This window comes from Phycodurus eques, chromosome 15 (assembly GCF_024500275.1).
Source record: "Phycodurus eques isolate BA_2022a chromosome 15, UOR_Pequ_1.1, whole genome shotgun sequence".
NCBI lineage: Eukaryota > Metazoa > Chordata > Actinopteri > Syngnathiformes > Syngnathidae > Phycodurus > Phycodurus eques.
The window spans coordinates 14,747,418-14,810,354 of NC_084539.1; the positions used below are offsets into that span (position 1 = coordinate 14,747,418).

The window sequence follows — 62,937 nt, forward strand, 5'->3', positions numbered from 1 at the left end:
GATGGAAGAGCCTCATATAGTATGCATCCTTGTCAGCCATCACTGCATTGCCAATAGATTTGATTGGTTCTGTCATTCGTGAATTAATCTTTAAATCAATGATTTAGAGCCCCCATATGGATCAACATCAACATATTTTGAGCCATGATTTATGTCACGAGAACGCAAGCATTTCTAATCACAAAAGCAAAATGTTTCTTCTTTTTAGGAACAAGCCCGACTTTTATTGGCTTCAGCTTAAAGATAACCACGTCAACACAACGTGTGCGTGTGTGTGTGTGCGTGTTTGTGTCTGTATTCCCAGGACACAGACAGACTATAAAGCATCTATCTATCCTTTGTAACAATCAATATTTATAAATCCCAAAGGACCTGTGGTATGAAGCTATAAACAAGCAATGGAGTACAGTGCGGATAGACCACCAAGCACACTTGCACACACACACACAGACACACACACACACACACGAAAGTACCAACACGTTAAAGTGTGCATGCAATCAAGCTCACTTCAGCAAATAAATGGAAAAGACTGAAGACAGGCAGTGAGACAGAATTAGTTAAAAATAGAATCATCACGTGAATATTGTAATCAGTTTATGACTCGGCCCCAAGTGATTTGCTACAAAGGCTATTTAGTGTATGTGAAATCAGATGAAACCATAACTATTGATTATAATCACAACTCTGCATTTGATTACCAACTCAAACATGAAATAAACATTTTCAAAAGCTGTTCGTGCACGATTACTGGATTTTTATTACTGTTGTTATTTATCGTAATAAAAATAGTTTGGCTGGATCGAAAGAATCTCTCATGTGACATGGAATGGCACATACAGGGGGTTGTTTCATAATCGCATGCCATTATGAATGGCAATGTTTGCTCGTGAACATTAGTGAGGGGCATGGCTTTGATCAGAGACTAGATGAGGGAGGGTTTAGTGAAGTGAAGCTACATTCAAATCTTGCGAGCAGTTTTAACAGTGCAAGGAGGAAAGAAGCATGAAATACCAGTGACTGTAAAAATGATAAACTTTTCAAACCTTTCAAACACATTAAGACGCACAGTCTCATCTCCGCTGGTTTCCTTGACAATCCTGTGCAAAGAGCACCTCTTATGTGTTTTGTGTCATCAGAGCAGGTGGAAACATGGCGTGTAATTAACATGTCATAATCAATGTGGGGGAGTTTGACACCTTGTAATCACAATGGGGATATTAGCACTCATAGCCCCTGGACACATTTAACAGAGACACACAAACGCACACACACACACACACACACACACACACACACGCATACACACGCACTGATAGTCCAACATGTCCACACTACAACAAATGGTCAAACGCATGCACACAGATTGAAAAACTATGCTCGTGGCTGTTGAGCGGCTCAAGCTCACATATGCAACAGTGGAAAACGCACACACGTGCACGCAAAGACCGCCTGTTTAATATCATTTACATAATGAGAGAGCAGCCACAGTAATAGCTTTTCCTTTCTCTTATTATCATAATTTCACCCTGGGCGTCAAATGACAGAAAAAGGGACAGCAAACGAGAGCGAGAGAGCAACACAGCAGCCGTGTCTCGTCCTTGCTGCTTTCAAACAACTCCTCTTCAATGTCAAGGCCCACTAGCCTTCCGCCTCCTCCTGCTTCTGGACAGTTTTTACTGAGATAGACAAGCATTTGACCATGATCAAATGTACTGACATCAATCGGCACTCATTGGAAACAGCCTATTCAACAGTTTGAACAAGGACAATTTGTTGTTATTATGTCATATAACTCCAATCTAGTCATCTAAAATCACAAATCCACTGACTTGTGGTGTAAAGCATGAAATAGAGTTCATGTTACTCACATATACTTTATATTAAAAACATTTTCAACTTTTTTTTTCTTCTCAGTTGTCCCAAATTGAAAGAGACAAATACATCTCACAGTACTGCAGCTAAGTAGTACTATTGCTTTAGTTTAAAAAAATAAATAAATGAAGTCAAAGGCAAATGTGACATCAAGCTCATGTCTTATATTTATATCTGCTGTAATTGTAGACCACAAAACCACATACACAGCATAAAATGCACAACTTTGAAAGGCAGTGCATGTTTAAAATCAATATTTAAATGTCTGAACTGAACTAGAAGCCCATGGGGAGGGTTGGGTCATGTTCTACTGAAATCTAAAGAGTAAGAGATATAACGGACTCTTGTGCCTCTATCGTTCTGTAAGATCATCGATTTCTCAAAAATATATAAAAAGAGACAACGCTTCATCCTTAAAAGAAGTATCAAGTGTTGAAGTGTTGTCACCACTGAAATAAAAGAAGAAGCAGAAGGGTTTTTCAATCCCTTGATTCTTTCATTGTCTCCAGTTTTGCTACACAGAATCCCCAAAGTCTAAAACAATCTTTTGCGGGATGCTGGTCAACCTCCGATTTGATGGACACTCGAAACTCACATTTTTCACAGACATCAATTACGTTTGGAATACTGTGGTACATTGAAGTATGACCGCAATCGGTTCCGTGAGCCAGTCAAACTTTCATTTTGTCATCTTTAAAATCAAAATTTCCCATTGAGATCACTTATAATTCAAATAATTTGTTCCAGAATCTAAACTGTTCCCATCATAAATTCCCTCTTAACTTTTCACGCATGTTTGAAGTAGCATTTTATTCAAGTAAAAAGTAAGTAAACTTCTCAACAGTCATACAACTGTAAACTCCTAACTTTAATGACAAATGACGAGCCAACCCAATTGGGGCATTTAGTTCAGGGGATGTCATCAGTCCTTGTCAGCTCAAGCCCTTTGAGACTGTGATTAAGGTCTATACAAATAAACTAAACTTAACTAATAAAAATCGTTTGTAACATTAATTGTCAAACAAGTATGACATGACATGAACCACTGACAAAACACAAACAGAAAATAATCTACCTCTTGATCATAAGTGACAAGGACCTAACCAGTTGGCAGCTAGTACAAGAAGCTAATATATCAGTGCACCTACAGTATCTTCACTCAGTGTTCCTTCGTTCAAACACAACAAACAGATGGCTTAAATACAATAGGTATAGGAGATCCGCATAAGAGCTCTCTGTTAACAAAAATCTGGTCAAGACTCAGTCTGGCTGAGAGTCCTATCATACCAACAGGAATGGGAACAAAAAGTATAAGTTGAAACAAAGGGAAATAAAAGCGGTAACGTCACTAAACATCGGCTAAGAGAAACACCAGTTTTAATCAATTAAGCATGACTACTGGCAATCACTTATCACCCTGAAACATGTTTTCTGAGAGCCACAGGAGTCTTTCTGCTTTCAGTGAGTCTGCTTACCTCATGGTAACTTCGTAAATTGAGATTAGGTCCAATGTGTGGTGTGCCTAATATGCACATTACGGCAGTTCAATGTCAAACTATTTGAAGGAATATTTCTCCTAATGTCACAATGTTGAAGGTGTTCCAGAGTCAAGGCTCCACTGTACTCTTTTTCTACACTCCTACATGTCTAGTTATCTTTTTTTACATATCTCGACATAAATATATATTGTACATCATTCATTCCCCCCCCCCCCACACACACACACTTATTTAATTTATCCTCTCTTTCTTTCTCTCCTTCTTGCCTTTTGTCAAGTCTCTCCATGCTCCATCCCTCCTATTCACTCCTGTATTGACAGAGCAAGAATGCATTTTGCTAAAACATTGACTTATGAATCATTGATGTTGGTGTTGAGGTTTCAGTGGCGCGGGGGCAGCCGGATGTAAATAAGTGAGGACGAGGTATGGTGCACGGCTAGATGATACTTAGCCCGGCCTCTGAAACATTGATGAGATATTTTTGTGCGTGTGTGTGCGTCCATGTGTGTGTGAGTGTAAGGCAATGGCTATTGAAGAAGGTTAGATATGATAGTCGTTTACAACTCCAGACTTGACATTGAAGAACTACGGCGGTGGATGAACAAAGAACCATGAGGGTTCCCTGAATGATAGAAAGTATCGGCTAAGTACGAGTGAGTAACAGTAATGGAATGGGGTGGCAGGTGAAATTTGACAGTTGGGGATTATATTACTTGTCTAAAGGGACAAATGTGAAATGACGAAGTCATGAGGCATACGGACATTTAGTACACCACACAAACACACGCACATTTATGTCTTCAATGTTCTCGACATGCGTCAAACTGCCAAAAAGAAGTTGAGGAAATATACTTCAAAACATACTGAAATAAATGAGAAAAAAATAACATGGACCCAGAAACCAATAATTGGTCTTATGGGGGCTTACACATGTTCAAATATATTAATGTCAAATAACGAATTTGTATAAAATACCTGCCATGTATATTTACCATTTTATTTTTCACAAGGGTTTGACTTCACAAGGTTTTTTCCCTTGCACCGCACAAAATCCTTGCAAAGTGCAGACACACTTACACCATCATAACCAATCACAGTTCTATGCCTTCATTAAACCATCATTCAGACCTCTTAGTGCTTGGATCCCTCCCTCCAAGCGCCAACCATTTAAGTCCACTAATACATAAGTGTGGTCAGAACAGCTGCATTATGCATCGACTGGGGTCAGGGCGCACTGAACTGTGTTCCTCTTGACTCTAACCACACATTGTAGAGATGATGTCTGTTTCCCGCTGAAAACAAAGCCTGTGTAATGATTACATGCTCTCTGTATGCACAGAAACACAAACAACAAATGTAAATATGGCACAAGCATTCTCACTGACGGACAAGAATGCAAACACAACTTATTCATATCTGTAAGTGCACAAAAAGTGGAACCAATCGTGTCGTAATACAGTCATGGTTCACGGTCCAGTATTTGACGAGGTACATATTATATATATTTTTTTTTCCTTTGGCTTTTTTTTTTTTTTTTCTCTCTCTCTGCTAGAATTGTCCCAAAAGAAATGTGTTAAGGGGAAAAAGAAAACAATATTCACCTTCAATTGCTGTGGGAGACATTTTGACCCTGAAGGTCATTCGAAAATTGTGTGTGAACTTTCTACTCTACAATAAAGAACTATTTTCGAATTCAGGCAGCTGCATGTGGTTATTCCGTTTGCTAATTCAATTCAGATTGCTGCTTTCACCTCCCTATCTTTATTTATGCCAACAGGTGGTTTGAGAAATTGATTGGCTTTTTAGTCGCAATGCTTTTATTTCACTCTCAGTAATAAGCCAAAGTTTTACTTACCCTTGTACAATGGATCCAGCACCACTTATTTGCTCTATGCAGAATGTTAGTAGCTGTAAATAACAACAAAATCCAGAAATGGGTTTTGACTATATTTTTGTTATATGGAAAATTAACCACCAATTAATTATTTCTTTAATGGAACAATCTATTTCTGAATGTTCTGAACTCCTTTTTTTTTGACAGTAGAAACAGCAGGAGTTGCCATAGCGGAAGTCTGCGTGGTTATAACAACCTCCCATAGCAGATGATCACCAGCTAGTTGACACTGACTCAGCAGCGCACCTGCTGATTTCTGCAATGTAGTATGATCAGTTTTGCCTCAAACACTTCAATATGCCATTAATCAACTTAATCAATGATTCCTGAATCATCAATCAACAAAGAATTATTGGATATAAATGAATCTATTATGCCTATCCCTACAGTCAACATTAATTTTTAATGTATTAAACTCATAAGGTATGCTAAAAGATTTTCAAAAACGCTGCCCTTCGAATGATGGGCAGTGATGATGATGACTATTTGTTTGTGTGCTGATATGAATGCAGATATTAAAAACGTTGAAACCTGCTGTGGCTTCTTTTTTAGAGCTGCTTGGGTCAAATATACACACAATGACAACACGCTAACCCTGTATAGAAAGTGAAGTCAGTTGGTAATAATGAATTAAATAATTAATAAAAACACACACATACATACACACAGACAAACACACAGCACTTAACCACACAGTGAACCCCCATTATCTTTTAACCACAGAAAACAACAGCTCCTTAAGTTTAAAGAAACAAACTCTCTGTAGACCATTAGCTATTCACCACAGAGCAGAGCACTTTGGGCTGGTGTTTTACTGTTAACCACTGTTTCTAAAATGCATTACCTACTTACCGCAGGGTGTGTGTTTGTATGTGTGTGTGTGTGTTAGTGCTGGCATGTTGTGGGTCGCCATACACAAACATGTAATGGGACACTTTAATGAAAGGAGGAGGAAGACCAGGATGGGAGAGCCAGAGATGATAGCACAAGAGAGATGACACAAGAGAACAATATTGAGCTACATAAAAGAATGAATTTGAAGAATATGAAGACACCCAACACACTAGGACATCAATACCAGCAAACCACTAAAGTCACATCAGAGGCTCGAGGAAACAATACCTCAACTGATGTTACATCAGGTAACCGAAAGGGTAAAAGGGTGGTGAGGGGATCGGTGGGGGACATGAAGGAAATGGATAGTAAAATAATTACAGTGGAACCTCTAATGTCGATCGGAATTTTTTTCAGGAAAACCATATGTCTCAAAAGTCTCACAAAAGTGTCTTTCATGACAGCACACGAAACAGAAAAGTACACGAAACAGAAAAGTTTGGACTTAATACCCCTGACCTTAACTCCATTAAAACACTTTATACAAAGATTTTGAGCTTTGTGTTTGTGCATCCATGCACCACATACAGATGTGAACACCAAAATGGCAAGTGTGGCGTGGTGAGGAGCGGAGAATCTGACAGCAGTGGATTCCAGAAACCTCTTAAAAGTCTCCAATAATTAAAAAACTAAAACATTTGTTGCTAAGGGAGTCACAATTCTACAAAAAAAAAGTCACCAAGTTGGCAATATTGGACTCGGTCTACACAACACAGTTGTGGTGGGATGGGGTGACCAGTGGCTAATTTGCATTTGACAGGACCGCCCCTTCAAGACAGGCTAATTTCATTGATTTCATACTGATTATATTCCCTTAAGGGGAAATATATTTTACATTCTGCTCCTGTATATTTTATGTTGCACATCATACAGAGAACCTGATCACACACACGCAGGCACGCTATGACAGATATCAGACTGAAGGCGCGTGCGATAAGTGCTGTACCTCGTGAGCTTGGGTTGGAGCCTCAGTGCCTTGCTCAAGGGCACCTCGACAGTTGTCAGGGAAAAAAAACGAGCCACCCTTCCACCAACATCGAGTTGCCATTTCTTTTCACCACAGCAGGCGCGAACCGTTCCAAAGCTCAAGTCCTGACAGATGAGTTACTGCCGCTTCTGTATAGTATTGGGTGCAATAGGGTGAACAGTGTGCTGTTATTCTTGATCATGCTTTGACAAAGACACCTGGGAATTGTTTTAAATTGTGGGATAATGTTGGATTTATCTCACCAAACATTATAATGAATAAACACAAAAGGAATGAAGACGTTGGTCATTTTACTCATGAGGAGGGCGCATGGGAGATTGTTCAGATTACAGCCTCTCAACACGCTCTAAACAATCTCTCCCGTCGCTCCTGCATTTATTTGAAAATAGGGAGGTTTCTAAGTTTACAAGACATAACGTACTAAGCTACAAGACACAACACACTAAGGGTAGGGTTTCAAGGTGAAAACATGGCACCTGCCACGTCCCGGCCACGTCCTTCTCTCAGATGATTCCTGCTGAGTCATCTTCTTGAAGGCGAGACATCTTTCTTTCTAAACATTGTCCATAATACCAATGCAAGCTAAGCAAATAAATGATAACTTCTACAATATATCTAACATTTCCCTCCTGTTTATCATGTATTTGCACAAATTCTCATATCATCTTACAGTCACTTCATTTCGATTTTTTAACTGTAGAATCATTTTTATGAAACAAATACATTTATACTCAGAGTAAATTTGTCATACATGAATTTTGTAGTCTAAACATCGTAATCATCTGAATCAGGAAACAAATCAGTTAAAGCAAAATCATCATCATCATCATCATTATCTTTATCATCAAACAGTAATGGATACATCATCTCCATACGGTTCTCCATGGGGTTATGGCTGTGGTGATTAATTTACTGATTAAAGCCCGAATGCATGGGATACAACAACATCCACAAAATGTCAGAATGGCTGCAAAAACAGCAATTGATATCAATATTGGTGAAATTAGGGTTTTATATTTACCAAAAACGTCCATCCAGCTGTCCCACAAGGAGTGTTGATTGAGGGTCCGTAGACCATCGATGGCTCTGGTCAAGCTGCCATCTGAAGCAGTATTGTTTGTTCTCCAAACATACCGCAAACACCTCCCTCTCTTGCGAGGAGTGTGTCGACAGCTATGCGCTTTTGGAACGTCCTTGAAGAGGTAGCTTTGAGCTGCTCATGCACAGCTTCCAACCCACTCTGAGTCCAATTTCCTAATCTCTGTACATTGAAGTGGATATAGTTTATCCCATCAACATTTTTATTAATCGTACACCACCAGCATATGAAGTCCTCCTGCAACTTGGTCAGCTAATTTGTATTGATTAGGAACCCCATGAGGAACACCTATGGCGTTGATGTATATTTTATGTTGGATAATTTTGCCTCTGTCAGGATAAATCTATTTTTTGTCTATGTTCGAGATTGGACAAAAACATTGGTGCCCTTTCCATTAAATCTTGAACAGGCATAGGGTATACTGACACATGCAATATCAAAATGATAATAGTTCACAATCCAGATCTTTAGGTAATCTATCAAACAGTCTATCATCTCCGGACCACCACCAGCTGCTGCTCCGTGATACTGGCATAAATTTTGGTCCGACTTTTAAGGTTACTTTACACCGTGTGTCGTTAAGTGGTCCTATTTTTTATTTTTTTTTCCTTTACTAATCATGTTTATACAAGTGAAATTATTCGGTGCTACTAGAATAGAATTTTGTCCCGAAACTCCTGTGACTACAAGGAACCAATCATAAGTAGTTATGTTATTAACCATTAAAATGTGTACACTTTTCTTTGAAGTTTTTTAATGGCATTTCTGGTTCAACACGGTTGCCATAACACAATGCTACTCGGAAGTGGGGATCTTTTCCGCCAGAATATGCCCACAAACTCATCATCAAACACACTGGGTGACATGATTTGTATTTCAATATTAAACTATGGGCCATTTTGCTTATGTTAAACTTCTTTCTATATTCTTTTGCTATTTTTTTGTGACCAACTGGACCATTCATAACCTGTTTCACCTATCCTCAATTCTGCCCATTCTCTTGAGCATCATTGGTGAGAGCCGCATATGGAATTATGATTAAAGTATCTTGATTTTGGGAGGCACAAAATATTAAACTGTTTTGCCGCATTTGGAGGTCATGCCCACAGTTCTGATCATCAACTGTACTCCTTTTGGTACGAGTTAATGCTTCCAAATTTTTTATTATTGGGTTGGTCATATTGGTCCAGTTGGTAGGTGATTTCCTATCTAAAAAATGCGTTGTATCATTTAGGGTGGGACGTCCCATGTACCACAAAACAAAATCAACACTATAGTAACCAAAGTTGCTATGTAACAACTCATCGAATCTCGTAACCAACGCGGGTGTGCCATTCTGCTGAGTTCTCACTAAACGGGTTGGTGTCTTTTTTCTTCACTGACCAGCAAGCGTTTTCAGAATCTACACATCTGCTCCCGCTCCGTTATCAGACTTTTGCTCACCTTCCCTATTTGAGTACTCAGCTGAAATGACTCTTTTACAGTGTGTTAAATGAACCCACGTGTTTCTTTCTGCTATTTTTTATTGTCCCATTCATTCTTTCCACTCGACCTACACTCTGAGGGTGGTGGTAAGCACAATGGTTTTTCAAATTGATGTGGAACATGGTTCCTATTTTATTGATTATTTGATTTACAAAATGAGTCCCATTATCACTGTAAATGGTTTCAGGTATGCCATATTTTGGAATGATGTCTTTACATAGTGCTTTTGCCACCGTCAGAGCATCAGGTGATTTTGTTGAGAATAATTCGATCCATTTAGAAAATGCATCTATGATAACCAAACAATACTTTTTCCTTCACTTTGGTTTAATTCAATATTCCTCTCCTGGGCCTCAAATTGCCTTGTGGATTATACCTAGCACAAATCATACATGCTCTACAAATTATTATTATTATTATTATTATTATTTTAATAGGAATTAAAACCATAAGTTGTATAATATTGATTTATCTGTCTTACCATCCCTCCTGTTGAGACATGTGACACAGCATGTCTCAATATAGCAGCCCATTTGAATAGTTATTTATTTTTATTTTTTTTCTCTTTGCTAATGTAAATTTCATTTTGTAGTTTTGCACTTTGAATTGCGTTCTTGTTGTGGAACCCTCTTACTGGCTATCAGTATAGATTGTACCATCTTTATTTATTTTTAGTTTGCATGCCTCGGTTAATGCTACTAATTCAGCAGTTTGTTCGGCCAATTCCTGACAATCATGCTGCGTGCCTTCATCAGGTAAGGGTGTTAGCGTGGCTGGATTTAAGGTTGTGCATCGCTCAACAGTCAAATGTGGTTGTGACAGCAAGATGGCCATGCAAGATAAATATCTTGCAGGTGTTAAAAACGCCATATTGGTTTGCAATAGGAGAGCAGACCCTGTATGTGGGTCCTTAAGAGTTAATGGATGAAATAACACAATCGTGGAACTGCTCTCTATTGCCATTGAAGCTGCCACAACTGCTCTGACACAATGCAGTAATGCACACGTCACGTTGTCCAATTTAGTCAAAAAATAAGCCCATTTTTCTTAGTATATCACCGTATTGTTGTGTAAGTACGGAGGTCATGTCATAGCTTTTACAATCTACAATTTGAATGAATGTTTTATCATTAAATTTGGAAGGCCGAGCGCAGCCCTGGACACCAAATGTTGTTTAATGTCACAGAAGGTCTTTTCCGCCTCTGTATTCCATAGAACAGGTGATGTCATTTTAAGGTTTGCTTCATACATAAATTTTGACAATGGTGCAATAATTTCTGCATAGTTTTGAATCCATGCTCTCCCTTAATTTGTCAGACCTAAAAATGACATCATATGTTTCTTTGTTTGTGGTTTAGGGTTTTTTCAAACTGTAGCTTTTCTGCCTTCTAATATAGTCCTTCCTCCTACACTTAGATTATGTACCAGATATTTGACTTGTTTTTTACACCATTGCAATTTATTCTTGTTAACTTTATGTCCCTCCTCTGCTAGATGACACAGTAAGGCTAATGAATCTTTGCATGTCACGCCCTCCTGGGGGAGTGAATTTAGACATGCTTGTTATTATTACTTGTGAATAAATGGTTGGACTTTCACAGTAACCTTGTGGTAATCTAGTAAAAATATATTTTCTCCCTCAAATTTAAATGCAAACCAAATTTGACTGTTCTTTTCTATTGGTATAGAAACGAAAGCATTGCTTATGTCAATATTTCTTCATCAATTTCAGTGAGGATCATTTGGTCCAATCATACAGGATGCATGTGTCTCCCTTCATCAGCCTGCGTTGTCCAAAACAGCGCATTCCTGATTAGACCAGTTGACGCACTGTATTCCAGTTTGTTTTCTATTTGTCGCCAATCATTTGTCTCCTATCCTTGTTTCAGTAATGTTCCCACATGTTTCCATTGTGACCCATAATCTTTGCACAATGAAATACGTGGGACACTTGTATTTTTATACAGTTCCTTTAATTTGTCCAGTAAAATAATTCCTGCCGCGACTTTTGCTTCATTGTCTGAGTACAGATAATCTTCAGTAATTTTATCAGGTGTCGCATGTTGTAACTTGTTTTCATATACTGGGTCTTGCATTGGCGTGTTTTTTTTACCACAGTGTTATATGCAGCTCATCATTGTTTTTTTTTTTATCTTCTATTTGTGTGATAAGCTGCAAGGCTGCAGACAACAGGGCCTCTCCCATGTTTAACGGTGGTTTGTCTGGGATATCGATTGTATAATATAATGTACTCTCTCTGTTTTCTAGTGTCATATAGAGGTTGTCTCTTTTTAATTCATGTTTTCGTTTCACTACAATATTTTTATTTGAAGATGGAATGAGTATAAGTCCTAGTTGGAATAAGCCATCTCTTCCCAACAAATTCACAGGGCACTCCGGGACTTTGAAAATTGGCATTTTACAAGTTCTCCCCTGAGGGCGAACTCTCTCTAATCCACACAGGCTCAAGTTCAAGTTCCATGGCAAAAGTAATTTGCGTATTTGCAGATTTAACTATTGCCTTATGTCCCGATAGTTTGGAACCTGGGATCTTTTCCCTACATGCTTTTGTATCGCAAGGAAATTTCATTTCTTTCCCATTTATTGACAAGGTTATTTCAGGTTTTTGTTTTTTTGTGTCCAAACTCAGAATGTCCTGTAAATTGAAATCCACTTCCTCATTCTCTGTAATAATTAAACAAGAGGATTTGTTGAGTTGGGAATCAGGTTGGCTTAGTCATGCGGTTGTTTGTCCATATCCTCTGTTATTTTTCTTAGGGCAGTTACGTGCGATGTGGCCTTTATCTCCACAGCACCAACAGATGGTATTATCATAACATTTTCGACCATATCTTACTCTGCTGCGTCCTCTAAAATTATCTCCCTCTTTGCCTCGATAGTATTTCTTTTTCTCCTATCCTTTTTCTCTTTTAGACGCCATGTTTAGCCAAAAAGTAAGTCGTCAAATCCATCTTTTTCCATTTGTGATATATTATTTTTTGTGTCGACCCTCTATTTTGTTTCGAAGTTGAACTAATTTTTGCGAATTTAGCTAGCCAGCGAAACCGTATTTGGTTATCCGCGTGTTTAAATGTTTTATTTTGGAAGGGTTTTGAAGTTGTACACATTGCCAGTCTTTACACGTCAGGCTTTCTGTTGGATTCGTTTTATTGTTATTGTTTCCCATTTTTGTGAATTTGGAAGTCAGTTTATTTGCACCTAGAGTGACCTAATACTGACTTTATTCAAAATATGACTGGGTGACAATGAATGTCTGAGTTCTGGTAAACCTCAACCTTCTACCCCGAATGGGGCGGAGGTTTCTTGCCTCTGCTTCCAAACTCAGTTGTCACTTACAATCCAGTCTCTTACATCCATACTTTTACACACACACACACACGATATTAGTAACGTTTTAACAAACACACGCAGACTTCTTTGTCGCGCGATACATTCATTCAAAAAAAATTAAAAAATTTAACTCACCAGTCGTCTTCAATCCTGTGGATTGTCGTCAACCTTCAGATCCCAGTTGAGGAGTACGAAGACCAGTCCCGGAAAGGGTCTCAATTGCCGTGGCCACGGTCTCTTAACTGGGTGTCGGCTCCACAACTGGAATCCTCGGGTGTGTTGAGATCCGGCTCGAAGGACCAATTTAATGTTGGATTTATCTCACCAAACATTATAATGAATAAACACAAAAGGAATGAAGACGTTGGTCATTTTACTCATGAGGAGGGCGCATGGGAGATTGTTCAGATTACAGCCTCTCAACACGCTCTAAACAATCTCTCCCGTCGCTCCTGCATTTATTTGAAAATAGGGAGGTTTCTAAGTTTACAAGACATAACGTACTAAGCTACAAGACACAACACACTAAGGGTAGGGTTTCAAGGTGAAAACATGGCACCTGCCACGTCCCGGCCACGTCCTTCTCTCAGATGATTCCTGCTGAGTCATCTTCTTGAAGGCGAGACATCTTTCTTTCTAAACATTGTCCATAATACCAATGCAAGCTAAGCAAATAAATGATAACTTCTACAATATATCTAACAGATAAGTGCACAATATGTCTCGTGTCTTGAATGTGTTGACGCAATGGCCTTGCTCAAAAGTAATATTACAGGGATACTCAATACAATAAAAAGCAGAAGCAGGAAAATTAGTTCAATTCCTAAGCAAATTAACACACAACAGGAGAGAGACAAAGTGAGCACGTTAAGAGTGAAATTGTGAGAGAAAGTACGACTTGGCGGCAGCAGTACATCTTGATCAAGCGATGACTGATCATATCAGCGCCGGCCATCTTTCACCAGCCGCCATTTGACGACACGACGTGACCCTCGTATACATGCGCACGCACATCCATTTCCCCCAACGTACCCCCAGGCAGGAGCATCAATAACGTACGGCCTGGCCAGGAGCCTCTGTTTACACACACACTCACATGCGCGCACACTCCCTCATTCACACACAAATGCACAGAGCATGTGCGCGAATACACCCAATTCTGACACTCCCGTATTCACGCAGCCCTTCAGTTGCGTGTGTGCATGCACACACACAATATGGCAATGTGCCCTCGGGCCTGAGGGCCGACTCCAGCACTCTACACCCCCCCCAAACACAACCTCCTGGCCCCTGTTTTTAGTGACAGCTAAGATGAAGGAAAAGAGGTGAATGAAAAGGAAATAAAGATACAGTGCTTGAATTTATTACAGTTTCTCAGCACCGAATTTCAGCCTGCTCACTTCTCTTAAAAATCAGAAATTAGTCGAGTATAACATTCAACTATAAAAACATTTTTTAATTAAAATGTAAAAATCACTTTTACTACATTGATAAAGTCACAGCAAACAAAAACAGTCATATAGCATTCAAAATAAGATTTCAGTTAAAGAGCTTCTACCTAATGGTATATTAATCATTACTGAAATATATTCGATTATGTTTTTAATTAATCAATGAAACAGATAAAAAAAAAAATTCCATCCAGTTATTCAAAAACAGGGCACCATTTCAAACTTACTTGACATTTCAGAAAATGCACAAACTGGTTTGGTCCGTGACATTTCAGAAAATGGGGCAAAAAAAAAAATTCCAAAGCAGATGTTTTCAAATGTCTTATTCTGATTAAATGATAATCAGTCTGCTTTCATGGAGGACTACAGAAATGTGAGAATATTTTTCGGTGAAGAGGCTGAAATTCTGAGGATTTTGACAAAGTTAAAATAAACATAACTCTTAATGATTAATTGATTATCAAAATAGTTAACGATTAATTTGATAACCAATTAATTGTCAGTTAGCGATAAGATTTGTTCTAAATGTTTATTATTTTAATTGTCTGAATTAAAGAAAAAGTGGTAAATGTATTTTACTTTGTGATTGGTCGGTTGAATACTGGCAATAACACACACGCGCACACACACACGCCCGATCATTATAACCTTTACTTGCCTGTAGTACTTGCCGAGCAGCCTGACAGCTTTTCTTAAGTGTGTACTTTTCTTTATTTAATTAATTAAAACAATTGTCAATGAACTTTAAATTAGACAAGCATAAAACAATCAATCTACCGCTGTGTGTGTGTGTGTGTGTGTGTGTACGCATGTGTATTTTAATAATTAGCAGGCAGTAAAGCGACTGTGTTAATTGCATTTAGGATCCTGCCTGGGGAGACTGGGAGAGGGAGGAGGAAGAGAGGGGTGGAGATCATCTTACATTTCTAGCCCCCAAAATAGAGAATTCCCATGTATTCTTAGATATAAAATGGAGCATGCACACACATATCATTCCTGGCATCACACGCACACAAAAATACACACACACACACACACACACACACACAGAGGCCCGGGGAGGATTGAGCTAACCTTAATTAGCCTAACAGTGTGGTGAAATTGATTGAAATGCAGAACATCAATTATTAAGTTTAACTGTTTTCATAACCCGACACACGTCCTACCACGTAACACATGTAAGAGGGGGTGGGCTGGGGGATGGAGGATGGTGGAAGGGGGTGTGTGACGACGAGAAAGGAAGACGTGCGTGTGTGGCTGCACATACTGTAGCCATATCACTTGTGCGAATTTCTCGCAATGTGATGTGATCACTTCTCACCGTGCACATACAGAGTGAAAATGGGAATATGGGTGAACTCAAGATTTTGGATGGACATTTGACTAAATATCCTTGACTGACAATGGGGGAAATTAATGCTCTAATTAGTGAATATTTACTCATTTAAATGATATTTGCATTAGAATGCAGTATAAAAATCAAATACGTTCACTGTACTACTGGCTGAATAACGTGCCGCTGAGCTGATGCTTAATAAACAGTTAACTTTCCCGTGTTTGTTGTTAATTGGTGACTAACGCACACAACAACTCGGATCGAGGTGCTGACGTTTTAAACAACGTTGCCGCCGTGGAGCGAACTGTTTAGCTCCTTAGCTCGTTAGCTTGTGGGCTAGCGAACATAATCAACAGTTAACTTTCCACACACAGCAACAACTCTGAACGAGACGCTGACGTTTTAAACAACGTCAAAACTTTGTTCTGTTAGACTGATCGACTCTGATTCTCAATAAAGATGAATTATAATATTAAGAAACCACAACGGCAGCTTAAAAACTCCACTGTGACACAATAAAATTGTTCCGGCACAAAAGGGATATAGATCCTCCATTCTGCTTGACCTAACAGCCGAACAGGACAAAAGAATAAATAAATAAACGTCGCGATGGTGGAGCCAGCTATTTAGCATCTTTAGCTCACTTGCTCGTTAGCTTGCGAACATAAAAAACAGTTGCCTTTCGTGTCTCTGTTGTGTGCTCCGTGATGCACATGGAGCAAGGCTGTGGAGTATTAGACGGCGCCAAAACCGGTCTGCCGGCGTTCCATGAGCTGACTAGCAGCACAGTGAGCCAACTGCCTGCTCACCACAACAGTGACAATTTATCGAGTCCGGACAAACTATCGTGTGCATTTTATTTACCAAACAATAAGTCAATATAGTCATTATCGTGACATGCCTACCGACACGCTTTTCACACTTCAAAGCAGATCATTTATGTGCCTTTCTTATGTTTTTCCACCATTACTTTTGTGAAGATGTTTGAAATAAACAAACAAAGAAACAAAAATCTTAGAAGTGACATTACCAGTGAACACAAACATGTATCTCACAGTTAAGCCTTATATTTCCATCCATTTAACTATGATAGGACCAACACATTACAACAGTGCCCCAGTCTCCCAAATCACAACTGCTGTCATCTGGTGACCTTTTGAACTTAATTCACGTGCAGGTCACGAGCATGCAAAGGTGATGTAATTCCAACCACACATGCTGCTGCTTTGAGCTTAACAGCCTGTGGTCAGTTAGCCTAATGTGACACTCACAGGTGACCAATATGTATTAAACATGAGTTTGAACCCATTCACACAACTTTGTGACTGGAGTTGATTTGTGGCCAAGTGACCTTAAGAGTAGATCTGTTTTTTTTTTTTTTTTTTTTTTTTTTTTTATTATAAAAGGGCCCCAAAAATCCAACAATGATGCCATTACCTCATATTTGACAAAAGCTGGTTCGTTAAGAGTGTGTGGTTTATTTAATGGCTTTGACAGTACTACCTGCAGGCTTAAGACAATATTTTGCAATGAGTCTCCAGAGCATGTTTTGTGAGAAGGGACCAATAGACTTGCTTTTAGTACAATGGTCATAGATTTTTACATTTTATTTTATTTTGTTCAGTAACTGAAGTGCTGATTATCTATTGCTATTACAGAACGATCTAGTATGTGTGGTTTTAAGTTTAGGAGAGATTTTATTAGCTGCATGATGTTCTTGATGATCATAATTTCTAATAAATTTGATCAATATGTTGATAATTTGTTCGATTAATCGATGAATCTGAATATTTTTTTAAAAAGCATGTTTTTTAATGTCCATCCCTTAATTAAAAAACAGGACATTATTTCAAACTGACAGAGCAGAAAATGACCAAACATTCATCGATTATTATTCAGTTACTGGTTTGGTCACATTCTTTTTTTGTATTCCAGAGTAAAAGCTTGTTTTGATGAAAAACAAAGACCATCAGTCAGCTTTCATGGTTGACTACAGAAATCGGAGAATATCTACTGTTGCGAGACTGAAATTCCAAGATACGAGCTTGGTCGTAGAACGAATCAGACTCCGAAATCAAGGTACCACTGGATAATGCATTTCATGGGGGTAGAGCTAATGATGTCATCTAGGCCTGGTACACACAAAAGGATTTTTCAAATCTTAAAAGATTATTATTATTATTATTATTATTATTTTAAATCTGTGACAGACCCCACTCAAAGATTTTTAAAAAATGCCATTTAACAGTTTTGGTCATATTGTGTGTGGTGTGATCTGATCATCTCAACACAGATAAAAACACACGTAAAAATTCTCGAAATCACGCGAGATCACACATGATCTAATAAAGCCAAAGAATAAGAAGAAACACTTGCGGATATGCGCTGAGTGTTTCGGGCTTTCCCCACACACACAAAGAAAGAGTTTCGGTCGTAAATATTGAACACGTTGATTATTTATTGTCCGCCCCGACCTGTTTCGGATGCTAAAATTGGAACAAATCCATTCTTAACACACATCAAACCCAAGGATAATCTAATGAAACATAAGATTGTCTCGCATTTGATGTACTTGGGGCAAAATCAGGACAAAAACAGCCCAACTGTCTTTATGTGTGTAGCAGACCTAAGAGACCTTGAACATAGCGGTCTTTGGGTTTGAGCAGCCCCAAGTCCACCCTGTTGCATCACTTGACCAAACAATGGCCCGTCTCACTGTCTTGTCTTTGTCCCGGTGCTGCATCACTGCGACCCACTGAGTCAATGGAAAACTCATTTAGGACTAATTACATGGTTCAGGCTCCTGTGTCTCTCTTACTTCTCTTTACCTCTTCTCTTTTCTCCATCACTCTTTCTCTCTGGCTCGCTGTCCTTTTGCGCTCTCACTTCTTTGCTCCTAACGCTCCTGTTACCAGATCATGGTAGTCTTGCGCTACCGGCCAGCCATAACAACACAACAACGGCGTTAAGAAGGTGCATTGTTATTTCCTTGGGTTCAGCCATAGGTTAGAAGCCAGTCTTAATTAGTTGTCATAACTTATACATGATTACCTCTCCTCAGGTCCTCTGCCCTATCAAAAACACCCATGCAGTGTCTGCTTTAGACTTCAAGCCAAGAAGAGGGTTTCTCCATGTACATATCCCATGTCCCTTTGGAAAAAAATGAACACAACTGTCTTATAATTTCACAGTAGTATTAAATAATTGTTAAAAACTCTTCTTTATGATCGAATAAATAATTTATTTCAATGCATTCAATTTGCCTAATCTGCTCATACTGTTGAGATGCCAATATTATTAACTAATTTCATTGTGAAAGTATTAAGTGTACTTTCCTCAACAACTTCGAGGGACGATTTTGAACCGAACACGTGTGTGTTTGGATTATGGAAAGAAGCTGGAGTTCCAGAAGAAAATCAAGTACAGGGAGAACATGCAACCTCAACCAAGAATCAAACCCAGAACTTCTTGTCTGAGGGGCAGGCATGTTAACCGCTGCTACACTATGCTGCTTAGTTGCAACTGATTCTGAAAACATATTTAACTGTCAATCTTTCATTGTTAGTCATCCCCATCATTTTCTACTGATATCTTCGTATGGCATCCCTAAACTCAATAACACCAGTAAGATTCGCAATGATATGCAGTCGACAATAAACAAGCTTGCCTTGTCTCGCGTTAGCAATATGTCTGAGTGTAATTTACTAACCTGAATTACGCAAAATAATTGGAAAGCCTTTTAGATTTGCACATCATCAGACGATATGGTTACAACACACCCGATCAATATCCAGACGCCACGGTCACAGGAGTTAACGTGAGCGTCTGCATTAACCAAAATCTCCGTACTGTAACCACAAGAGAGAGACATGATTAGCACGACTGCATTACTCATCCATATTACACTTCCAGAAAGTTCCCTTACATTCAGCATATGGTATTCATTTGTTTGGGAAATGTTCACTGTACTGCACTGCACTGTAAGAGGACACTGGAGGACTGATGACGATCAAGGAGAGCGAGCAGCAACAAAAGGAAAGTTTGTACTAATGGAGTGTAGGCAGACAAGGTCTCATACAAAATGTACCTACTCTTCCAAAATATATACATACTGTCATTATTACTGGTGACCTGAACCACTCTGGATTGGTTTTCCGGAAATCATAACATATAGACAAACCATTATTCATATTCAAATCTTTGGAAAATTTAGAGCAGGGGTATTAACGATGAAGAGACGGAGGATGGGAACGATTTCTTAAAATAATTAAAATAGGTTTTACAAGGTAGGAAACAGATTAATATCAATATGTACCATTTTATTTCTATAAATCCCTGGCAGTGTTTACATTTTCAAATGATCATTTCTACATTCCAAGGAAATCATCATGTCTTATCACTGTTCAGCTATGTTAGAACAGTCCTGCAAGCTGCTCATGTGGTCATTGAGGCTAAATGCTCGAGGGCATCTTGTTGGTGAGCCCTGACTCACTGTCTTTAATGAAGCTCACCTGCGTATCGACACTGTCGGGCAGAAACCTCCTATGTCCATATTTGGTCAATGTGATATATATTTTTTAATCTATACTTATTGGGTAGTCCCCACATGGGTCTGTTATTTTATTTTATTTTTAATTCTGTTATTATTTTAATAATTTGTACATATAGGTGCCTTATGGGGAAAGGGGTGAATTTTAAGGGAATAATAATAAAATATAAAAAAGCACAAGTTAACAAAGAAAATATTACTTCAATTAATTTTACTACAATCTTTACTTTCATTTTTAGTTACAGTCCTATAAAACCTAATTGTAAATAAATCCCTGGCTTTACTCGCTGTAAAGCTTTTAAAATAAAATATTTGTGATAATAATTAAATTCCTTCTAAATTATTTGTATTGTTACTGTTTAAAAAAAATAGTTTACTTGCTGTACTGTTTATATTTATGAAGTACAGTAATGGCAACGTTGGGGGGGGGGAGGGGGGGAGTACTTCCCGTTTTATTAACGTGCTGCTACCACCCCCTGTTGGCAATTAATGCGCAATGCATCCAAGACCAGAAACAGAAACGCATTGTTGTTATCATACTGAACAGAGATCACAATTGTAGAAATGTTTTCATGAATTAAAAAAAAAATAGAGTACACACGACGAGTGAATAATTATGTGCAACTAAAAAAAGTTCTAAACAAAGTCGTTGTGATTTCTATTTGTGGACCGAAAGTAGCCACATTTACCATTTGTAAGGAGATATTCATGCGGACACATGACTAAGTACATTTCTTTTCGACTAATTAAGACTCACTATACTTTTTGGTGTCATAGTGAAAGAAAGGTAGCGTGTATATCCTATACATACTGTGTATGGGGATGCCTGTATGTGGATAACATTTCAAATGTATCAAATTTAAAACTGGACGACTATATTAAGACTAGACACAACTGCAGTGAACAAGCAAAGTTCATCAAAGTCCAGAGGGACCTGGTTGAAAGCAAAATTAAGAAAATATTCGAGGCGTTTCGTCACTTTCTGCAGGTTGAGGAGGAGGCCAGATTGTCTGCTTTGAGAGAGGAAGAGAACAAGAAGAGTCAGATGAAGAAGAAGATAGAAGCTCTCAGCAGAAACATGGCCGCTCTCTCAGACTTGATCAGAACCACAGAGAAGCAGCCGGCATCTGATCCCATTTCCTTCATGAAGAACTTCCAAACTGCAATGACCGCAATCCAACTTCTGCCCGACAAGCCCGAGCTGCTCCCAGGAGCTCTGCTGGATGAAGCCAAACACGTGGGCAACTTCGAGTTCATCGTGTGGGAACGGATGAAGGAGATGGTGTCCTACAGTCCCGTGATTCTGGAACCGAACACGGCCAATCAAGAACTCAGTCTGTCTGAAGAGATGACCAGTGTGAGTTTTAAAGTTGGGGAGCAGCGTCCGAAAAACCCAGAGAGGATTCTGAACTGGAACGTTCGGTTCTGCTTTGGGCTCAGGAACACACATCTGGGATGTTGAGGTGGGCGACAACAAAGAGTGGGAAGTGGGGGTGCTGGGGGAGTCTTTTGGGGGACGTACATTTTTTAAATGGGGCATTGGATTCAGTGATGATAAATATAAAATGTTTTCACCACAATATGGATCATGGAAAGAGCCAGTCAAAGGTAAACTGAAGCGGATCCGGGTTGATCTGGACTGGAGCAAAAAAAGACTTTCATTCTCGGACTCTCTCTCAAACACCTTGAGACACACAATATACACAAGCACTTTGACTTGGACACTATTTTATTCTTGTACTCTGAAGAAAGTGTGTCCTTACTTCTACACTAAAGATAAAAGTACTTTGACAATACCACCACTTACACCTTGTGTTGGGACTCAGTCAGTGATAACGTTGGAGATATTTTGCTCCCACAATTGTGTGACATGTAGTGACACAGTAAATTAAAGCTGGAAGTTTATAAAAGAAGTGAAATCCAAAATTTTATTATTTTTATGACAGACTCTTTGTCCAGCTGAAATATTTGTATGGAAAGACACATCCATTAAATAAAATACTTCATTTTAAATTCATGATATGGATTTAGACCATGTAAGAAAAAAACTAAAATCTTATCTCAGATTAAGTATGTCATCTTGTGTTTTCAATGATCTGCAGACCTATGCTATCTTCTCAATTATTACCCCATACACAATCAATTGTGACTTTAATTTCAAATAGCGTTGGAGGGCAGTGTCCAAAGAATCCAGAGAGGATTCTGGACTGGAACCTTGTGCTTGGTTCTGCTCTGGACTCAGGAACACACATCTGAGATGTTGCGGTGGGAGACAGCTCTGACTGGCTCCTCGGGCTGTCGAGTGGGGACCTAACATTTGACGTCTCTCCATGGACCATGGGACTTCGTGATGATAAATACAAAATGTTTACAGAACTGTTTGGATGTTGGAATCCGCCCGTAAAACTGGAGAGGGTCAACATTCCAGTGGACACTCACAAAAGATCACTTTCATTCCTTGACTTTCTTACAAACACTAAATTAGGCAAAAAGAAAGGATTTTTATATTGACCATCTTTGTTTGGTAAAAAGAAAATACATCCTTACTTTTACACAACAGACACAAAGCCTCTGAAAATAATACCACTTACACATCGTGTTATGATCCGGTCATTGACGTTGTTGGACATATTTAGCTTCCCACGATCGTCTTACATGAAGGGATATGCTCAATACAAGATAGAAGACTATCAATGATTTCAAATCTTATGTTATTTTGCATGAGATATTTTTTCTCCCACAGGGATATTTTACATGGATTGACCTCTTCACTGAATGAAGAAACTATGTTAGACTCACAATACAGATTTAGATCATAAGAAAATAATATTGCTGATAAAAAAATAAATTAAAAAAGGTATTTTGTGTTTTTACACACAACTTACATTATTTTTTTCTCAATGATTACGCCGCACACAATCTTTTGTGACTCACAACAGACTATGGTTGCTTTCCTAACAGTTGCATAATGTTGTACAAATGAGACTCACTTCTATTTTATATAGTTTTATATAATTACGTTTATATAGTTATGTGAAATGGTCACCAGTAGGTGTCGAACTTTCCACCTAAAATAATTGTACTTTATGATGAAATAACAATGCAATCAAATCAAGAGCATATTTATAATAATTACATTTGTGATAAAAGATGTACATAGTTTGTTTCAGTGCAAATGATGCCAGTTATCACATTCAACAAAGATGATCACACACATTCACCACATGCAAGAAATAAATAAATCACACCAAAAAGAAGATTCTTACTTTGTACCGGTGACACTAGACCATTAATGACTTCAATAGATTCGGCATGAACTTCAATACTGTCAAGTCCCCTTATTTTTTATATATATATATATATATATATATATAAATAAATATATATATACACACACACACACACACACACTATATACTACAACAAGGCAAACAAGGTGTGTGGCAGCATCAAAAATACTAAATTACCAAATCCCAAGATTGAAAGTAACAAAGAAACACAAGGAAAACACCATCTTTAGCTACCCTTCTTAACAATTAACAGCTTGACGGGATGATTTACATTGCAGAATATAATTGCGCTTTAGATATCCGCAACTTTGCCCTGCGACTGACTGGCGACCAGTTCAGGGTGTAGTCCGCCTTTCGCCCGAAGTCAGCTGGGATAGGCTCCAGCGCCCCGCGACCCTAACCAGGATAAGCGGTGTTGAAAATGGATGGATGGATATCCGCAACTACATTCTTCCTATTCTATCCACCACTGCAACTTTCCCCACTAAAGTCTGCATCTCGAGCTATATCTGTTGTTAGAGGCGTGCTACAAGTAAGGCAAATGTTGAAATCACGCATTCTACGCTAAAAGACTTCGTTGTTCATACGTGTGAATGTGAACATTCATGGTTTTGTTTTGATTTTATGCCGTGATTGGTGACGACCAGTCCGGCATGTATATAACTTGCACGGATGGATGATTATTTATAGGGTACTTATTATAGTCTCATCATTAACCCACTGTCACTGAACACACGAGTTTTGACTTGAATCATAAGTTTTATTAGTGTACACAGTCAGAAGTTGCTTGTTCATAATTGAAACGTGTATGAAGATCAGTGTTTGAAGAAGACATATCCTAACAGCTTTGTTTGCCAAAAGGAATACGCTTTGTGGAAAGCAGAGGGGGTGGGGGGCAATAGTATATAAAGAAAAACAAAATAACTGTACAATAACACCACTAGTGACATGAAGCAACTTTCCCCTGCAGAAGTTTTCTAAAGAAAAAGAGAGGCTCATTTGGAAATCCACACTTGTCCTTCACAGAAGAAAGAAAAACATGGTTATTCATAAAAGTGTGTGTGTTGTGCGTGTGTGTAGAAGTGCCCTACAGAAAACCTCAGCTCATTCTCCTTTTGCAAAACGAATTTTTGGGAAGTGAAAAAGCTAACTGTAGAACAAAGTGGCAATCATTTAAAGAAGAAGAGAAAAAAACCAAAAAAAAAAAAACAAAGGCTTTCTGGAACCTGACATTATGTGCACAATGATAACGATCTAATCAACAGGGGAAACGCCTACTGTACTGTATTGAAAATACTTCTGCGAATACAATCTGAACAATCTGATGTCAATGCATAGAACAAAACACTATGATACACAACCTTAAGGAAACTTTTTTTTTTTTTTTTTTAATCATATACTGACCTTGGCATTGAGTAGTCCAGTAAAGTATTCCCTAAAAAGTAAAAAAGAAATTTAAGAAGACATGGAATGTAGATACATAGAGAGATAAACATAACTGCCATGGGCTAGTTCAGTTTATGTACAAGTGAGTATGATTTCCATTGATCCAGACAAATGGAAATTATTCAACTGGATCAAAACAACAGAAAAAGGCCGCCCTAAATGAAAAAGAGTCAATCATTCATTCAACTCGGTCCGCATGTCAATATACATCACCCTGTTTGTGTTTACATGCACAAGTTCAGAAACATGTCACAGCTGTTTGAAGTAAACAACAATTAATCTGGAATATGACACCAGGATGGAGTGAGACATACACCATATTTACATGTCCCACTAAATCATGACATTGTGCTTATGTGCTCTATATTGAGCAACATGCCGGCATCTATGAGGGTATGAGGAAAAAACGCCCGTGCTTATAAACACACGCAATGTAAAGCGTACACTTAGGTCAGGACGCATTTGTTGTTTTTTTCATTGCAAACTGGAATGTTGCTCCTATGTTTAAGACACTAGAATTTAATACATTCCCCATCTGAACTCTCAAAGAATAGCAACGGCAGTGATAATGAAATGTGATTCTGCATTGCTCACTTGCTAGTTTGAAACCCATGAGAACTTAAGAGGAAAATAACAAATAAAACACATATCTTGTCGTAAAAGGACCTTAACCTTTTGTGATGGAGGAATACTGATGCATTTTCAAGATTTTAGAGCAAAGCCACCATCACCTATTAGGTCACTGAGTTTAATTAGTTAGACATTGTATTCATCAGGTTGTGGTCAGTGGTCATACTTTTTTTTTGTACAAACTTGCATTTAGTCTTTGGAACAGCATAAGAAATTTGCAATAATGGTCCAAGTAACCACCTTTTTCATTCCATAGATTGTAAATTTATTTCATAAAGTCATTTCAATCAAATCTAATTTTCAGGAAAGTACAAAAAAAATAGGAAGTTGATATTCAGGGTAATGATGGTTTTAGTTCGTTTTCAGTGGAAGGCCCAATGACACTTTTATATCCTATATTACATACTAGTCAAGTCATAATCATTTCATCGGGCAAAGCAGTGAAATATTTAAACATATTCATCCGTGTATATATATAGATATATATTTTTAAAAATCATCAATACACAAAGCATAAAACTTCAAATAACTGTGCAGTATAATTGCTTGGTTTAACACTTAAAGCTTAAATAGATTTTAGTTGGGAAACGTTCGGACTAAATTGCTGTACCAGCTTTTAGGTGTGGACAAGAACTCCCTTGAAGTTAAATGAGTGCTTACTCCATAATACAAGCCAATTCAGACATAATAAATGACTTTATAGAGACAACTCCAAAAATATGCTATTGGGGTTTTCATCATTCCTATCTGTACAATTTAAAATTTCATGTTGTATTTTACATCAAAGCCAACCTTTTTTTTTGTAGTAAGAGTAAGGGTGCGTAATTTGGGGCAGTGCAATAATAATGGAGAAGCAATTTTACCAAAATCCCACATTGTAGTACTCTTCCTATCAAAACATTATTGATAAAAAGAAGAAACCATGCATCAGTTCAAGCATAAGCTAGAGCACAGATGTCAAACTGGTGGCCCGGGGGCCAGATCAAGCCCGCCATCTCATTGTATGTGGCCCGCAAAAGCGAATCAAAACTGCTAATAGTGTTCCAATGCAATGATGTTGTGATATTGCAAGCATTATTGTTTCCAATCCCACTTTGAAAAGAAATTTAGTAGTTAAAAACATGTTTTTACAGGCTTCTGATTTCACAACTAGTTGTTCATCAATTTGTTGTGTACATCTAATTATATGAGGTGATAATACCTTCATACGGGTTCACAGTCATAATGGCCCTCGAAGGGAAGTCATAACTACGATGTGGCCCGTGACAAAAATGACCGACACCCCTGATCTAGAGATTAGTAGAATGCAACGTGGTGTCACGTAATGAGTATTTTTTACTCTGGCAGCTGGGGGCGACACAGAGACTAAAGTTCTCATCCTGCACATCTATTTGTATTCTACTACAACTCCTTTAAATGGAATGGCATACAATACAATAAGGAAGCAAGAGAAAGAGTTTAACGACTTGTGCTTGCGGGTTTCTACGCTGGAGGGAACGAACACTCACTTTTAAATTAAATTATTCGACCAACCCCACTGAGATCGAGCACACATTTGCAGTTGAGTGAAAGTTAGGATATGAGTGTGTGTGTGTGTCAAGGTTAGAATGTGTGAAGGGCATGTGTTAATTAGTTAGTTTGTGTGATTGCAAAAGTTAACCTTTTGCAGTCACACAAACAGTGGACTGAAAAGGAGGAGGGTGTAAGCGCAAGTCTTGACCAATAAACAGAACACTATTTTGGTCATTGAATGTGAGAAACGGTATTTGAACATTGGTTGAACGTGAATCCGTGTGTTTCATGGTTAGAGTGTGTGAAGGGCATGTGTTAATTAGTTTGTGTGACTGCAAAAGGTCACACAAACAGTGGACTGAAAAGGAGGAGAGGGAGCGGGGGTGGGGTAAGCGCAAGTTTGACCGATAAACAGAACAGTACTTTGGTCACTGAATGTGAGAAACGCTATTTGAACATTGGTTGAACGTAAATCCAAAGTGTGGCAGTTGGACCGCTAGTCAACCGCGTGTAAACGAAAACACGACACTGAGTCCAGCTTGTGGCGTGGTAGCGAGGCAGTGAGGAGGCAAGGTGTACTGGTGAGAGAGAGCGAGAGACTGAGAGAGCGAGAGAGAGAGAGAGAGAGAGAGAGAGAGAGAGAGAGAGAGAGAGACTCAATTGTCCAACTGTTCTCTGCGTTTGAGTCTTGTTCAGCACCTCAGTCAAATACCTGAAACGTGAATGGACACCACTCTTGTCATTTTGGATATGCGGAGTGACTTCAGTTATTAGGTCAAAGGTGATTGGAACGCGAGCCTGAGGTTGATCCAACCAAAGTCAAAAGGTCATAATCAGGCGCATTGTGATGTTTACATTCGACTACTACACGCTCATTCTCTCAACCTTGAGGTCCTTCGTGTGTTTCTTCTCCTCTTAATGATGTTACTCCATCATGGTGTAATTCTTTAAGATCCTGGTCAAATGTTGTGTAATGTCAAGTTTCTTCTACAGCAGCCAGATGCCTCTTAGGACATACTAGAGCAGCGCACAGAGGGGGATCCCATTTGGGTCAGCACTTTGTCCAACCACTGGAGGGGGCCATTGAGATGCAGCTCGATCCAACATGGCGTGCTGGTGACTGTCTGACGTCTGAAGGGGTAAAAGACAGCTTGAGGTCAAGAACACCTAAAAGTGGGCTTGTCCACAACAACAACAACAACAACAAAAAACAAACACATTCATAATTATCATATCCTTCCTATCCTATCCTTCCATATTAATAGCATTTGTCCTCAGAGTCAGCAGGAGCAAAACCCAGCTGACTTTGGGCAGGAGGTTGGATCCACTCTAGACTGGTTGCCAGACAATCGCATGGCACCAAATGACAAACAACCATTCACGGTCACATTCACACCTATGTGCAATTTAGATTTGTCAATTAACTTAACATGCATCTTTTGGGCATGTGGAAGAAAGCAGCGGTATCTGCGGAAAACGTTCAAAAATCCACATATTTGTTTTTACGCACTTTATTTTGTAGTTAACACACGGAGGTAACATGGCAGCCATATTACATACTATTTGTATACCCAGCCGACTGTTCTTCTCTGTCTCTTATCTATGTACTCCTTTTACATGCCCCAAGTGTTGTGACTGAGACATCACCTAACTGCCTTGTTTTACAGATTACATTTAACTAAAATGTACAGCAAGACTATTTTGAAAACCATGCAGTTGGACATTAAAATGTCAGTAACAACAAGTTGTTACTCTATAAAGTTATATATGAGTGAAACGTAAGTATTAATGAAAAGTTTGTGTCTTTGAACAGTAATTGAAATTGTTAAAATAAAACAAAAGACAAAGGCAAACAAAAGACATAATGGCATTATCACGTATCAGTAATTGGTATCGTGAGTACTCAAATGCAAAGGTGGGTAGAAGAACCAAATATTGTATTCAAGTAAGAGTACTGTTACTTTAGAATGACTCAAGTAAAATGTAGTCATCCAAATATTTACTTAAGCGTAAGAAAGTACACAATGAAAAAACTACTCAACTTTGATTTAAAAAAAAAAAAAAAATATATATATATATATATATAAAATATTTACTTAAGCGTAAGAAAGTACACAATGAAAAAACTACTCAACTTTGATTTAAAAAAAAAAAAAATATATATATATATATATTAAAAAAAAAAAAAAAAAAAATATATATATATATATATATATATATATATATATATATATATTTTTTTTTTTTTTTTTTTTTTTTTAAATCAGAGCATTAACATCAAAAGAAATAAATACAAATAATAATATGGGAGTCAACACACACCTGCCACCATTAAAATTTTTAACTGCCCAAAAACCAACAACACATGCATTGGGCCCGACAGGAACATTATTTGCTCTATTCACTGAAATGACGTAATGAAGAAACTGTTTGCTGACCAGATTGTGTGTGCGACACCATAGGATAGGGTTAATGTTAGCATATCCACTGCCAACACAACAAATGAAACATCTGCAACTTACCGCAAGGTGTTTTCTCTCAAGTTAGAAGTGGGCTGAAATATCCCAGTTTGGGAAGTCACAATTTAAGAGCTGCATGACAAAGCTGTTGTTTTTGGGAGTCTGTAAACACACTTGCGTGGCTACCCAACCCAAAATTAGTCATTTTGATTGGCTTGCGAAGGCTACATGTCCAGTCATGTGAGTGCCTTGTGTCATCAGATTGGTGAATTGGAGTCAAATGACAGTGATCATGTTGGATTGGCACAATGGGCGCCCTATGCGGAAGTCGAAGATGGAGTCTAAAAATAGACACGCACAGGAAACAATGGATAAATAAATGTAGCGAACGGCATCTCAATCATTGTAACGGAGTAAAAGTATCTATCTTTTTTTACATAAGTACTCAAGTAAAAGTAAAAGGTACTGTGCATGTAAGTACTCCGACAAGAACAATTTATCAAAAATGTTACTCGAGTAAATGTAACGGGGTAAATGTAGCACGTTACTACCCACCTCTGCTCAAATGTAAGTACTTATACTGACTGAAAAAATGGTATCGGTGCAGCTCTAATTATCAACTGAACTATGGCAGGTAAGCTTCTATATTTGTTTTGGCTTTTATGAAGGAAAAACTCAAGATAAGGTTGTTCTGCTGACTGCCAAAATTAGTAGAATTTATTATCCATTCAACCATTTTCTTTACTGCTTCTCCTCACTTGGACCACGGGCATGCTGGAGCCTATCCCAGCTATCTTCGGGCGAGAGGTGGGGTACACCCTGAACTGGTCGCAAGCCAATCGCAGGGCACATATAAACAAACAACCATTCATGTACACATTCACACCTAAGGGCAATTTAGAGTTTCCAATCAACCTACCATCCATGTTTTTGGGATGTGGGAGGAAACCGTAGTGCCTGGAAAAAACCCACGCAGGCACGGGGAGAACATGCAAATGCCACACAGGCGGGGCCGGGATTTGAGCCCGGTCCCCAGAACTGTGAGGGAGATGTGCTAACACCGTGCCACCTAGAATTTATTATTTTTATTTTATTTATTCATTTCTGTACACAGAACACGCACAAAATAGACACAGCCCAGCCAGAACACAAGATGATTACCCGCGCAATTCATACAGATCCCAAGCAAGAGCGCTGTGGTGGCAATTGTGTGCCCTTTCGCATAGCGACAATGGCATCATTAGATGCAAGGTTTTGTCAGCACAAGCATCAGGTGTGACATATAAAACACTCATCTGACAGTGACAAATGCTTAAGGGCGGGAGAAATGAGTCTCCAACTTCACACCTGTGTCCCGACATTACAACATTCGCTAACATACAGGCGCTGTCACACCTCTGATCCTATCTCAGGGAGCAAAACATTTGGGGCAAAAATGTCTGCTTTTATAGACAGTTTAAAAAGGCTTACAGATCAATGAGCCATTCTCAAATAAGCACTAAATGTTTTCGGCTTTTTTTCCCCCAGCACCCTGCAGCTTTACTAAATTACATGTGTTCGAATATAGGGGGAGGGACTTCTGTTCTCTCATTTCTACGCAAGTGAGAATACGCCATAGTATATCACTAGCCTACCTGTAATGTAATAGTTAAGTCATTATTACAGTAAGTGTTTGAAAATACTTGACTATGATGAAGAAGCCTTCTGGGGCATAATTTCAAGATAATGAAATGGACAAAAAGTGGGCAGCAGGGTGATACAGGGGTTAGCATGTCTGCATCACAGTTCTGAGGTTTGAATCTCGGGTCAGGCCTTCCTCTTTGGAGTTCGCATGTTCTCCTCATGCTTGCATGGGTTTTCTCCCGGGACTCTGGCATCCTCCCACATTCTAACAACATATGTTAGGTTCATTGAAGACTTAACCTGTGCATCGTGTGAATGTGAATGGTTGTTTGTCTATATGTACCCTGTGATTGGCCAGTGATCAGTCCAGGGTGTTTCCTTCCTCTTTCCTAATGTCAGCGAGAATAGGTTCCCGTTTGCCCATGACTAATGAGGCAAGCGCTTTAGAGGTTGGATAGATGAAAAATAGTAAGTACAGCAGTAACCAAGTGTGCCATCTTGTGCAGCATGATGACAATATTTTTCGTCCCGTGCAAACTAGTTAAACTAATTAACTAGTTGTTCATAACCTCGAAGCATCACATGTTGCCAACAGTTGTAAACCGGGGACCCCTATATGCGAATTACTGGTAAGATTTTATGTGTAAGATTGCATTATGCTATGAAAAAAAATTTGCAGTTTTTTTTTTGCAACCTAATTGCTATCATTTTAAATCACTCCATCCAAAAATGTTTCAAACCTTGAAAATGCAACATTAAAATTCAAGTTTCAAGGACCTTGGAGCACCGTTTAAAAAACAATAATAATAATAATAACTAAAAAAAAAAAAAGTTCTTCATAGGACAAGTTAAAAATACTTGGACAGTAATTCATTGGCAAAGTCTGATCAGATGATTAAACAGAGCTGAGCGCTGTTGGCCTGAGCAGTGGGGACACTGATGGTAAACCAGACAGGCTCCACAGCAGCTTAAAGACGACCAATGACGACAAAGCAAAACACCCCCACCGACTGTGCTGTCTGGCGGCTGGGAGGCTACAACACAATAACCGAGCCAGGGGCAGAACAGATGTTTGCTGGATGGATGGTTAGATGGTCAGACAAATAGACAAATGCCCTGTGACCTTGCACATTTTATGACAAAAGGTGAATATAATAGGGATTTTACATGTGCACAGCATATTACAGTGCAGACAAGCTAGAGTTTAATCCTTACAGTACAAAAACATTACCGTTAAAATCAAGTTGAGTACAATCAACCAACCCCAGATGCACATGGCTTAGGTTTTAAGTTGTTATAGTAAATTCTGTTGAGGTCTGTGCAGTCTCTCCTAAGGAAAATGATACAGTATGTATCCTTTCCATCCATTTTCTGTAGTGCTTGTCCTCATTAGGGTGGGAGAAGAGCTAGAGCCTCTCACATAGACCCATTATTACAGGGACAAAAATATAGTGACAACGTCAATAGACTCCTAAATGAAAACAGTTTTAAAATTGGTTGTCACTGGATTTAGAACTGAATCATTCAAATCTAACTGAACCTCCAGTTTCTTTGGATTCAAATCATACAAATAAAATTGAACTTGAAATAATCTCTTTGGTGTCAAACTTCCACCATCATAGACGCTTCATTAAGTGTACAAACTAGTAACATTTTAACATTCTTAATTGTCACACCCTGCGACTGGCTGGTGATCACGCCATCGTGGACCCCGCCACTCGACTAAAATCAGATGGAATAGGCTCCAGTTTACCTGCGACCCAAATGAAGATAAGCGCAATAGAAGATGGATGAATGGACTGTCGCACAAGTTGAAAAAGAAGTTAGCCGCATCTTATGTAACCTTATTTCGTACTGTTGTATGCATCCCAGTATGGGGCAAAAGGTTGACTACACTCTGACCAGGCATAGCCTGGTCATAGAGGTAGATTTGAACAAGGAATTGAGTGTGAATTGAATTGCTGAAAGTCAGCTCTGTAAACCACTACATGAACATGTCTTAACAATACTAATAATAATCGTACTGCTTTGAATGAAAGTCATTTAATATACTGTAAATGATAAAATAATTAATTTCTTCTGATTGAAGTCAATCCCTCATTGATAGAAGATGGACAAAGAGACGAACACACCTGTACTCCGCGCCCCATCCTTTGACAAAGCTCATCCTGATGGTACACATCCTGGTCAGCTGGTAGACCGCCTCGAACCCCTGATTGACGGACTGAGCCAGCAGAGCAGCAAACTCCTGGTTGTTAAAAATCTTCAGATTACAGCCTGGAAGTGAAAGATTCGGGATTATTTATTTCATTTGCACTGCTAGAAGCATGTTTCAGCATTTGTGCGGCACAACAGGTTTTTCCTCATTTAACTGTAATGGATGTTACTGTTCTTGAAGAAATAAAAATTTTCTTTGACTGCAATACATACAAAGTGATATCACCATATCTAATGGATTGTATTAATAAGACTTGGTAAACCAAAAAAGTAGTTCATTTGACAACACAGTTAAAAATAAAAACACACACATACACACAGGGGAAAAAAAAAAAAAAAAACACGAACGTTGTTGTGACAAGCTAACATGCTGCTCAACATGGGGATTTTGCACGATGGAGATGATTCACAAGGTTGACGGCTCAGACCCTAACATCACCACGTAACGCTCGATTTTGCCTTCTACGTAAACGTGCGGTGCAGTAATGACACAATTCACGCTGCTGCTTCAGCCAAGAATGAAATGTTCAAAATTGCATGGATGCAGATTAGTCAGCCTGTGTGGGTGAGAGTCTGAGGAAAAACAAGTCATGTTGTGGGGAGCATCGGTTGCTCTTCCTCAAAGGCTTTATTTTTCCAATAAGTACTGTTTCACTCATCATCAAAGGGAGCTCATGATGTAATTGCAATATAGTATGCTTTTTCTTCGATTCTGCTGCAACATACTACTTAGACTGTCTTTTTCTTTTGTAATTATCTCAATGTCATTTTGAGATATTGGCAGAAGATAAATTTGTTGTAGTACATATGGTAGCAATCTAATACAAAGAAGAAAAATTAGTGGGAGAAAATATGGCTTAAATGTCATACATATTTTGGACATCAAACTGTCGTTAATGCAGCATATTACGCGAGCTGTCAGCATACCTCACTAGTTGCCTTCATTTCAGCCAGCATCAAAAGATTAAGTGTGTTTTTCTTTTTCCTTTGGCTTTTTGCAACACTTTTTTTTTCTGAAAGGAGGACAGTTTTACGAGAAAAAAGTATGTAAGAAGAGAAGAAGAAAATCCTGGAGGTCTAAGGAATAAGAACCTGGAGGTATCTTGCAGACTGTGGCGGGGTGCCAGCTGTATCGCTGGTTGCAGTTGGGACTCTGGACAAAAATGGCACTGTCGCTGAGGCACTCAGCGAACACCTCCCCTCCAATGTAGTACAACCTCACTCCACGACCTGCAGGTTGCATTGGAAGGAAAATGGGATACAAGACAATAATTGGAGCCGTTTGAACTGGGAGGCGTACTTTCTGATAGATACCTATATGCCTCCTTGTCATTTCAACAGTTGCGTTCCTGTTGACGTTGCTGAGAAGTCCAAGGCAGAAGCGCTCAGAGTTGGAGGGGTCGGTGAAGCCATCCACAGTAAGAGAAGGCTGCGAAGCGTGAAATGTTTCTCCAACACGCTGGTTGAGCTCATAGTAGGCTATAGAGCACCAGAAAGCTGGTTCACTGTAAGTTACCGGCTGAAGATCTGTTGGGACAAGTAGTTAATAAATGCATTTTACTTTGAATTGGTGTTTCTACTTCAAATCATTTCCTGTTTAGTTTAACAGTAATACAACTGAATATAATATAAAAAGCTTTTATCGCCCATCTGAAATGGAACATCCTTTCAAAAAAAAAAGTTTCATCATCATTTGAAAATTGTATCTTCAACCGATAAGCTAATCATTTAATGATCCCCAGAGGGGAAATTCAATAAAGCTTTCACTTGAAACTCCCAATACAATGAAGCGAAATCCATGAAGTATAGCTGACTTACCCAGGCCGTGGCTGACGGGTGACAAGGTGTTAGGTGACAGTTCTGCTGGTGAGCCTAGCACAACACAAAGATGCAATGTAATTAATATAATTATATTTAGGTTAAACTTTTAAAAAAGACCCTTGTTATTATTATTTTTAATACCGCTGCATATAGACGTCACCAAATAAAACAAGTTTACCTGATTCCATACTTTGATTCATCTGCTGGTCATTAGCCTCGCCATCTTCACTTATGTAGCCAGGCGGGGGAGTCTCTGTAAAAGCATTATCCATTATTTACTTTAAAAAAAATAAATAAAAAAAATAAAAAAAAAATAAAAATAAAAAAAAAAAAGGTAAATGGACATCTTGCTGCTGATATTTTCAGAGGCTGGATGGGTGATTAACATTCTATGTAAAAAAAACTCCAGATGAGATTAATTCTAGCTACTGGTCTTAATTTTTTTTATAAATCATTTTGTCTTTTATAATAACTATTTGTGTGCCTATGTCTGTATTGAGAATGCCTTTATTCTATTTATTTTTTTTAAAAACACCCCACAAATTCTTGACCCTATCATAACCCAGACCTTGTCGTAAGACTTCAAGGTCTGTCTCAAACTAAGATAAGTGACTCCTTTCGAGAAGGACACGCAGCAGAAAAAAAGGGAGGCCACACGTGCGCAATGAGTTGGCAGACAGAGTCAGATCAGCACGCATTGGTGTAAAAGTCACAGATATCGACAATTATCCGGCAAAATGAAGAGGTCGTTCAGAGGAAACCAATAAGAATGGCCTATTCATTTAGACAACTTGTCATATTTATCATACAATTGTGAAATTTGCAGATATGGAATACTAAATAAAGTACATGGGACATTACAACGAGGCATAAAACTGCATATATAATCTCTCGCTTGTTCACTGTAAATCAGGTGCCCCTCTGAGGGCTGCTCGGGGTTGTATTCCGCATGGAAATAAACTTCTGGTATGCGCTTAAATTTTTCTGTACTCCTGACTTTTCTTCTGGATTTAGACATTATTCCCAAAGACCAAAGGACTTTTTGACACTGGAAAACTGGAAAAAAGATTTTGGATACTGTAAACTTAGCCCATTTGTACTTACACAGCTAGACTTATTTAATCTTTTTTGGGACTTCTGAGTACCAGAAGACCTTTGAACTGAGATGTTTTTTGTTTTTGTTTTTAAACACAAAAACAAACTTGGGCTGAAAGTTTAGTTCAAAGATGTTGGTCATTCATGTGGAGGAAGACTAAAGACTCAACTGGCCCCTTGCTGGGTTTTTTGCCTGTCTGACTTTGAACCACATCATTACGAAAAAATTAATACATTGAAAATGCGTCATATTTGATACAACAAGGTTTGCCCAGGTTCCAGACCTGGTATGTAGTTATTAGGAGGATCTATGCCAGCTGGGAAATTGGTGTTTTCAGGGATTGAGTTTGTAAAGTCATCTAGCGGTGGAAGCTCAGTCAGAATCTCTGTGTGGCGGGGCACCAAAACTGGGGGCAGCACTGTGGAAATAAGAAGCAAAAATGACACTAGTCTTATACCATGCACATGGAGGTCTTATGTCAGACATAAAACACATAACTTTTCATCTGTCATGATCACAGGGATTTAAAGCATTATTTAGATGGCACCCTGATTATGAGAGCTAGCCGCACAGACTGCCCTGTATTTAAAATCTACTCCAAAGAGATCATTACCCGGCGTCTCCACCCTCTGGTAATGATAAGGGTTGACACACACTTCCTCCTTCTTGAAGTTGAAGGCATACTGGCAGTTGTCAATGGCCCGCAGCTCATGGTGGCTGTGAAGATCGGGCCATCTCCACAGGCGACAGTAGATGACGTGCGGCAGGCCCTTACGATGGGACACCTGAAGACGCCCATCCAACGACCTGAGCGCATTTGAAGAGATGATGGCATTAACAGATGTAATTCTCTATATTAATGTTGAGAAACAAAAGAATCATCTAAACATAGACCTCCATGTATATAATACACCACAACAATTTTGTGACGAACACACCAAATTGTTCACCATGAAATGCATTTTTAACTCCAGATGATGTAGAGACATGATTTTTGTGAACACTGACAATGTAAATCAATACTAGTAGTTTCTAACCTTGCTTAATACAACCATTACACCATTTCTAGTTTACTTATTAAGGCCAGTCCACACACATTGTAATAAATATTTCAACAAACAGCTGGGCAGTTGTTTGTATAGTGGATGTTTGGTGCAAACACTCCATTTACAGGCCACTCTCTAATTTGGTTTGTTATCATATAATTACATTATGCTCTGTAAAGTACTTTAATTTCCATTTCATGTTTTCGTAAATTACTTTCATACTTCCAAAATGATACATGTTTATATTAGAAGAATATACCTGGCTTCAAGTGTTATTACCTTGTTCTTCCTAATGGTCATTGTAGACACAAATGGCCCAACAGTACAGCAACGGTAGCCTTGAGCCCCCCCCGACCAATAATGTACAATTTGTATACATGCGAGTGTATTCACCTGTTGTGGTCAGGGTATCCGTACATGCCTGAAGAGTCCCACTGCTCTATCATGTGGCCTGACCCTAGACCCCATAGATCTGAGCAATTGCTACAGACACACATGCATGCACAGACACACACAGACACACACAAAAATATACAGGACATGAGCAAAAAAATGACAGAAATAAAAGCAAACAAACAGTAAATGTGAGATGTCCCATTCAAAATAAGTAGGATGAAATCACAAACATAGATTCATAAACAGTTGGCCTCTTATTAGAGAAATCAAGACGGAAAATAAAATTCCCACCACCCATGATTATCAATAAGATGTTAACTGGATGATAGCAATAATGTAACAAATCTCAACTTGACAGATGGTGAAGGCAGAGCTGATATTCTTTGAAAAAGATTTAAAATACCAATGTGAAAGTACCAACGTGACAAGATTTGCCATAGATAGTCTGTCACGCAGCAAGAATTTTGAAAATCAGCTGATGGGTTCCTGAGAAACAGATTTTTATGTCGGATAACATTGGGTTTTTGGGGAACGCTTTCATGTGATATTGTCTGTAGAAAATCTAGTAAACAAAAACAAACAAACAAAAAAACACCTTCAAATTAGAGTAAAAGAATATTTCTCAACTTATCTCCTCAACCGTATCATTTTGTCTGCTACTCAGGGAACCCCTTCTCGGACTGGCTGACAAGTTTCAGATAAAACCCATTGTTCGTATGGGCTGAAACTCAAAAGATAATGACGCATCAAAATTACCATGACATTTCTAACACGATCGTTTGCCCTAAAAACTTAACTAGCACAAATGTATCATTACTGGTGAGAAGAGCAGTAGAATAGGTCATGTATTTCAGCAATCAATTGTTTTTTGGGGGGGGTTTGTGAATTGATTTTTTTTTATGGATCTTAGAGACGTTTGAAGTGCTCATTCCATGTTTTTTTTTTGTTTTTTTTTTAAAGAAATTCCACAATGATGGTGGCCACTTGTAAAGTTTCTATTTAAAGTACTGCCTGGGTAAACCAAAGCATTATTGTCTTTCATTTTAGAAAACAATAAGTCTTGTGAGCCAATTGTTTTGAACAATTGTCAATTGTCATACTATCAAAGTAAACATAACAGTCCATAAAGCAGCATTACTTGTTTTCATGTATACTGTAGCTCCTCTCAAATAAGATCCTGCAAAGTCTAATTACACATGATTACATACATAATTTGCAATTCATGTATATTGTTTGAAAGAAAAGGACATGTGCCATATGGGCAGATTTATTTTGTTGCACGCAAAAAAAATCCACCCAGTGTTGTGTCAGAAAAAGAAAAAAAAAAGAAATGCAAATGCGGTTTAAAGAATGGCAAGAGTAGGACAGGAGGACCACATCAAAAAATGTATACAACATAAGACAGTTTGTGTACAAGTATTGTGTATGGCTTATGACTGACGCACATATGCACGCACACACGACTAACCGACATCTTTTTTTGCATGCAAAACAATGAAACTTGTAAAAAAGTCATGATCCCACCCATGCTTGTGAGACATTTTTGAGTTCTAACAGAAATAGTCACCTGTTTCCTCCCGACAATACACCACTCGCACCCACATCTGAAAGGTCTCTGAGCTGAGACGACTCACAAATTTCAAAAACAAAATTTAGCATAGGTACCCATGGTGCTCAAGTATAGTAAAAGTAGCTGCACAATGATGGAAACAAAATGCAGCAATTCCAACTGAGCCATCAAAGATAACAGCTATCTCAAGGATGGGATCATACATCAAACTGCTAAGCATAAGGACAACTGCAGATAAAAACTACATCTAAGATCAAAGACAACAGGTTTGCCGTGGGACCCCAAATGACGAGCTAGCTACGGTCAGCCCTGGTTCAAGCCAGCTCAGTATGACAACCAAAGTACGATTAGCGGCTCGTGCGTTGACGAAGAAGGCAGCTAGCTAGTTGCGAGAGCTAATGGGAATTACAGGACACATTGAACGTCGACACTTCAAACGTACATATGTTGTGGTAATATATATGAATGCTTCAATTTGGCACCAGCTGGGAAAGCCTGTGAGCCTGACTGCTATAGCCAGCAGCGCCTGGATGGCGGATTGAAGCATCTACGCATTGGGGGGGGAACTGTAAACCATTATCACCGTTCATTCACGGCAGAATGAGCATGCTCACTTTTGAACTTTTATCAGGAAGGGCTTTTGAGTTTTCACGTAAGCAATTTCGATTCGCCAGCATGGCGAACGTGGGCAATATTTGCTTTGCCACACCCTGTTTCATTTAGCAATTGGCGAGGTGGCGAACGGGCGGCGTGAACACAAAAAGGATGTAGGACCTCTAAAGCATTGGTCAATTATATAGTATACTACAATCAACAGCAACAGTAGTGGCTGTAGCAGCCATTGTACAATGAATGTGTTTTCCTATGAATGGATTCATATTTAAAAAAATTTAACTAAATTAAATTTTAAAAAATGAAAAACCTACATATGGACTTAGGTCCCCGTTTCAACTATGACGGTTTCTGTCCATCCTGACGGTCACTGACGTTAGCGCTTACAATCTCTATTCTAGTTCATCTCAAAGATGTTTGAAGCCAAGAGTCCCACATTCTTCCACTACAAACACAGCCTTCATGGACCTTGATTTGTGCACTGAAAATTGAAATGGAAAATGGAAAAGGGGCCCTTCCCAAACTTTTCCCACAATGTTGGAAGCATAGAATGGTACAAAAATTTCACTGTGTGATGAAGTATTATGATCTAGGGAGTACTAAGGGGGTCCAAGCAAACCCAAGGCTAATTATTTGCAATAGAACTTCTCAAGTGTTCCTGGATGCTGGTTGGCCACCGAGGTGTCGCACTTAGAAATAACTTTTTTCAGAAGGAATAATGGAAAATATAAATAATCTTACCTTAATTACACTTAATAAACACTTAAAACAATATACTTTATTGATGTGTGATAGACATATAGTGTAAATATGGAAGCAGAGAGGGAAGATGTTCAAGAGTTGATTTCAAATATGCCGAAGGATGACAACTTAACACTACTCATCTCATATAAACAGACAGCCATTACTAATACCCTTCTGTAGTGGCATAAAAGAAAAAGCCAACATAAGACAACAAATGGGGATGTCTTTTTACGAGTAAATATGCAAAAGTCTCATGTGACAACATTTTGAAGGACTAATAGGGCCCCTCCAAAAAAGAAACCTGGTTAAATTCCAATTTGTGTGACTTGGGCGTATTTGACTTTTGAGGTTCCAATGTAATTATTGTGTATGTTATCCCTGGCCAGTATCAGTTGCATAAATTTAAATATATATATATATATATATATATATATATATACATACATACATACACACACACACACATTTACGTCAGGCAATGTTGCACTATTAAAACTAACAATGCCAACAATGGAAGCTTGCTGGCTTCATGTGCTGGGTTTTGGGTTCCTCCAGCCTGGTTTCACTTCTCCTACAAGGTTAAACTTTGTGACTTCAATGAAGAAGCGGGCTTTCAGTTGCACAACTTTCAGTTTTTCCTGCAAGTCTGTGGTGTTGCTTCATGTTCGACTACATGTTATGTATGCTGTGTGGTCAGTCATGTCATTGATTAGTTCAATTTAGCTACACTGGAACCTCCCAAAGTCAAACACAATCCATTCATGACACAGTTTGACTTTCAAGTTGTTGTTGTAATTTATTTTTTTAAATTATTATTCCTTAGCAAATGTCAAATGAATCACTTAAAATTAGTCCAGGCTAGAGGTGCAATGATTAATCAATTAATAATAGATTATTGAATTAATCGAGAACTATTTTGATAATCGATTAATTGTTAGACCTTAAGTGAATATTGTCCAAATCCTCGGAATGTCAGCTTCTCAACCGTAAATATTCTCAGATTTCTGTAGTCCTTTATAAAAGGAGACTATTTTTGGGTTTATTTAAAGTAGGACATTTGCAAACATCTGCTTTTACTTTAGAAAACAATGATCAACATTTTTTTGCCCATTTCCTAACATGTTACGGACCAAACCGGCAACTACATCACAATCAATTTATGTTTGTGCATTTTCTGCATTGTCAATTTGAAATAATGTCCTGGTTGTGAATAAAGGAATTGACAGATTGATTGATTATAAAAATAATCATTAGTTGCAGCCCTAATCCAGGCTCAAATGGCTGCCATCATAAAACCCTATTAACTACATATATTCAAGTAAAATTCTAAGATTGTGAAGTCATAAATAGTACAAACTAAGACAATTTATAAAACTACAAATAATAGTGCCACATAAGAGTGCAACGATTCGATGTTTGGACAGTGATTCTGTCACCTAGTGTTTTATTTAACCTTCCTTCAGGAATCTCAAAAGATTTGCTTGCGCCGTCCATGATGTCACACTTGATGATTGTTTCAACTCCAAGGATGTCTGACTGAGGTTGATTTTTTCCAGAATAGTTTGGTTGAACGCCAAACCAAATTGTACCACTTTTGAGTGTTTGACTGTCAGTAATTGCTTTGACTTATTATTCTGAGTGGCACTAGGCCAAGCTTTGAGTCGTAGCATGTAGAAAACAAAAATAACAGCGTTTGCGTGTGTGTGTTCCCATCTCACCTGGGTATGGTGACACACTTAGTGTTGATGTTCTGCGTGCTGATGGCTTTTTCCAGCTCATCCAGCTGCCCTGTCTTCTTCAGCTTCTTCACCAGGCTCTTGACAGCTTTTTCACACCATTTCTCCTCCTGCCCACCTCCGTTCTGCTCCCCTACTCCTCCAATCCCACCTCCTGCTCCACCGCCTCCTGCCGGAGTCTTCTTCCAACCGAGCAGCCGCTTCACCACCGGGGGAGTGAAGGGTAGTATGGAGGACATGTTGTGTGTACGTTGTGTACGTGAGTGTTTTGAGTTAGCCTTTTAATCTGATGTAAAGGGAACAAGGGAGGGGGAGGGGGGTTTAAAGCTGTTAGGCTGTATGTCTAAAATCCTTCAGGAAATAAAGAGAGAGACACTATACATGTGTATTTTGTCAAATCCAATCCAAGTCATTAGTATTAAGGAAAAGCCTGGAAATTATAGATATTAGATGGAATGTGCAAATGGAAGGGAGCAGAGAGCGCAGCATCCAACTAATCCTAAAATAAACAAGGGCACAAAGACACACAAATGTTAAAAAAATAATAACAACAGCGAAGAAAAAAACCCATTAAGGCATACTGGCTGTTGTCATAATTTGTGTGCAGGCCAGTTGGTCTGTTAAAATAGTTGTGTCAATAAAGGGTATCTTTCGGTTACTAGGTCAGTCTCTAAAACCTAATCCATCTTAACTGAGGTGACAAATCTTCTGCGTTGATGCTGATACTAATCAAACGCTAATCCCATACAAAGGTACCGATCCTATTATCAAAACCAGGGTTAACCTTCTCCTGCTAAAGTTGAGCAGTGTCAGACCGCATTAAACCTGGGTCAGCTACAGGGTCAAACATGGTGCCTCAGTTAACTTTATACACACATGGAGAAAATATTGTATAATATTGTTATATTGTCATATTATTCTGTTACAGAATGACAAACTAGCAATGGTCACCGAAACAAAATGAAAATGATGACACAGGAATTCGCCAAGATTAATATTTACAAGCTACAAAGGATCTGGGAGAAGGTCCTTTTGCTTTGAAAAGGTGAGAAAAAGCTGGAGCTCAGCTCTGTTGATGCAAAAATGAAGCAGTCAAACAAAGAACAAAATACTCTGCCTTCAGCGAAATGTTTTGGGTCTGCTTTGCTACATCCTGCACAGGGCATCTCGAATGTGTGCAGGGTACAATGAAATCTCCTGACTGTCAAGACATTCTGTAATAAGATGTACTGCCTGTTTTTTTGGAGCGTTAGGTCTCAGCAACAGGTCAAATTGGACAATGATCCAAAACTGATATTTTTTTTCAATAAAAGTAAGTGTTCTGTTAATCTTGTCCACTGGAAGGCACACTTGACAACCAGTTACTACTTAAATGACATTTTGAAATTGACTGCTACAAATTTTTGACACCTGATATTGTAAAGACTAAAATATGTCAAATTTCAGGAGCAAAGTTAGCCTACTTTATATGAAATGCTGCGCAACCTTGAAACTACAGTTTTGTTAAAACTACTTTAGAAATGTTTTACAAAATGGCAGTCAACAGGTCGGTTTGGGAGCCCTTTCATGTTTTTTTTTTCTCCATTCACTGCCCCAACTTGAATTTATTTTTCATTTATACATTTAGAAGGCAGTGGGACAACTACACCCTCTTTTAGAAAAGTTCCCACTTTTGTCTGTGTGGTCTGATGAATCAGTTAAGATTGTCAAGACTTCCAGATAGATGGAGAAATTTATGTAAATTTAAAATGCATTTTACAGCTTAACATAGTTGTCAACAAAAGTGAATATTTTCAGAATTTACTTATTTGCATGAAAACAATGGGGACAATTTGGGAATTGTTATTATTTATAGTTTATTAAGCCACAACTATACTAGTCCAGCCCACAAACTAAAATGAGTTTGACACCACTGATTAGAACTATTATTACAGGCAATTACAATCACTTTTAGGAGAGTATCAATTATTCCAAATAGACGTTCAGGGTCTTTCCCTATGCTCCGTCAATAGTGGGGGTCCACTGTAATTGCATACAAGCAATTAAAAAGTACATTTTTCATAATATGTCCCCTTTAAAGGAAGTGCACAGACAATTTTGTTTCAGCAATAATGGCATGTGCAGAAAACAGGCAGAAATATTTTTAAGTATTGACGTGGTCTCCAAGTTTCACGTGTAACCTCATCTGATTATAGCTCTCATTGTAACACTAAGATCAATTCCCCTAGCTGTCAGTTAGCGTAAGATAACTAACGGACTAAACGATACCAATGCTCAAATTTATAGGGGGGAAATTATGGATCAACGAGGGTTAAAATCCAAAGACAACGGCAAACTGATGACAGGAAGGAAGGTATCGAGGTCTTCAGAGTGCTCCTCTGAAAGAAAGTCAGAGCTCCTTGTTAGAATTTGTTTCAATGGCTTAACCTCGCATTGCTTACAAATAAGGCCTTAATAAAACGAACTACATTTGACTAACATTAACATTCAAAGCGTATTATCATCATCATGAATAACTGCTCCAGGGTGATTTTTTTTAAATGTCAGACAAAGACAATGACTGTAAAGACAACCATATGCAGCTGCAGAATGAACATGTATAAACTTAATTTTCTATTAATTACGGTATTTCTTCAACGTTTTATGTAGCAATCGGTTTGTGAAGACATCAGGAGCACGCAACAATGCTGGCTTGTACAATGTTGTGAGAAGAACCTCCCAAATTACACACAGAGCATTATTGGAAGGCACAACAACAATAACAACAACAAAAAAGCTCAAACCCCGTTGATACGGCTACAACGTCAAACCGAAAAGCTAATCGCGACTAGCACGGCCTTGTGAACAAGATAAGCGGCGGTATTTTGTCTGTAATGTCGAGTCTCTTTGTGAGAAACTGTCTTGTGTATATCGCTTCTTCTCTGCAACCACCCACAAAAAGACACACACGGCTCGAAGAATAAGCTAACGCGCTGCGCCGCAAACGAGTCAGTCTCGACTTCGACAAACAGCAAGGAAGAGAGGCACATTATTTCAAAGTGCCAACACATTCAGTAAATTCAAGTTTCTTTGTCTTGGGATAACTGATACTCGCTCTTCTCCTTCTCTTTTCGCATTCAAGCGCGAATGCGGGAGAAAAAAAAAAAAAAGAAAGAAAAAAAAATCGCTAGCAGGCTTGCTACTTTGTCCGACAGACAAAAATCTGGTATGCTGCATGTTGTGTTGCTTACCAATTTGATACTATTAACTGTTTAAGACATCCTTACCAAACGAGCAGGTGGGAGGTGATCGGGTGGTCACTTAGGTACCCGTCAATAAATCCATCTTTTTCATTTTAGATTTGTCCAGCGAGTCTTAAAAGTGGACGTAGAACCGCCGAACCACCGGGATGATGGCCCCTCATTCAAAGCTCAACCAAACTGCATAGCCAGTAGCTACACAATCCCTTTTGCCCCGCCTTTTCTCTCTTTTTATTGGTTGAATTGCTGGTTCAAGCAAGGTCCTTTGTTGCCAGACATATTTTCTATTGGTTGGAGTCAACGTCAATTCTCTATTATTGTGATGTAGAAAGTCGTTATTATAATTACTATAATAATAATTATTATTATTATTATTATTATTATTGTTATTATTATTATTGTTTTTATTATTTAGTAGACTTTTTTATTTCTTACGTTTTTATTGTTATTCTTTTTCTTTATTATTATTTTGTCGTTCAGAACAGTATGACGTTAGGGGAAACTATATTTGACTTTTGTGGCATCATGCAAATACTGTATGTGGGCGGGGTGGTCGACAATAACGCGCATGTGCAGTGCTCTCTGTCTCACCTGAGACTTATTGCTCAGATGCGGGTAATGCCAACAACTGCTTGCTTGATTTTGGAGTTTTTGTTGTTGTTTGTTTTTCATTACTAAACACCGTGATGGACATCAGTGATGCTCTCGCAGACAGGAATAATAGATGTAGCAAGTAATCCACCCCGAATGAGAACGCAAAACGCAAGATGGACTCTTTACCTTGCTGAGTCTTTCTTCTCAGTCGACTTTACTAATTTTAGAATTTTGCTCTCTTGTAAGTATGTGCATTATTTGTCTTCCATCATTTTTCCTGATAACTTCCATGTAAATTATTTATATATATGACGTGTCAAATGTATTTTTTTTAAAATTTTGGATTGAATGCAATAATTGTGCATTTGTATACCTGGTCATGAAGATCATAAAGAAAAGAAATATAGGGTCAACTTACTTAAAAAAAAAAAAAAAAAGCTAGGAGAGAAGAAATTTTACTGATTGTAAACAGAGGACAATGGGTTACATTTGATATTTAAGTAGCTGTGAGACAAAGACAAAATATTTGCAACTATTGTAGCTCATAGATCTATATTGTGTAAAGGGGGTGTTCATTTTTATGTCGCTCCAGGTAGATAAAGAATGATGCACTGAGTTAATAAAGCTCACTGGGCCGTCGCCACGGTGACAAAAACTCCAGAGGGTTGACTGCAGTGCTAGAGCTAAACATATACAAAATGCAGTGGTATACATTCATTGAGAAAGCACGGTAATTTGAGGCTTCTTTGTTAATTTTTACATACAATATATAAAGATTTATATTTGCTTTGTGTGCAGGTGTGTGCCTGATTTCACCAAATGCAATGGGCAAATGCTGCAAGTGCAACAGGAGGCTGCTTTGCATGTGCTTGCTGCCTTGCATGATGACTGGCCACCTTCTGATTTATATCATGGTTACCATATTCGTCACCATCTCCTATGCTCCCCCGAAAATAACCGTCCACTATATTGCTCCAGGGATTTCAGCAAATTCTGGGGCCTTGGCTTCTCATCCACTCAACCCCTTCTGGAAACTTCATCTGGAACACAGCGCCCTGTGGAACCAGTTACAGCACTCCTTGGATCGTCACTATAATCCCATTCTACGAGGAAACATGACTACAACATCAAGGAAGCCGAAAGCAAAACTCTCAACTCAAATTAGGGATGAATGTCTTTCTGGTTGTGTGTCGCACAAGTGTTCAGAACATCATCGATATGATGTCAACAATATACCAGAACAAATGAGAGCATTTGTCAGGTCAATGCATTGCAGGAGTTATCAAATCCTTATTAATCAACCCGCCATGTGCAAAAGGAACAAAACAAAATCTGGTTTTGACTATCCAATGCTCCTCATGGCCATCAAATCTCAAGTGGGGAACTTTGAAAACAGACAAGCCATCCGTGAAACATGGGGGAGCAGTGGTTTTGTGATGGGCGAGTTCAATAAGAAAGGTGGATTTGTGCGTACTGTGTTTCTGCTGGGAAGGCAGGACTCGAGTACAGGACCTCACCCAGACCTGAAAAACTTTCTGGACCTAGAGAACCAAAAATACAGGGACATCCTCCAGTGGGATTTTAGGGACTCTTTCTTCAACCTGACCCTGAAGGACTTGCTGTTTTGGCATTGGCTCCAGCAATACTGCCCCACAGCTGTATTCATCTTTAAGGGGGATGATGATGTCTTTGTCCGAACTGGTGCCCTACTGGATTACTTAAACAAGCGGTGGGAGGAAAACAAACTTCAGCGGCGGGCCAATACAAATGAAACACACATGGATTTGTTTGTGGGAGATGTCATTGATAATGCAATGCCAAACCGGGATCCATCTACTAAATACTACGTACCAGAAGGTTTCTACAAGGGTGCCTATCCACCGTATGCTGGAGGAGGAGGGGTGGTTTACTCTCGCTCACTTGCATTACGACTAAAAGAGGTGTCCACAAGGGTTTTCCTTTTCCCAATTGATGATGTCTACCTGGGAATGTGCCTGCAAAGACTCGGGCTCTCTCCAAGTCATCACCCAGGTTTTTTAACATTTGATCTCCCAGAGACGGACAGGGAGAATCTTTGCACGTATAAATCTGTGCTGCTCGTTCACAGGCGGAGTCCCAAAGAGATGCTGACATTATGGCACAAGTTGCAGAATCTGCACAGTCAATGTTGATTATTGAATGTTCATTAGGACCAATGCAGCCATGATGACCTGAAATGTGAACATTGTGTGTATTTTAAGTGGCAATATGCTCGAAAATGTTTTGTATGCAAACAGCACGGTTGTCCAATGGTTTACACGCATTGTGTACAACGACTCTCGCTGAACGTCAACTTGGATAGATTCAAGCCACCCGTGATCCACAACAGGCTAATCGTTTGGGTGGATTGTCACCTATCATTTTTAACAATTATGGAACACTGAGATAACATTTGATCCACCTAAAACGGCCTTACAAGGACGATACACAAATAGGTGCATCAACAGTACTAATACTTAGTTATGAAATACTTGCTGACTTTTTCCTGATTTATTACTTGCTTATAATTAAATATTGCATTTGGACCCGTTCGACATCAGCTTTCACAGCTGTGTAAGCAAAATACATGCCACTAAGAGTTATCTATTTACAATTTCGTGCGATCAATTATTTGTTTAGAAATATTTGTGCTATTTTATATTGTGTGTGTGTTTAAATGACTTTGCTTTACTTGTGTTTGTTAATAACACCATGAAAAGTTATAATTCATCTGAATGATACTTGACGTTTCTTATGCTTATCCCTATGTCCTCTCAGTGAGGTTGTCACTACAGGTGTGTGCTGGCTTTGTTCACTTCTGTGATTCCAGGCCTGTACATTCAATAAAAATACAGTACAGTTGTCCAACTATCATTTGAATGGATTAGGTTGGGATTGAGTGACATCTAGTGTTACATTTCTATACATGGAGTGACATTAGAGCCACATTAAACAACAACTGGTATTTTCTATGCGGACGCCCGTGTACTACACAATAAAACAGACAAAGTGGTTGTTCTCACATTAAGCCTCATCCATACTAGATTGACACAAAATATGTTTTGCTGAGCACAGTGGAATAGTGGTTCACACAGCTGCCTCACTGCAAGCTTTTACATTTGAATCCATCCTCTCACAGTCTAAAACATGTATTAGGTTTATTGAAGTCTTGGAATTCAGTGTAAATTTGAATTTCTGACTATCTTCTATGTGTGAGCCCTGTGACTGACAGGTGATCAGTTCAGGGTGTACTCCACCTCTCACACTAAATCAGATGGGATAGACTGCAGCTTCACTTTGACACTTTAACAAGATAAGTGGTCCAGAAAATGTGCAGACAGATGAATTGCAGTCATGTTATTGGTCTACTGACTTCAAAGGTCAAGCCTCCAGCTCTGCAGGAATTATCTATGAGGGGTTTACCAGGAGTCTACTTGGAGCAGTTTCGCAGTGATAAGCGCACTTCCACCCAAGATCCCGGAAGAGCCTGTGTGCTCATGTGACTAGACTCTTTACTTGGACACTCCAGGCATGCCCCCAAGGGTACTGCCTACCAGCAAACTGGCAGTGAAAGAAGAAAAAGTCACCTGAAGGGTGCTCACTTCCCTGCTTGTCGACACTTGACAGGAAGCTTCATGAGAAAGCTGAATTTGTTTACAAGTGTGTAAAATATTTTGTATAAATTAAGCCTATTGAGGAAATTATTGAAATTATTTGTCCATCCATTTTCGATAGTGCTGTTACTCATTCGGGTTTCGGGTGAACTGGGGCTTATCCCAGTTGACATTGGCTGAGAGGCAGGGTACATGCTGGATTAACTGCCAATCACTAACAGTGCACAAACTGTACAGAAAAACAGCCATTCATACATTTTGGAATGCATGCAGCACAGGTCAAAAACAAGGAGGAAACAACAACAACAACAACAACAGTATTTGTATGACAGTAGTGGATGTGGTAATAGGATTTCATCATTACTGAATGTTGAGTTTCCAAAAACAAATGCAAGCTCATTCAGCCTCACTCTAAAGCATACTCTCTCTTTGTAAACTTGACACAGGTTTTGAAGAGCCTTATATAGGATATATTCTCCCACAAGGTGGCAGCCTTGCACAATGAGTTATCATCACGTGTTCTTACTCAATCAACCGCTAGCGGTAAAGCTAATTTAAGAACTAAAATTAATCAGACACCCAGAAAATATTTTTTATAACTACACCCTTTCACTCAATGTAGTCATTGAGAAGACATAATTATTTATTTATTTATTTCATTTTATCTATCCAGGTAGGGAAATTGAGAACAGATTCTCATTTGGAATGCCAACCTGATAGCAGACAGTAGTTTAAAACAAAACAACATAAAACCAAATACAGATACACAGACAACAAACTGTACAGTGTAAATGGTAGCATAATTACATAATACATATCTTTAAATCATAGCACACGGTGAATAAAATGTTTAAAACAGGCTATTTGCATCTTGAAAACCCATCGTCAACAGGGGCGGGTGTGGGGGGTTCTGATCGAATTTTGACTGGATTATATTTTCCAGATTAATCCCGACATGTTGAGAGGCTCGTCGGGGTGGCCAGGTACGTCGAACTGGGGTGAAATTAAGGGGAGAACTGTCTCAGGGTCTGTAAATACTGTACACTATATTGCCAAAAGTATAACAGTAAATATCAGTACTTGATTGGCCAGCAAACTCACCTGACTAAAACCCCATTGAAAATTTCTGAGATATTGTCAAGAGGAAAATGAGGGAACAGAAACCCCGAAATGCAGATGATCTGAGGGCCAAAATCAAAGCAACTTGGGCTACAATAACACCTAAACTGTGCCAAAGGCTGATCACCTCCAAGCCAGGCCGCCTTGATGCTGTAATTAATGCAAAAGAAGGCCAAAGTACTGAGGGAATATTATTTTAATACACTTTTCAGAGGGCCAACATTTCTGTGTTTAAGATGCTTTTTTATTGGTCACATTAAATATTCTAATTTTGTAAAATACTGGATTTGTTTATTTAAATAAAATGTTTTTGTCTTTCTGCCATAATCATAAAAATTTAAACAAATCGATTCTTGAAATATGTCACTTTGTGTGTGGTGAATATATATAACAAACAAATTATTGAAATAAATGGATTTTCCCTCGATATTCAAATTCTTTTGGCACATACCTGTATATATGCACACACACACACAGTTTAGGGAGGTTTACATAACTGTTTTTTAACTTCTCATCCATCAGTAAGAGTTTTTTTTTAAATTTATTACAGGCCCATGTATGAAGTCTATATGAGGGAGCATGCAGAGAAGTAGGGCAACAGCAACTGAGAAGGCAGACTTTAGTTTTGGTGTTTTGACATATTCTGTCTCTAAAAAAGAAAGAAGAGATGATGAAACCTCTACAGGCAAACAACTCATCACAGCTGGGGGATACTATGTCAAAGCTGGTGTGAATATTTTTGACACACAAAGAGAATATCAGAGTGTTTTTTTTTTTAGGTGGTTTCACCTTTGGATGAACTCCCCAAAATGGAGGCATGATAGAAGGGAGGTGTGGGTAGAACGATATGTAACAAAAATAGAGGAAGGTTGAGGAGGAAGAGGAAGAGAAAGCAAGGATCGGGTCCATGTAAATCATCTCCATTGTTCTCGTAATGCTGCTTTTGGGCAAACACACTGAAGGAACCAGGACAGCACCACACACACATGCACACGCACGCAAAGAGAATCTCAGGACGCAAACTCCCACTTCCTTGTACTTGTCTCAAATTGTCCCTAATGGAGATGTTTTTAATGCACCATAATCCCCCTCTTTCCACTGAACACATAAAAGAGATGGACTCCTATCTATGTTAGTGCTTGTGATGGCCACCAGCTAAACACACACACACGTACACAGACACACACACACACGTACACACCCACACACACACACATGTACACACCCACACACACACACACGGTGCTGCCAGCTCATCAACATGCAGTCATTTGGTTGGCATTGGATCGTCTGCTGCTAATTGGCTGCCAAGCAGTGTGTGTGTGTTGTGTGTGTGTGTGTGTGCGTGCGTATGTGTGTGTGTTTCTCTACTGCAGAGCCCGGGGGTTGCTAAGAAATTCCCGTCACGTCTGTGAGCCTCGATTAAGATGTTGCTCCAGTTTCGAGCAGACAGACGTGGTGAGCAGGAGAGGGAGAAGAGAGGCAGAGTGGGGGGCTCAGAGGAGAAGATGCAGTGGGGGAGATGAGAGAATGCCAGAGGAGGAGGGGAGAGAATGAGAGGTGATGAGGCGGGAAAAAAGTGAAAAGTGAGGGAGCAGGAGGCAGTGAAATGCAGCAGTGGTTCCATTGTGTAGGAAGTGATAATTCTCCTGTAGTGCCATCCTTATCTGTATTATAGAGTTCCAAAGTATCGGTAAGTGGAAATATTTTGGGCATGTAGACGAAAGAACCCCACTCCCTCCTGGTTGGTGAGTGACCACACTGGTGCATTCGGCACTTGGAAAGTCTTGATGAGGTGCAACTATATTGAAAAACTTTAGAGGGTGACACTCGTTTAGTCTTTAAGGGCATTGGTTCAAGACCCACTGCGGATTAAAGTATTGGAATTTGAACTGTTTTTTTTTTCCGAGCTGCCATATCTGCTCTAGGGCATGACATGAAGGCACAGCCCCTCACTCTGATGCCCTCTCTGAACCCTGCCTACAGAAGTCACAATAATAATAAAAAGAAAACATCTAAATAAGGGTATACTAGGGCTGCAGGGATTCAAATTGGAATTTGGTTGGGCCTGCAAAAGCGATCACCAAATCAAAATTCTCAGATTTGAATCACAATGAATCTGAGACTATTATAGATACTTTATTCTGACAAGAGCTGCAACTGTTGCCACGCTGCATTTACTTAAAAAAAAATAAATTACATATACATTTTTCACCTTGCATCCTTAGCGGGGACTGGTCTGTTTCGCAGTTGTAGCTGGTTCTTGCAGATAATTATCTGCTTCTGCCTCAAAGCAAACTTTGGTAGCCACTGGACGATTGGCATCACCATCTTGTGGTGTAAAGCCAAACTGCACAAATGTTTTCTGGATAAATCCAAGAAAAAAAAGGTTCTGGAAAAAACAGAAGTTTTAACGCTCTGTGCTACGTGAAGTATATTAAAAACAAACATCACTCACGCCTCACAAATGGCAACACGTGCGAGAGGCGGAGTACACCCTGAACTGGTCGCCAGCCAATCGCAGCCAGTCTAATTCAATTGTACCAGTTGGTGTATAATTGTCCTTAGTTACTGCAAATCTGAAATATGTTGTCAGAAATCATTATGTTGGTTGAACTTGAAATGGGTTGACTGATTTCCTCCCATTTGTTTTATCTTACTTTTTGCTAGGCTTGGCTGGCAGCATGTGTCAGAATATACAACTTTCCTCATTCCCACTTTCAGTCCTGTCAACTCTCCAGAAAAGCTTAATGTACCGTCCCTAAAGTGGCATATTCTAACAAGCGTACTGCTATCTCTACCATGCATCTGGTTTATGCCTCACGCAATAAATGATGCAAAACTATTATGCCCCTGATGAGGGTTTCATTTAACAACCTTCATGGTGATCGGAGTGATCTGGAACAAATTGATGGAAGGAGCCTCCAAGATAACAAGGGAGTAATAAGGATGAAATAATTAAAAGACTAAGCATATCAGTTATGAAAGTATGGGGATTAGATTATTAGAGTCAGTGACTTTTTGCACTTTCCAAGTGGCAACGAGGCGACGTTTGGGTGAATCTGTGACAAGAAAAATGATGAGACGAAATGAGCAATAAGGGACAAGAATAAACACAAAGGGGGGAAACTGGGTGATGTAATGAAGCCGTCAGAGACTGTTCAATGGTTGTAGGTTATTCACTGACTCACTGCATTTTACAAACTTGCTCTTACCTTCATTTGCATATTGTACGGGGTGTACGCATACCCGCACCGCACTCAGATATTTCACCGCATCGTCTGTTATGTAATCACACCAGAGAAGGAACGAGTGAGAGCACGGAATCGGCAGCCTAATTAGGCACAGACACCAGCAGATACATCTCACAGTTGTCTGTCTCTGACTTTCACCACAGCCAAGCAGCTGACTGTCTGCTGCAGCATCTTATTTTGGTCAGGTGTGTTCAAAGTCAACATAAGTTTTAAAAAGCAGCTCATAATTATTAGTTTGGGTTGGTCAGATTTAGAGGATAAACAAAACCAGGTTTGTAGATAATGGGAAGTAACTCAAAATATATAATGTTTTCTACTATTTATTTACTTTTTGTACAATGGCCTAGTCTCTTCCTTTATCTATTTACTTATAAAAATAGTTTTGTTTTATTTTTAGACATCCATTTTCTTTAGCACTTGTCTTTGGGGTTATGGGTGTGTGAGAGCCTGTCTCAGCTGATTTGGGGCAAAAGGTGAGGTAGACCCTAGACTCATTGGTAGCACAAGGCACGTATACAGAAACAACCATTCACACTCACATTCACACCTATCAGCTATTTAGCCTCCTCAATTAACCTAACGGTCATGTGTTTGGTGTGTGGGAGCAAACCGGAGTTCTTTGAGAAAAGGATAAAACAAATCCTTGGGAAGGAATGCAAATTTTTCCAGTTTCTATTAACGCCATTTAATTTTTGGTACAATAGCCTAGTCTAGGGGTCACCGACATGGTGGCCGCTGGCGCCAGGTAGCCCCCAAGGACCACCAGTGATGGGGCATTGTGATTTCCAAGGAATGTTGTGGAGAAGTGATCATTTGAAAATGTAAACACTTTTTGCATATTGATATTTATCTGTTTCCTACATTGTTAAATCATTGTTGATAATTATTCGAAGAAATCATCAACATGACAAGTGTCGTCACGAAGATGAATATCATTAATTATTAATGAAAACATATAAATAAAGGTTACTTGAGCAATATGATATTTTCGAGGTGCGTATCAAAATGGTAGCTCTTTGCATTAATCAGTACCCAAAAATGTGCTCTCTTTCAAAAACTTTCTTTTTAAAAAGTTCTTTTAAATTAATATTTTAGTTGATATGTATTTATTGTAATTGCATGGAGAGGTTTTTATGTAGAGTTGTGATTATTCTTTGAATCGCCATGAGAGCAAAGAAAACCATGTACTCTTTTGTTCGGTGTGTGTGTGTGTGTGTGTGTGAGTGTGTGTGCGTGCAAATGAATGAAAGGCTGTAGCCTAAGTGATCTTAAGGTCCGATCATGTTTGTTTAATGGAGGATAATTAAATCGGTAATGGAAACCAACCTTTTCTCGTTGCAATCGATTTCATTAACAGAGCCCACGCACACACACACGCACACGCACACGCACACGCCGTCTACCTATATCCATTTCCCTTCCGTAGCCCCGCACACAACCTGGAGTAAGCAAAGACCAGTAAAAATGTCCTCACTCTCAAGGTCTCAATGTCTTTAAGCCATCTTAGCCCTGAGAAAGATAAATGTCCTCAGAGAGATAAATGACAAGTGCGCATAAATGCACACATGCACATGAATAATATACAGTACCACGTCCCTTTGGTCTCATTGACAGGATGTCCTGTTATCAGCTATCAAAACACACTTTCAAGCTATAATGGCTTTCACTCAGGCTTAACTTGACAAATTCAGTAATGATCTTGGAATCCTGCTTTTGAATAGGCTTCAGTGACATTCAGTCACCGCATCTTTTGTGAATGCAAATGGTAAATTCTTTAGTGCACAGAGGCAAACAAAAGGTGCACGCCGCAGGAGATTCAGTCAAGATGTGCACAACCTACAGAAAACAATGTGTAGGAGGAGTGAATGATTCTGTGCTCACACTTTAGACTGTCTTAGAGGACAGTCCGGGAACACCGTTGTTTTGTTGTCAAAGGTGTAAGTGAATGAGTTTTAGACCACTTGACTGCATGATGAGGCTGAAAATATTGGTGACAGGTTCATTAGTGAACAATTTCTAAGGACAGAATAATAATATTAATGACAAAATACATATTATAATTAATCTTACACAAACTTAATTGGAATTAGCAAGACACACAAATCCTCTTTGGTCAGCAAAAACATACTACATACACTAAACCAATTATTCCTGAATGTTTTTAGATCCCTAGAAGAATTTTACTTCTTAAGAATGTGGGTATTCATACATAATACACACATTCACTGAGTCTACTTTTGCTTAAAGGTGAATGTAGGGCATATGAATTCTTGAACACATTTTGTACAGTATATACACATGTATTTACATGCACTATGTCCAATTAATTACAGCACCTACAGGAAGAAAATTGGCCCCCCTTTGCAGTTGCAAAAGCTTCCACTTTTTATGGGAATACTTTCTACAATATCTTGAAGTGTGTCTGTGAGAATGTACATTTTGTCTATTCTTCAAGAACAGTAAATCTCAAAATGAGGTATGCGTACCACGAGTTGTATGCATGCTCCCTTTAGTGGTATGAAAAAGAATCACTGCCTAAGTGTAGTTCAGATGTACAACTGAACTGAATATAACTGTTTAACATTTAAGTTAAATACATTTGCTTTTAATCTTTAAGAACTGTTTGTTTTAAAAAAAAACTGTATTTACACATTTGTATTGAACTTTTATGTACAACACATTTTAATTGAATCATTATTTCAGTAGAATTGTTTCTTAAATCTCCCAATATTTAAGCCCAGTGTTGATGTTTAAACTATAAATAATGTTACATTAGCTTAAAATAATATTTAAAAAATACTTTTTTAGGACTAAAACCACTATTTGTGATTAACACTTAGGTCTTCTCCACTACTGTAATTTAATCTTGGTCAAGAAGGCAGTACTTGGTGAGGTAAGCATTTTTAGGTGGTACTTTTGTTTGAGAACAACTGATCTATGAGAATGTTTGTTCTAGTTGATACTAAAGGTGTTTGGTGGGGTTAAGGTCTGGGTTCTGTCAGTGGTTAACTTATCTTTTAAAACTATTTCTAAATATGTATTATCTAAATACTAAATATTTTCATAATGGTTGAAACTCAAAGTTCCTTTGTACTTCCATGTGTGTTCATCTTTTTTAGAAAGGCATCATTTAAATTAACTTCGGTAATCATTCAATTCTATTCCGCTTGACTGCAACTTTCTTTTCCACACACAGACCTCATGCTGCATGCGTGCTTTTGTTCTCTGTAATATGTTTTATTTGTCGCCGTATCTGTATGACAATGATTAGCCGTGATGGACGATAGTGACCCAGTAATTGCGACAAGGACAAAACATTAACATTGAAGCAGGGACAATGGGGGTGCAGCTGCATGGAGACTGCATTATTCACAAAGGATGAATGAATGGAGAAAATGGGGAGCGGGTAGGAAAGTGAGGCAGGAAGGAAGCATGAGATTTGGGGCTATGTATGGAGCGAGTGGTGAAGGTAAGGAGGTAGGTGAAGATGTGTGGAAAACACAAGTTTTGGTCACCATTGGAGGGGCTCGTTAAACAGATGTAAAACAATAATATCACAATTTACTGACTAGGGATTTAGTAAATACATACACATTTTTTTTTTAGCAAATACATACTGTATGGACATCACAATAAGGTAGTGGTTAGCACGTCTGCCTCACAGTCGAAAAGTCCTCGGTTTGAATCTTGGCTGGGGTTTGCATGTTCTCCACATATTCCGGCTTCATCCCAAATCCAAAAACATGCATGGCAGGTCAATTGAAGATGCTAAACTGCTCATAGGTGCGCGTGTGTGTGTGCGCGTGTGTGCGCGTGCGTGCGTGCATGGGTATGTGTGTGTGGGGTGTGTGTGTGTGTGTGTATGTGAATGGTTGTTTGTTGTTGAACATGGGCCTTGTGATTGGCAGTTGACCAGTCCAGGGTGTACTCCGCCTCTCACCCAATCACAGCTGGGTTAAGGCTTCTTTATACTCACTCGGGCGGTGACCGCGGTGACGTCACTGCGGCTATTAAAAACAGCTGTCAGACATAACTCAACAAAAATTGTGTTCCCCAGTGATAACGCTCATTCCTTGTTCTGATCCAGAATGTGCTTCACTTTTGTGGAGTTTGGTCGGGCTGAAATGTTAATTACAAAACTATATCACTTGTACGTGATAATTAGAGCTGATAACGAAATCAACTGCAGTACATCTATTCTTGTGTAGCTTTAGAGGAATTATACAATATAAGAACACCACCCTAATCTTTGCACACTCACGCGTACCCCCTCAACTGCTGCCATATCCAATCACCAAGGAGACACGAAGTGCAGACAAAGCTACTCATTGCCAAAATGCTAATCTGTAATCACCGCTGTCTTTTAACAAGGAATAAGATGAACTGGCCTCTGAGGACTGACTTTATTGATCCTGCAGTATCTATTCTCTCAATCTGCGGTGTGTAAGAAAACATGGATTGGCTGTAAAATCTTTGACAACTTTTCTCTAAAGGCAGGTCTGAATAACAACAAAAATGGTTACAATAAACAAACTACACTTTGGAATTAAAAAAATAATAATTGAAGGCTTTTGTCCTACAAGGACAATGGGCTGGTTGCTTTGTGTTTGGTCCTAAAATGGTCTATTTTAGGATTTTCACCATGTTAGAATTTGTTCTGTGTTGCCTGTGGTGTCAGTGAGCTGATAAAATATGCATGATTTGGACTTTTCACCTTTCCGATTTTTATTCCTTGTATATATCAAAGGAAAATGAAGCCTTTTATGGTTGGAACTCATCCATGTTTGATGTGCAGCCAGGAGGGAGACCTAGATAATAGAAACTATCACAGACATACAGTGCTGGGTCTGCATGCGTGTTTGCATGGCCTCTTTCAGTAAATGCTTCGTTCCATGGAATTAGTGGACTTACATTTGTGCGTATACATTGAGTAAAGTTTTGAATTGTGTTACAGAGCGTAACGCAATGTACACATGCTAATAATGGGGTTGTAGATTAATAAGTGTGAAATGTAAACACACAAATTAAAATCCATCTCGGGTACAAATGATGGCAAATAGTCAAGTAATAAAAAGTAATAGTAGCAACAAATTCCCCTCTTTCAGACAGTCATACCCCCCTGTTGGATTTATCTCACCAAACATTATAATGAATAAACACAAAAGGAATGAAGACGTTGGTCATTTTACTCATGAGGAGGGCGCATGGGAGATTGTTCAGGTTACAGCCTCTCAACACGCTCTAAACAATCTCCCCCGTCGCTCCTACATTTATTTGAAAATAGGAGGGTTCTACAAGACATAATGTTCTAAGCATTAAGACACAACACAAAACATAGGACCAGGCGACACCTGTCCCGTCCCCGACCACATCCGATCACGTCCTTGGTCAAGGCGCCCTTCCATCAAATGTTGCTGAGTCATCTTCTTGAAGGCGAGACATCTTTCTATCTAAATATTGTCCATAATACTAATGCAAGCTACTAATGCAAAATACTAATGCAAGCTACTAATGCAAAATACTAATGCAAGCTAAGCAAATAAATGATAACTACTAAAATATATCTAACACCCCCCCCCCCCCCCCAAAACAAAATGGTCAAGCAAAACATCTGCTCGTCCATGTACTCCACTACTTTTATACATCATTCATTCCTCATCCATTCAGAAAAAATCCCTTCAAGTCATTCTAGAGAACAAATTTCTACTGTTAAGCTGTAACAAAATAAGAACAAGAAAACTCTTGGGGAGTTCACTCAGGGAAAGCACAAGGTGATCAGAGCACAGTCAAGTAATTCATCAAAAACTGTGGCTGATAACTGATTGTCTGCAGGGAGAGTCCCTAGATGAACACATGCACTTTTTATGTGTTGCCCCTGAGCAGCTTGATCTGCAGTAGCTGTGGGACAAAATCAATAGTCATTTTCGAAGAATGGCTTAATAATGACTGATTACGCACAGTATAACAGGAGCACTGGTGGAACAGGTTATACTAGCAGGTTCATAGGGAGATATGCTCATATGCAATAGTGTTGGGCCAATACTGTTATAGATTTGATAAAGCGTTGTAATGTACTCTATTGTTACAGTAGGTATAGTATATAATAGTTGGTGTGGGACAAACTATATTTTGCGATATATGGCTTTATTATCTCTCACAATAATGTTGACACGCAGAATCACTGTGTAACTTCGAAGTATGAAAAGTTGGGCCCTTAATGACAAGTTTGTTTTCAGGGAAGACTCACAATAACCTCGAAAACGGAGCCAATCAGTGTTAATTTGTTGAATAAACCAATTGCTGACAGCCTTGGACAATGAAAATCTGCTTAAACATGTAACAAGAGAATCTTCACGTAACTATATTTGTCTCATCTTTTCATATAATAAGTAGAATTTGTTGGGGAAAAACATATTGACATATTAGCATATTTTTAACAGAAATGATGTGAGAGAAATCATATTTTTAAACTTTAATTTTCTTGTACACTAAATGTGCAAGAACTGTTTCCACTGTTTTTTTTTTTTGTCAGTTACAGTAGATTGTGTTTTTTTTCCTGTGTATTAATGATTAATAGCTGTAAAGCAATATTATTGTTATTCTGATTTTAGAACGAATTTCATTGACACTTTGATGTCTTCATGGGTCAAGGTAAATAATAAAGCAAAAAAGACACGGTAGCATTCAAATCTACTGTCTGGGCACAGTTTCCATTTCAGTGTTTTATTCTATTAAATTTTACAGCACAAGGTACGGCATAGTTATTTACATTGTTTATGTTTGATTTTTTTTCTTTCATAGATTACATAAATATCATGCATAATTTTTATCTCCAATATATCTAGCACTGCACGGCCATGATTTTATCATCATAATATTGTGATATTAAAAATATTGTGAATTACTTAGTGGGTTTTTTCAGTGGCCAAAAACATCACATTGAATGTAAATAGTGCATTTTGTATTTTGCTGCATTTACATATATATTTTTAGGAAAAAGTCCCTTAAAGTGCATTTGCAATGAGTACGGTGGAAATTCCATGCTTGAAATTTGTCATACATAGTTATGATATTTCCTTTATCCAGTCCGAAGCACTCATGGTAGAGTTTGAGTTATTTCAATTATGCAACAAATACTTCTTACTCGCCTTGTGAGCAGCTAAAAAATATCCCAAATGACATACATATCTGCTAAATGTAAAACATACCATTTTCATTAGCTGCTCCCAGGAGGAGCTGAGATAACAAAAGATAAAATACTGTACATACTGGATATACAAAACAACAAACAAACAACAAACTACAAATTCACACTCAAATTCACTTCAAGCCTAATGCTCACACTCATACATTTCAGTCTTTAATTAACCTAAAATGCATGTTTTGGAGCAGGAAGAAGCTTAAGTACCCGCAGAGAACGCACACAAGCTCGCGAGCACAGAGGAAGGCCGGAGCTGAGATTTGAACTTCGAACCTCAGAACTGTGAGGCAGACCCGCTAACCACTAAATCATCGTGCTGTCCCTGGTCATTTATTATTCATTTTAACTCATTTGTATTCACATCTATTAACTGGCATCTCAAAGGAGTCTGGGAATATGGATTCTGAATGGGCTGCATTTTGTGCTTACATTGCTGAGGCTGCTGCTCAGCGTTGTGGCTGATGCCAGTCATAGCGTCAAATTCCCAAACCTGATGGTCGACACCAGAGGTAAAGAGGGTTTTCAGGTTGGAAAAGGAGTCCTACCGAATTAGGCTGGCTTGTTTCTCTGAGCTGACAGGTACTAACAGGCCAAAGAAAACATTGTTCTGAAGGTGGCTGAAGCGAAAGCTAACCTGGTGTTTAGTTTTTTCAAAAACGTGACACAGCTCTTCAATGAAGTGTAGAAGTCAGGGACAAAACCTCTGGACTTGGGAAAATGTGGTGGTGTTCCCCTATTCTTGAAGGAAGGAAGGTGTGCTCCAACTATAAGATAAACACACTCCTGAGCTTCTCAGGGAAAATCCATTCCACAGTACTAGAGAGAAGAGTGTAATTATTAATTCAAACCTCAGTGTACAATGTGCTTTTCTAAATTGACAGAATTATATGATACAAACAAACCATAGAGAGTGTACAGTAGCAGTCAGTAGTTTGAGGGTCTAATCTCAGGAATTTGCATATGATGTGGTCCTGCATGGCTTAAGCGCCTTACAGATGTACCGATTTTCACATATTAGCCAATTCTTAAAATGTAAGCGATAACCTTATAACGAGACTGATAGATTACGGGGCCAAGCCAGCCCAACTCAGCGCTGGTCCCAAGCCTGGTTAAATAGGCACGGTTGAAGTCAGGAAATCCGTAAAACCTGTGCCAAAACTGAGCCCTAAACATACAAGTCTCATCCAGAATGTTTTGATTGCAAGGAGGGAAAAATGCCAGGTTGTAGGTATGCGTGTACCCCACTTTTATCAAATGGTGGTCTTCAGTTTTTGTTGGG

The 62,937-nt window shown here is 38.7% G+C and overlaps 3 protein-coding genes across 5 annotated transcripts; 2 read left to right on the forward strand and 1 right to left on the reverse strand.

Annotated features, from left to right (window-relative positions):
* The first annotated feature begins 16,579 nt into the window (after positions 1 to 16,579).
* Positions 16,580 to 22,735, forward strand: LOC133414119 (E3 ubiquitin-protein ligase TRIM35-like). Its single transcript, XM_061699264.1, is given in 4 exon segments — positions 16,580 to 16,660; positions 21,305 to 21,828; positions 21,830 to 21,939; positions 22,587 to 22,735. Coding segments are annotated over 4 exon segments (864 nt in total).
* Positions 22,736 to 23,649: 914 nt separating this feature from the next.
* Positions 23,650 to 46,026, reverse strand: smad2 (SMAD family member 2). 3 transcript variants are annotated; one of them, XM_061697580.1, is made up of 11 exons: positions 45,886 to 46,026; positions 42,602 to 42,905; positions 37,955 to 38,044; positions 37,129 to 37,322; positions 36,799 to 36,933; positions 35,598 to 35,672; positions 35,417 to 35,470; positions 34,913 to 35,125; positions 34,691 to 34,828; positions 33,514 to 33,658; positions 23,650 to 28,430 (listed from the first exon to the last, which is right to left on the reverse strand). In XM_061697580.1, the coding sequence occupies exons 2-11, from the start codon at positions 42,856 to 42,858 to the stop codon at positions 28,307 to 28,309; spliced, it is 1,425 nt and encodes a 474-aa protein (XP_061553564.1). In that variant the 5' UTR covers positions 42,859 to 42,905; positions 45,886 to 46,026; the 3' UTR covers positions 23,650 to 28,306. The 3 variants fall into 3 exon arrangements, with proteins under 3 accessions (XP_061553564.1, XP_061553563.1, XP_061553565.1); XM_061697579.1 differs by having other exon boundaries at positions 42,602 to 43,118; XM_061697581.1 differs by lacking the exon at positions 23,650 to 28,430 and adding an exon at positions 34,526 to 34,611 and having other exon boundaries at positions 33,561 to 33,658; positions 42,602 to 43,118.
* A 1,250-nt stretch (positions 46,027 to 47,276) lies between these two features.
* si:dkey-175m17.6 (N-acetyllactosaminide beta-1,3-N-acetylglucosaminyltransferase 2) lies at positions 47,277 to 48,623 on the forward strand. Its single transcript, XM_061697582.1, has one exon. It carries the CDS (start codon positions 47,277 to 47,279, stop codon positions 48,621 to 48,623), a length of 1,347 nt encoding a protein of 448 aa, XP_061553566.1.
* The last annotated feature ends 14,314 nt before the right edge of the window (positions 48,624 to 62,937 follow it).

Bases quoted from the DNA above. Each gene is read 5' to 3' on its own strand.
- smad2 (XM_061697580.1), bottom strand. From the start codon at position 42,858: ATGTCCTCCATACTACCCTTCACTCCCCCGGTGGTGAAGCGGCTGCTC. The intron at 38,045-42,601 runs GTGAGATGGGAA...GTGTGTCTGTAG, and splicing joins AAGTGTGTCACCATACCCAG to CAATTGCTCAGATCTATGGG. The intron at 33,659-34,690 runs GTTCTTATTCCT...TTTCACTTCCAG, and splicing joins AGTCTGCAAGATACCTCCAG to GCTGTAATCTGAAGATTTTT.
- si:dkey-175m17.6 (XM_061697582.1), top strand. From the start codon at position 47,277: ATGGGCAAATGCTGCAAGTGCAACAGGAGGCTGCTTTGCATGTGCTTG.